The following is a 72089-nucleotide window of genomic DNA, read 5'->3' on the forward strand; positions in this document are numbered from 1 at the left end:
CAGAAGCATGCAACAGACGGTCCTATCTCAGAGGGAAGAGGGAAGGAGGCTGGAGGGTGGGAAGAGATTAACCAAAGAAGTTATATGTATAATTTCTGGAGGGTCAATTGGGGGGGGGGGGAGGGACACCTGTAATACATTCAACAATAAAGATAAATAAAAAATAAATAAATGCCAATTTGTTAACTTTTTTTGAAACAGAGAAGTCATGTTCACTAAGTTACAGAACATCTTCCTGTCTAAGACCTAGAACTCCTTAATCTCTACTAAAATTGGTCAAATAATCCCCCAAATGCCAATGTGAAATCCAGGACTGAGCAGAATCACTTGGGGTATGTTTACAAATGACATATGTCATGAGCTTGCCCCACATCGTCTGACCTACAATCTCTGGGGGTGGGCCCATTGGTCAAGCACCCCTAATGACTGTGATGGGCAACCAACTTTGGGAACCCCTGAAATAGACCATTTCCATGCCCAGCTTTATAAAGCCTGCACTTGAACATCACTAATGGCCCTCATTAATGATCCTCCTTATACCTCCCATCTGGAAGCTCCCGGCAAGTTCCAAGAAGATAACTTGATGCCAATAGCCAGTCTACTGGATAAGCCTACTTATCCAGGGGGGTTCTTTTCTTTTCTCCTTCCCGAGTCCTAACACTTTCCACTTAAATCGGCTTTTCCCTTGAGCTGCATCTGACCTTCCCCCCTCTCAAAGTGGAATCCTATGACCTCTTCGCACCCTGAAGATGTTTTCTGTTGAGAGTCATAAATGCCGCATGAGTTTGCCCTCTGAACATATTGGTTAAATGTCCAGAAAAATAATTACTCCAATAGGTGCTCAGTAAAATTCCTAATGAGCCAGCAGAGTGAGTATCTGCTTAAAAAAAAAAAAAAAGTGTTACAACTGTGTGTGTGTGTTGCAGGGGAGTAGAGCTTTTGAGTCAGATTTAAGCAAAGCAATAAATTAATCTTGTATTCCAGCGGGGGGTGTGGTGATAATCTGACCTTGTATCTAGAAACTAGAAGAAAGACAAGATTGTCCTTTATCATTTTGGGAAAATGCCAGGAGTGAGGAGGCTGGAGAGGTGATGAGGTGGAGAAAGTAGGTTTGGGGGGTTTTTATTAATCACAGTTTTTCAATGGTAAAGCATGTATCGTGGGGCCTAAACCACCATAGATCATATTTCAGAGAAAAAATCCTTTAAACTCCAGCCTTCCTTTATGGGGAAGAAAGATGTCATGGAAACCATGTCTGTGCCTAAAGCAAGTGACAATGAAAACAACTATTTCCATGACTCCAAGAGGAGATGTGGGTCTCCACACAAAGACATGTATCAAGCGTCGGGAATTCTCCCCCGGCTGAGATGCCTTCGTCCACTCTGCCCCAGCTACTCTCCACCCATAGTCCACTCTCTTGCATCACCCCTCCAGTTTGACTTGAATTTGTAAAGTCAAACTCAAATGTGTCAGCTTCTCCAGAAGCATCCCCTCCCCTCCGTTAGTAGCGATCTTCCTTTCCCTGAATGTTAGCTCTCCAGCCCTTGAGTTAGAGCAGTAGTTCTCAATCCGGCTGACTGTCCATCGGGACTTGTGGCCATGTCTGGAGACATTTTGGGTTGTTGCACTATGAGGGTGGTGCTACTGACACCTAGTGGGTGGAGGCCAGGGGTGCAGGGAAGCATGCTACAATACACAGGATGGTCCCCACAACAAGGGGTTATCAGCCCCACACGTCTGCAGTGCTAAGGTTGAGAAATCCGGCTGGAGGGTGGTTTGTGTGCTGGCTCTGCAGCAGCCGGTGATACGGCTGAGCTCTCCCTCCTCCTTGGCCTTTTTCCTCCTTGGCTTCCAGGACATCACACTCTGAGTTTCCTCCAACCTCTTGTCACCTCTGCTACCCCCCTCAACTCTCCTACTTCTAAACATTGGAGTGTGCCCAGGTTCAGTCCTTGGACTTCATCTCTCTACCCATTCTCACTCCAGTTTATGACTTTAAATACCCATAGACCCACCAGACCCCTTCCCTGAATCTAGATCTCTCCCCTAAATCCCAGGTTCATAGATGTTAGACATCTCCCCTTGGACATCTCCAGGGCTTCTCAAACTCAGCGTATCCAAAACTGAACTCCTGGTCTTTCCTCAAAAAACCTGCTCCTTCAATTCATCTCGGTTAATGGCAATTCTACCTGCCCAGTTGCTCAAGGAAATAACTTTTCAGTCATCCTTGAGGCCCTCTGTTTCTCTCTAACATTCATTCAATCCACCATCAAGTCCTATTGATTCAAAATATATTGAAAACCTGACTACTTCTCTCCACTTCCACTATTGCCTCCCTGGCCCAGGTCACCACCGTCTCTTCACCTAGAACACTGCTATCGCCCCGACTGGTTTCCCTGCTTTACCTCTCTCCCCTTCACAATACAGGAGCCAAAGTGATCCTTTTAAACTGTAAGTCACCATACTATTGTCTGTGTCTACAAGTTTTTGTTTCTTTGTCTTATTTGTTCATTTCTTGCTTTCAGTTTTATATCCCACATAGGAGTGAAATCGTATTGTTCTTGTTTCTGTCTGACTTTTTTCGCTTAGCATGACATTCTCAAGATCCGTCCACATCGTCACAAATGGCAGGATTTCCTCTTTTCTTACGGCCGAGTAGCGTTCCACGGTATACATGTCCCACGTCTCCTTTACCCAACCATCTCGCAAAGGACACTTCAGTGGTTTCCATGTCTCAGCCATTGTGACTAATGCTACAATGAACATAGAGGTGCATATATCACAGGGATGCAAATAAATGTTTTCAAATTTGGGGGGTAGGTACCCAGAAGGGGGGGTTGCTGGGTCATATGGGAACTTTATTCTTAGTTTTTTGAGGAGCCCCCATACTGTTTCCCATAGTTGCTGGGGAGCTAGAGGTAGTTAAGGGTGAGAGGAATCAAATATATGGTGACGGAAGAAGATTGGGCTTTGGGCGGTGGGCATACAATGCAATATACAGTTGATGTATCATAGAATTATACACTTGAAACCTATATACTTTTATTAACCAACGTCACTCCAATAAATTTAACTTAAAATAATAATAAAATAAAATGTAAGTCAGACCAGGTGCCCTCTCTATTCAGAATCCTCAATGGCTCCTGTCATTGCAAAGTAAAAGCCAACGTTCTTATGATATTTTCCAGAGTTTTACATGACCACCTGCTTCAAAATCCCCCGATCTCTCTCGATGGCTTCGCACCGACTGGTGTCCTATTCTCCCCTCCCTCACTCTGCATCCACGCTGGCCTCCTCCCTCCTCCTTGAGCCTGCGGGACACATTCCCACCTCAGGACCTGTGCCTTTGCTGTGCCCTGGGCCTCGACTCACCTTCCCCCAAAGCCCCCATGGCTGCCCCATCCATCCTTCGGGTCTCATGAAAGGTCATCTTTCCAGGGAGGCCGTCCACGGGCGCACGATTTAACACTGTAGCCCTCTTCCTCCACTTGTGGGTTTTAACATTTTCCCCATAGAACCTATCACCATTCTATCTACTTTGTTGCACCTCAGCAGGATGCAAGCTCTCCCGGGGCTGGGAAGGTTTCCATTGCTGTCTGCCCGGCGCCCGGATTAGAGCTGCCCATAGTAGATGCCCAATGAGGTGGATGACTGCAGCCCAGCGAGACCTCAAGATGCTCTGGGACCATGAGATGCTTGGCATCCCCTCACCCCAGGGCCCGGTCGGGCTCACTTTTCCTCTCCCTGCCTGACACTGAGTTCTTACACTGCACAGGGCGCTCCGGCGCACATCAGTAAGTAATTGCATCCCATTTATTAGGAACTCCATCCGTTTTCAATTGAATATTCAATCTGAATGTTTGAGATGTCACCAGGTATCTTGGCCGCAGCGAAGGCCTTACCAGCTCCACCAGGAGCCGGGGGGAGCTCCAGGCCCTCAGCGGGACGGTGTGGGCGGCGCTCCCGCACCATCTAGTGGACACCCTGGGAACTGCACTTACCGAAAGCGGCCTCCCTGCGTCCCAGGGGATGTGTGTACAGTGCTGGTCTCCTTCCCATCCCAAAAGCAAGGCCCTTCCTCTTCTCCCCTTGGTCCTTGACTTCTCGAAGTTTCCTTGACTACGTGTGTGCTTTAGGTTGGTGACTCTCACTCTTTTTCGGGAAAAAATGAATTTCCTCCTGGCCCAACAAGGAGAGAACCGAGGCCACTTGAGGCTTTGACTTCTCTCCAGCTGTCCCTCACTTAGCTCCATCGAATCATCTCCCTCCGTCGGGAAACCCTGGAGGGAACGACAGTCTTTACTATTGGAAGGGCTGCCCTAGGAGGCATGATTTCAGCGTGTCACAGGAGACTGTCCCACTGCCAGTTCCCAAAACTTAATACCCAGCCGTCTGATGGGAACTATGTACTATGCCTCTCATTCCACTCTCAGCACTACGTTTTAGATGCACATACCCCTGGGAGAGGTCACAGCAAGACTTCCAATCTTACCAACCTAAACGACCCACTGCCGGCCCACAGGCAGGTGTGAAAGGGTGCGGGCCGGGGAGGAAGGCTGCTTGCGAGGGCCCAAAGGTGGACATCAAAGGGCAGAGCCTATGACAAAGAAAGGCCAACTGGGCCTCCAAATTCAACTCCACACACCTCCCGGCTTCCCTCCCGCTCCTCCTGCCTAGCCACGGGCCATGCTGTGTCACTACCACGTATCCGGGAGAGAAAAGGGGCAGATCAACCTCCTGTGAAAATTGGACATTAATTTGTAGAGCAAGTCTACTGCTCTCGAGAACCCCCAGTAATGTCAACTACAGCCACCAGAGTGTGCCCGGGAAAGACTGCAGACAAGGGCCCAGGATCTGTGATCAGCACGTGAACTGTCTGACAGGAGTTTGCACCTCTGTGGTGTGAGAAGGTTCTTGAGTCACTTTAGCCAAGATGAGGATGGTTTGTTTTTGTGATACCTGTAAAAATGAAAGAGCATGGAGTCTTACGTAAACTTCAACTTTAGGCCAGTATATCTAAACTATCATCAGAAGCAAAAGGGAAGAAAATGAACATTTATTAAGAGCCTGTTTATGGAAAGCACTAATAGGCATATTATAGTTATTTATCTAAATTTAATAAGCTCTTTAGAGGCCACCTCTGTGACCTTGAGCTAGTAACTTAACCTCTCTGGACCTCATTTTCCTCGCCTGTGAAATCATGCTGATGCCAAACAGCTTGATGTTTCCTCAAAAAGTTAAGCATAGAATTACTGTATGACCCAGCAACTGCACTTCTGGGGATAGACCCAGAAGAAGTAAAAACAGGAACTTAAACCAAAGTTCACAGCGGCATTCGTCACCATAACCAAAAGGCAGACACAAACCCAATGCCCATCAGCGGATGAATGGATAAACACTGGTACATGTCCACAGCGGGATATTACTCAGACTTGAAAAGAAATGAAATTCTGACCCACGCTACAGCATGGATGAGCCCTGGAAGCATTATGCTGAGTGAAATAAGGCTGACACGAAAGGACAGATATTGTAGATTCTATTTACATGAGGCACCGAGAGTAGGCAAAGTCAATTCGTAGAGACAGGCGACAGAGTAGAGGTTAATAGGAGCTGAGGGAAGGGAAGTGAGGAGTCAGTGTCAGTGGGTAGAGCTTCAGTTTGGGATGATGAAGTCTTATAAATGGATAGTGGTCATGGTTGCACAACATTGCGAATGTGCTTAGTCATACTGACTTGTACACTTAAATGTGGCCAAAATGGTAAATTTTATATTATATGTATTTTACTGCAATAATGATAGATAGATAGATAGATAGATAGATAGATAGATAGATAGATAGATAGATAGATGATATAGAGATAGATAGATAGATAGATAGATAGATAGATAGATAGATAGATAGATGATAGATAGATAGGGATGGAGATAGATAGATAGGCAGATGATAGACAGATGATAGATAAATGATGATGATGATAGATAGATGATAGATAGATGATGATAGATAGATAGATAGATAGATAGATAGATAGATAGATAGATAGATAGATATAGATAGAGAGATGATAGATAGATAGATAGATAGATAGATAGATAGATAGATAGATAGATAGATGATAGATAGATAGATAGATAGATAGATAGATAGATAGATAGATAGATAGATAGATAGATAGATATAGATAGAGAGATGATAGATAGATAGATAGATAGATAGATAGATAGATAGATAGATAGATAGATAGATAGATAGATAGATAGATAGATAGATGATAGAAAGAAAGATAGATGATAGATAGGAAATAGTGCTGAGTTATTATTCAGTATATGTCTGTCTTAGCCTCCAAATCAATGTTCTTTCTACTATATTGTCCAATCTCGAATGTGTTGCATTGTGGTTTTGATGTATTTTACTATACACAGAGTGTGTTAATAGAAGTTGTGAATTAATTGGGTAGTTTCAGTTACTGAAGCACAAAAAGGAAAAACACTGCACTGAATTTTTCCAAGTACAAAATTCAAAGTGGAAAGGGATCTTTCAGCTTCCCCCAAGCGGATTCCTCCCTGGACCAGCTCTCTCCCCAGGGAGACCCCTGCCGGGCAGGCGAGTTCTCGTCTTCTATAGTTTGATGAGAAAAGGCTCCACCATGCACTTTTTTTCCATCTGTAATGCAGAAGAATGACTTTTCCCCTTCAGATTTAATTGAGATGGAGCATCCCGAGACCAGGAAATGCCATGCGTTACAGGATGAGTAAGCCGGACATCATGGGAAGACAGCTACAGGACACAGCTCTCTGCCAAAAATGTGACCTATGGGATTTGAGGACCATGTTATGCTCCCCCACTCGATGGCTTTTATTTGGATGAAATGAAACCACTAATTTAGTTTTCTTTTGAGGGGGGAGAATGTCCAGAGAATACTAGGTGGGGGCTGCACCTGCAGGTACAAATGTCCACGTGCTCACAGCCGTGGGGAGCAGGGGAGGGGGCCCCCTAGCTCTGGGAACTCTAGACCTTACAAGAGGAAATCACCTCTTCCTAGTGATCCAAAAAAAGCAAGGAATCAGGGACAATAAAACACCCGAGTGATGCTCTTACCTGGAAGGAAAGGGAACGAAGGGGACCATAACTTTGAAGACAAGTTGCAGAGCATAAACCTGTCCACACAGGGCACTTACCATATTTTCTCATCTCTTTCAAACGCTGCAGAAGTCCATGGTCAAGGCTGGAAGTATAAACGGCCATAAAACGGACATGTGAATGGCCCTCCAGAGGCGGAGGCCGTGCTATGAGAAACCGTGCTTGTGAGGACAGATAAAATGTGAAACGGGGCAAAAGCAGTGAAGCTTAAATGTTAGAGCCGCCTCGGGGGACAGACGTTAACTGAGCGCCTGCCGCGTAAAAGGTACTGGGCTGGGCTCCAAGAAATAAAGAATAGGATCTGGTCCTGTCCCCATTCTAGATTAGAATCTAGTGCATTTTTTTAAATCTAGTTCCATAAACCAGAAACTATCCGGATTTGAATAGTTCATTAAATAAGTAGTACAGGGAGCAGGAATTCCAGCCCCACATGGAAGAGGGACTGTGTGTGTTTACCTCCTCCCCCTCCAAGTTCTCATTAAATGACAGCAAGAGCCCTGGCTGGCCTGCTCAGTGGTTAGAGCCTCGGCCCAAGGACCAAAGGGTCAAGTGTTCAATTCCTGGTCAAGGGCACATACCTCGGTTGCGGGCTCGACATCCCTGCGGGGAAAGGCAACCAATCGCTGTGTCTGCCTCACATCAATGTTCCTCTCTCTCTCTCTCCCCTCCTCCCTCCCTTCCACTCTCTCTAAAAAAAATCAATGCAAAAAATATCCCCAGGTGTGGATTAAAAAAAAAAAAAAATGGTAGCAAGAAAATTTTAAAGGACATAAACCCACAACAGTGGAAAAAATAAAAAGGCGGCTATTGTTGATGGAAATTCAACATGTCCGGAGGGTGGAGGGTGGGTGAGGGCATGTTAAAGGGAAGGTCAGAGGAAATCGCAGCCCGTGGCCTGTGGAAGGGAGCACCTTCCAGAAGAGAAGCCTGTCTCCTCTGCCAAACCCCAAGGAGGTCCCACTCAGGCTCAGCAGCAACGACGGAGGGGGTGCGAGGAAGGCCTGCCCGCTGTCCTCACCCAAAGCACCTGGGGGCCAGGCGTCCCCCCACCTGGGCCTCCGAGAGACCCCTGAAAACAAGCAGGTGGCACGCGGGCAGGGGAGGCTCAGCTTACGGTCTGACCTCACGCAGGCAGATCCTCCGGAGCCCATGCGGCCGTCAGACAGTCGGCGGGGCCGCACCAGGTCCTGACCCCCAGAAACACGCATCCCTTCCCCTGGAGTGCGTGGGCCTGGGGGCTCCTTGCTCTGCGGGAAACAGTATCCTCACCCTGGTGGGTTCACTTTCCACCAGCGAAACCCCGTTGGGCTCCGGTGCGGCCTTTGGGGAGACTGCCATTTCCCTGTTGGTATTTATGTCATTTAGCGGGAACAGTGCTGACGGCTGCTGGACTGACGCGTTCTATTCTCATGAAATGAACATCAGAAAACCCTTAGTCACCTAGATCAATAATTGTCAACCTTTCTCATCTCATGGTGCATAAACTAATTACTAAAATTCTGCAGCACACCAAAAAATGTATTTTTTTGCCAATCTGACAAAAAAAATAGGTATAATTTTTATTCATTCACACCAGACGGCTATTGTTGTGTTAGCTGTTGTCATTTTTTTTATTTAACAATTTCAGGGAAAGAGGTCCATCCCCCCGACTAAACAGGGAGATATTGCATGTGTTAAGAATTCCTGCGGCACACGGTTGAAAATCGCTGAAGAAGATAATGCCTCAGAGTTCACCATGAAGTCGGTGGGCGATGGCATTTCCAGTCACGGAACAATTCACTCCACAAACACAAGCCACCTGCCGTGTGGATGCTGGAGATACAGTGATGGGGCAAAGAAATGGGCCGGGCCCAGGCTGTGGAAGCATTAGGAGAGAAGGACCTTAGGTTAAAAATTCTAAACGACATGTAAAATTGTGGCTGTGGTCCAGCTCAGCGGTTGAGCTTCGACCTAGGATCCAGGAGATCACGGTTCGATTCCCGGTCAGAGCACATGCCCGACCCCCAGTTGGGAGCATGCAGGAGGCACCCGATCAATGACTCTCTCATCACTGATGTTTCTATCTCTCTCACTCTCCCTTCCTCTCTTTGAAATCAATAAAGACCTATTTAAAAAAAAAAAAATGGCCTGGCCGGGCGTGGCTCAGCGGTTAAGCATTGACCTAGGATCCAGGCGATCAGGGTTCGATTCCCAGTCAGGGCACATGCCCCGGTTGCGGGCTGCAGCCGATCAATGACTCTCTCATCATTGATGTTTCTAACTCTCTCTCCCTCTCCTTTCCTCTCTCTGAAATCAATATATATTTAAAAATAATAATAAAATAATAATAAATTTAAAAAAAAAATGTGGCTGTGACAAGTGCTACAAAGGAGGAATATACATACGATGCAATTACAGTGGGGAAGGGGAGCCTGATCTCACCGGGGAGCTCAGGGGTGGCTTCTCTTGAGGAAATGCCAGTGGAAAGGCGACAAAGTGAAGGAAGGATGGAGGGAAGTCCAAAGAGGTTTCCAGACCTACAGCTGAGTAAAGACAAGGGGCCGAAATAGAGTCCACTGTGGCCAAGTCCTGGAGCATAGAGAGAAAGACTGGCAAGGCAGGGGAGAACTGGGGCACCAAGCAAAGAGGACTGAATTCAGCTAAGGGCCCTGGAATGTCACGGGAACGTTTGCAGAAGAGGTGTGATTAACCATGTGACCCAGTTTCATTCCCGGTATATATCCAAGAGAAAGGAAAACATAGGAAAGCACAAATCACAGCGGCAGCGACCACAATAGCCAAAAAGTGGAAACAGCCCAAATGCTCACCAGGTGGTAAACGGATTAGCAAAATGGCAGATCCATGCAATGGAATATTATCCAACTCCCCCCCAAAAGGAATGCAGTACCGATATGGATGACTCCTGCGAACATTATGCAAAGTGAAAGAAGCTAGTCCCCAAAGACCACGTACTGTATGGTTATATTTATAGAAAATGTCCAGAGTAAGCAAATGCATAGAGACAGAAAGTAGATTAGTGGCTGCCTAGGGCTAGGAAAATGGGGGGATGAGCGGTAACTGCTAATGAGTATGGGGTTTCTTTGGGGGGGGGGGATGATGGAAATATTCTTAAAATTAGATTGTGATGATGTTTGCACAACCCTGCAAATATATTTAAAGGCATGAATTTTATACTTTAAATGGGTAAATTGCATGGTATGTGAATCGTATGTCAATAAGGCTTTTTAAGGCATGATTAGATTTGTTTTAGGAAAATCGGCCTGGTAGCAGTGTGGGAAAAACCAAAGGAGTGTAAAAAATCAACACAGGGAGGGGGCTACTTTCACAATCCAGGTGGGTGTTGATGACAGACTGGACCACAGGGGTCGTGGTGGACACGGAGAGAAGTGGACCACATAAGGACGTGCCAGCTCTCCACTTCCTCCCCACAGCCTCCATCAAGGCGGAAAGGCCCCATAGAAAGGCTGAGGGGAGTCCTGATGGGGAGAGTCCCACACGGGAGGCTCTGGGTGAAGGTGCCAGGAGAGAGACCGCAGGTGTCCAGGGTTCCCCGAAGGAGCCAGCATTGGCCCTGGCTGGGTGGCTCAGTTGGTTAGAGCGTCGTCTGGAAACACCAAGGTTACGGGTTTGATCCCGGTCAGGGCACATACAAGAATCAACCAATGAATGAATGAATAAGTGGAACAACAGATTGCTATCTCTCTCTCCTCTCTCTCTCTCTAAAATCAATCAGCCACCCAGGTGTAGAGAATCAACAGCCAGGCTGTTAGCGCTGGTGCCCAACACCACGGGTGGAGCTAAAGAGAAGGAAGGGAGGCCCAGAGAGTCCACCGTGCAAATTCCGCACCACCCTCATCCCTGAGAAAGTATTAAACAGCCCAGGGCAGGGGGCAGGAGGGCACCAAAGAAGCCCCCAGAGTGACTGTAAATGGGCTCGAGGCAACTTTCTGAGGCCTGGAAAATGTTCTAAAACTGGATTGTGGTGATGGCTGCCCAACTCTATAAGTTGATTAAATATCATTAAATTACACACTTAACATGGGTGAATTTTATGGTATATATAAATTATACCTCAATAAAGCTGTTTTGGTTTTTTTTAAAGGAAACCGTTAGATGGAAAATTCAGACGGAAAATGTGGCATCATTGTTGTATGCGAACCAAAACAGAAATCGCCAGGATGACTGTGTCAGGAGCCAGGTAACGAGGTTGCCTACCCTTAGCCAAGGTTAACCAAACCCTAAGAATACAGCGATCGTCCTGTTTGCACGCAGCCGCTGTGCTCATTTGCACCCGGTCCTATTTAAGGCCACTGGCACAGTGCTGGGCACACACAGGCCATCAGCTAAGTGGGGTTTCACTGCCTGCTCAGGGCAGATGGTTGGTGCCAGGCCTGGACAACAGGCAGGCCCGAGACGCAGGGATGCGGTTAGCAGGCAGGGCGACAGGGGGGAGGTGTGGAGAGGCAACCGCCGGGACCAGCCGGGTGGCCCCGGAAGGCCGGGGGCACTCACCCCAGCGCCCGGAGCCTGCGATCCTAGTCCAGCCAGGCGGCCTGCAGCGTGGCCCCACTGCCCGGCTCCCCCGGCTCCGTGCCTGGGCTTCCCCGCCTGTAGAGCAGGGTGAAGGGACCCCCATTCTCACGCGCTGACACGGGGACTAGCGCGTAACTCGCATCGGACACCTGGAAAATTCTCAGCGTGACCGACTGTAGTCACGACTCCTCCGTACCTCGGGCCTGAGACCTGTCAGCGCCCACGGAGCACGCTGCCCACGAGGCTCCTCCAGTCACACTCAGGCCACTTTTCTGTCTTTCAAGCAAACGAAAGCGCAGGAAGGACTTGGAGAAAAAAGTGGGGGAGACCATAAAACTCAAAACGCAGTTCTTGTTACCAATACTCCAAGGCAAAAGCCGTCTTTTCTCTCATGATCCAAAACTTCCAGGGCATGTAGGTGACAGGTGACCATGGGTGCCTTGCTACAGTGAGCCTGTTTGTGATGCCCTCTGTGAAAACAGCGCTTCCTGCTCCCCCAGACTGTCCTGGGTCTGTAAGAGGCTGCGGCTAGGCCACCCCGGGAAGGCGGAGCTGGAGGGCGGCAGGAGTCGCACAGGGGACGGGGTGGTAGAGGACATCCGTTATCCCCAGTCCCTGCCGCCGCCTCCTACCGCTGTGGGGCGCACACAGGCACAGAGGCCGGGTCTCAAGATTCTACATCAAATGCCTGCAGGAGCCTGTTTGATTAACGGCACTGCATTCACTTCTAGTTTACTCATATTTGTGTAATCCTGGCCGAGGGTGGACCAAAACGACTCCAACGACTTAACGCCATATGACATTGTTATTTAGAAGCAGAGGGGAAAGGAGGGAGGGAGGAGAGAGGGAGGAGGGGGAACGTATAACCAAAAAAGCCTAACGGGACACGGACCCAGGGAAGCTCCCAGGATGGGCGCCTCTGGGCCCCACTGCACACCACCCTTCCCAGTCCCTGCATCTTAGCCTGGATCGAAGGCTGACATGATTGACTGGAGACTGACACTGATGAAGATAATACTGCAGAGAACAGGATCTTAGAAGATACTATACTGAACTTGGGGGTTACAAGGAATCACGAAAGTGCTCACATCCTCAGGAATTTAAACTTACCGAGGATCAAGATCTATACATTCAAAACAAAATACCAATCGGAAAAACGCTGAAGGTGTGAGCTAGCCAGGCCACTATTAGGGAAATATCCTATAGATGCTCGTTGCCACTTACGCACAGTAATGTGAGCAAGGGCTGTTTGTTGTCACAAGAATCCTAGTAGTAGAAACTGGAATAACCTAAATGTCCAGCAATAAAAGAATGATTAAATACACCCATGCTGTGGAATATTATGTAGCCATCAAAAAGGTCACTTTATTAACCAGGTCAACTTGTATGTGTACTGACACAGCAAAATGTCCAATGTACACTCCCCAGGAAGGCAAGTCACAGGAGGCGGCTCTAACAAATACCACGGACCGGCAGGCTTAAACAGCAAGTTCATTTTCTCTCAGTTCTGGAGGCTGGAGGTCCGGGATCAAGGCGTCAGCACGCCGCTCTCCCTGGCTTGCCTTCTCATTGTCGACCCTGTGTGTGTCTGTCCTGATCTCCTCTCCCTATAAAGACACCAGTCATACAGGATGAGGGCCCCTCTAACCACCTCATTTACACCTCCCAAAAGGTCTATCTCCAAATGTAGTCGCATTCTGACATTAGGACTTCAATATATGAATTTGCCAGCCAGTAATGTGCTCTCTAAAAGTTCTATGTGCATATGACTTTCACATACAGTTTATATTTCTGAATTGCTAGAAATATGATAATAAATTCATATATTACATTAGCAAATTATAAAAATACTGATATTTTTCCATTCTTTTGTCTGAAATTACTTATGAATGGTTTTTCTTTTTTAAATGTATCACTATAGGGAAAGCAACAGGTCTGGTCTTTAAAGGACATTTTGTGCAATCACCCCACAGAAGCAGCTGAAGGAAGGACAGGGCAGCCCCAGCGCAGAAAACCAGAATCAGAAAATCCACCAAAAACGAAACCAGAGGCCAAGAACTGAGCAGCTTTCAGGAAAGAGGTAGGAGAAAAGTACCTCTCTGAATTTCCCATTTCTCTTGGGGCCTGTTTTAAAAGGTTAGCAAGTTATCTGCACTAAAAATGGGTGATCTGAAAAAAATTACATACCATCTGACCTAATACTGATAGTGCTTTCTCCCATAAAGGGTTAAAGGTTGGCACACAATATGCCACGTCTGCTTCTCACCCCACACATTTTAATGCCCAACTTTAATTCTTCTATTACCTCTAGTCAAGGCTTCATGCCGTGTAAATAAGTGAAGGAAGCACATTACCAGCACTGACTTTAAAATGCTGAGCTTCTGTGCGGTCAGAGCCAGAAGGGAGGGAGAGGAACTTGGGATGGGCTGGGCAAACGGAAAATGAAAGGCGGCAGAGACGTGAAGGTCAAGAACAGAATTTCTAGAATAAAAAATTTCACTTCAAATGGATTGCTAGGCCAAGAAAGAATTCCCCAAACTCATTTTCAACAAGAATTTCAAGAATGGAGGTGTTTGTTTTTATTTAGGACAATATTGTTTCAATATCAGAAATGTTTTTACATATCTTTATTCTCCAAACTTCATGTCAAATTACAAATAAATAGTCTATACCATGTAGTTTCTTCACGATGAAACTTCAGGCAGAAAACAGCAATCACCAAGAAAACATTGAAAATGAACTCACGTAAGTACCACTGGTAAGTATAGAAAATGAGTGACATTTCGGCGTGGTCCTGCGTGACCGTTTAAACGTGGATGCCCCGATAAAAGATTACAGATGTACATAATTTCCCTACAAAAGAACCCACACATCCGTTGTTTAAATTTTAAAGTTGTATCACAGGGACTGTTTCAAAACTATGAAACCTTGTGAATTTTAGCAGCAAGTTTATGCCAAGCTCACCAATTTTTAAACATTGCTGCAAAAATTGCAAATTTTTAGAGAACATCGTGGATATCAAACCCCATTACTTAAAAACAAAGTAGTACTTAGAAAGTAGGTCCCACCTTCAGTTTTGTTCTATAATCTGTAAAAACCTTTTAATGAAGTTTAAGCTAAAAATGCCACTGGGGAAGAAGAGTGGAGGTAGCCGTCAATCTATGCTATGAGCTGCTCTACTTATTGCCACAGGAAAGGTTTTTCATCAGCTTATCTCCAGTAGGGAAAACAGTAGCTCTTAGAAACCATTCTTTAAGGATCTAGCCTACATCCAGGTGTGTATTAGATCTGGCAACTGACTCTGAAGTTCCAAGTTTGCCTCCGCAGGCAACTTGTGGTTAAAGCAGTATTTCTTATCATAGGATTACAGTTGTTGGGTAGTTTTTGCGTGTGTGTTTTTTTAATCAAGCAACTTTTTCAAAGGGTAATATTAAAAGACACTGTTTCAAGTCACTTAAGACAGTTTGGGTTAGAGAGTCATTTGTTTGAAAAGGGGTTCTACATATTTAATTTCATATTCTGCTGTAACATCTGACATTTTAGGACTGAAAGCAATCATTCAAAAAATTATTAAGATGGAACCAGCCTTATGTTTCTAAAAAGAAACATTTATTCCGAATCTGTGACAAGCTACATATTCATCTGCCACTATTTCAAGTCACAATGATCAACATCTCTCCTTTGAAGAATTGAACCTTCTTTTTCTAAGTACAACTTTTTGAAAACCAGTGGAGAGCAAACATTTATTCTGAAGATAAAGCATCAGAAACACATCCCACCCACCCTGTTTTACTTTTTGGATCACAACATCCCGATAAGAGAGGTTCCTTCCATTTAGTGTCTTTCACAGTTTTACTTCTTGGCAGTTTTTCCAAACTTTATGATAAACTATGATGGAGAGAAAAGCATCCAAAACATAATACAAATATACAAGGATACCAGTAAAGTTCAAAACCAAACCCAACACCGTATTGCAATACCTCCAAAGACGATGTTTGTGATACCAAACACCACAGGCCCTGGGGCTCAACATGCCCACTGCCCTACACCAACCCAGGTTCGTGTTTTGTTTTGGTTTTGGTTTTGTTTTTTGATACCTAATGTGAGAATCAATAAAATAACTAATATAACATATAAAAAACGTGGACCTATGTTTTCTTAAAGTCCTGGTTTGAGCACATCTTAATTGGCGTAATATTACCCTTAAAAATGCTCAAACAACAAGAGATAAGCAATACATGTGAAAAAACTAAGCTTCACACAAGCAATGTTTTTAGAATCACAAATAAGTTGCACACAAACATAAAAACCTACAAATTAAATCTTAACTCACCTCATTAAGTTCTCATGTAAATTGTTAAGAATACTATTATATGAAGCATTCTAAGCATTTTCATTTTCTAGTGTAGAAAGTTTGACAGAAAGGGGTAGGTGCTTTTTCAACAAGCTACCAACACACGCATGCCCCAGTGCAAGCCATCAAAACAAAGAATCCTGATTTGAAAGGGAAACAGATTAAACATGTAAATGAGAAGTAGGAGTGGGAAATAAGCCAGTCAGAGAAAGACAAGTATCACATGATCTCACTCATACATGGAATCTGATGAACAAAACAGATCCAGTGACACAGAAGCATGGAACAGACTGACGAACTTCAGAGGGAAGGCAGGGATGGGTGGGGGGAGATTAATCAAAGAACTTATATGAATATATGCATAACCCAGGGACACAGACAATACTGTGGTGAAGGCCTGGGGGGCGTGCATGTGGGTGCCGGGGGCCAGTGCGGGAAAGGAGGGGATATCTGTAATACGTTCAACAACAAAGATAAATCTTTTTTAAAAGGTGGAGTGGGACACAGAATGTTTCCATTATAAATGTGTCGTAAATACAGAAAACTCAATGTACATATAGTCAATGAAATAAAGAATAACTTTCTTTCCTTTGCATTTTAAGTTCTACCGTCTAACTTTCAGAATTGCTTCCAATTCTAAAGGCTGCCTATTTTCCTCATTTTCACAGCTCTAAAAGACTAAGCACGTTGACGGTCAGCTTCCAGGGACGAGCTACCCACTGGTGCTACACTTGCTGTGTTTGCGTCTTTACTATAAACCAGAACCCTCTGCTGCTACTCGGTTCCATGCAGCACCAACCAAGCTTCACTTTACCTAATAAAAATTAAATGTGTGAAGACGCTATCAGGCATATATTAACAAAGTCTCAATTTCTTAAAACATAAGCTTGGGCATATTTATTTCTCTCAAATGCATACAAGACAATAATTACACAGCAACAAAGCTTTTGTTCAACAATGATTTGATTCATAAGCATCTGAAATTTACATAATTTCACATCCAGAACCTTACATTTTTTAAATACTGTAAGTAAAAAAGTCCCCCGAATAACCAATTCTTATATTTCCTATTTATCCCTCTATACATCCAAACTTTAAAAAGTTACAAACTGAACATTATACAGAACATATAAATCATATTTAAAAACTTGAGGTTTTAAAATCACTGTCCCCATAGGATTCAGGAGCCTCCACATGCTGACAAGTGCAGTCCTGGGGGAAAACTGCAGGAGGGAGAAAGAAGAGACAGACACAGGGTTGCTGTCTTAGTATTTTACTCATCCTGCCCATTAAAAATAGTGATGTCATGAGAAATAACAGTTTAGGTTTAGTATGAGGAATGGAGTTTGCCTCACAGTCTGAGACGTGCATTTCAAGTATTTTCCTATTTGATCTGAGCTCCTTGCAGCAACCTGATGCCAAAAGAGAATCATCATTTCCTTCCATACATTCGCTCAATGTCCGCCTGGTAATGTGTTTTAAGCTCCTTGCGTTTCAGCTTGAAGGCATCTGTCACCAGACCAGTTTCCGGGGTCCACGGTTCAGGGCTCAAACGAATTTTCACTGGAATTTCAAATTTTTCCAGACTTGCTGAGGTGGTATGGGGAAAATACAAATACAAAGTCATGAAAAACATACCACTGAAATTCTTAGCAGAGTCGCTGAGCACCCATCAAAATGCACAAGCAACCGCCCATGACTCTCATTGCAGGCAATCTATATCCCTCAGAAATGCTAGCATAAGTAAAAAAGTAGACACATATGAGAATTAGAATAGCAAAATAATACATGTCCATCAACAGAGTAAGTTAGGTAAATTATGATTTAGGCATAAAATAGAATGCAATTCAGTTATCAAAATGAGTTAGGTGTACATGGTATGGATGTATAAAGTTTTTGCAACAAGGTTTTAAAAAAGGCAAGTGTTGTTTTTTTAATATTAGATAAACTTATTGGCATCTAGACATGTAGGACGAGACGCACACACTGTAAACTATAAACACCTCTAGGGTGGGATCCAGGACTAAGCAGAAGGAAGGTCACTTTTTACTTTACACCTGCTTGTTTTCTCTGAATTTATTATAAGGAGCATAATCTACGTGAGGAAAGTGACCCTCCATCATCTCAGAGGGGCTGGCCCGTCAGTCAAAGGCCTCAGAGCAGAGCTGAGGAGGCCCCCACAGAAGTGATTCGCTGTCGACCCTTCAACAGTCTGCCCCACAGAGTCCCAACCCTGACCACCAGCCCCCATAATGGTGTACACCAACCCATCCCAGTAAGTCTCTTATCTGTAACCCACTGGTTCTGTAGTGCTATAAGCCTGACTAATGTAGATTTGGGTTACAAATGAAGCTGGATGTCTTCTTCACATCACATAAAAACTAACTCCAAATGGACTAAGGACCTGAACGTAAGAGCAAAAACTAGAAAACTTAGGGGTGTATCTTTGTGACTGGATTAGGCAATGGTTTCTCAGATACCAAAAGCACAAGCAACAAAAGGAAAAATTTAAATAAATTGTATCTTATCAAAATTAAAACTGTTGTGCTTTAAAGGATACCATCGGGAAAATAGAAACAAGCAGAAGAATAGGAGGCCATATTTACAGATCACCTATCTGGTGATGGACTTGTAACTAGAATATACAGAGTTCATAAGACTCAGTAATAAAAAGTCAAATAACTTCATTAAGAAAATGAGCAAAGGATCTGAATAGACATTTCTCCAGAGAAGCTATACAATGGCCAACAGGTACATGAAAAGATGCTCAACGTCATCACCACCAAAAGACCACAAACCAAAACCACTATGAGATACCACTTCACACCCACTAGGATGGCTACAATCAAAAGGGTGGACAACAACAACTGTGGGCAAGGATACAAGGACACAGGAAGCCTCATGCAACACTAGTGAGAATGTAAAATGGTGCTACCATTTCAGAAAATAATTTGGAAAAAAATATTCTAGAAAATAGTCTGGCAGTTCCTCAAAAGGTCTGACATAAAGTTAGCACAGGCTCAGCAGTTCCACTCCCAGCAGAGAAATAAGCATGTCCACACAAACACTTGTACACAAATGCTCACAGCAGCATTATTCAGAACAGCCAAAAGTGGAAACCACCAACTCCCAGGATACAGGGAAGGTAGAGGAGAATCTTGGACAACTCCCTGAGGGCTGGGGTGGCCAGGACACCGAGCAGGGCCTTGGAAACAGCAGAGAAACGTAGAGAAAGGGGCCACCCAGAAAGCAGAAGCTACAGCAATGAGAACACTCTGAGACATGTGCCCCAGTCAAGGAAGCAAACGACCTGTGTGTCCCAGGGCTTGAAAGGGGGACTGATAAGTTCTTCTACTAACGGTAGGAAAATACAATTGGTTTCCTAGGCCTTGTAATATAACAGGATAAACACATTTAAGTGCTCTCATCCTACTTTGGCTCTGAGAATCAGTGTGAGCATCACTCACCTGAAAGAGCAGCTTCGGACAGCACTGTGAGTACCTCGTTTTCCATCTCCGAGCTGTTACACAGCTCCTCCCACGTCCCTTTAAGTCCTTTCTTTCGAGCAAGTTCCGTTAGCTCCTTTTGATTTGGCACAACAAATCCGATGACGTAAGAATGGTAACTGAAATAGACGAAGGACAGCTTAGTGACGGGACTGACTGGCACACCATTTAATTGCAGTCATGATTACACTGACGTTTCAGTAGCCAGCCCTTCACTGCTCTACAGAAAATGCATGACGCACACCGGGCACTGTTCATGCAAGAGCCACCTTTACTGTCTGACTCATAGCACGTTCCAGTGCCCTGGCAGAGCTCACTGCTGAATAGACCTTAATATGACACTTCATGATCAATTTCAAATATGCACAGGAATAGTGCCATGTACACATTTTTTAAAAGATAATTACAAATTATTAGAAAATTCACTTTTATAAAATCACTAATTCACATCAACAGGTTAAACAAAAACAAAACCTAACATAAACAAACTGTATCTAAAGAAATTTGGCAGATCAAAGTAATGTGATCATACTGATTTTCTTCTTTTGTTATCAAGAGAATTTGTGTTGAAAGAGGAGCCGAGTTGCCCACTAAAGGCAGGAGCCTCACGACAGCAGCAGCAGCAGCAGAAAGAGTTCTGGTTAATAGCACACAAGTAAAACCCAGAACCCTGGCATCACTAACAAAAATACTTCGTTGAAGGACCAAATCATTTATACATAAATGAAACAAATCTTTAACCGGGGCTATATCTCAAAGTCTGTTTTCAAATTGGTTCTTCTGATACCAGAGCTTATTTTTTCATAATTCTTATGTCAGCTGCTATGGCCAGACTCCCAGGCTGGCTACACAATACCTGGGACTAATACTTGAGAGTCACTACCTCACATACAGTACTGTCGGGGAAAGTGTGATCAGAGTGCCAATCTAAAATCCAACACATTTACCAAGATTGCACTTCTGGAGTTTGAACTTTAAGCCCCCTCCCCAGCTGTCACTAAATCATCATGGGCTTACAGAGCTTAAGGAAGAAGGCCTCAGCCCTGGCCAGGGTCCCAAACAGACTTATGGTTAGAGCAGGGACCCCCACAACCCCCAACTCCTTTCTTAACTCCCCTTCCTCTGGACTGGCTCTGGAGAGCCTCCCTGTGCAGAGGGACAGGGAGCTGGGGTCCCAAGGCGGCAGGAACCCTCAAAGGACACTGCAGTGAGACATAAAGCAGAGAATGGACACAGAGGAAGATGGGAAAAGGAAGACTCGGTGGGTGAATGGCTGTAATGAGAAGAGGCTGTTCCCAGAGACAACAGATAAGAAGGAAGGGTTCTTGGTAGAATTTACAAAGACCTATACAGGAAGGCAATGCCAGTAACATACCAAACATTCTAGGGAAAAGTTGCAGGAATTCTACTTTCTTACCTGTTTGCATAAGCACAGATGTTATCTATCAGTGGAAGGTTCTTCAAAGCTGCCTCTACTTTCCCAAGAGAAACATATTCTCCTGCCTGGAGTTTTACAAGGTCCTTTTTACGATCTGCAGGACAAAGGCCGGGGGGGATACATGAGAAGACAACATTAATAACACCTTTAATACACATAAATACTGACCATTCTCTAAGCAATTTGCTATCAATTAAGCACATTATAAAAATTACACTAAAATTAAAAGTGAATAAGAAATAAGTCCTAATTTTGATATTAAATACATTCATTTTTAATTAGCTTCTGAATAAGGCCCCCCCCACCCCATTGTCTGGGCTTTAGATATGCTCCACTGAATGGAAAAGTGTATGGAACACATTAATACCAGGAAGGTAAAGAATATACTCAGTGCCACCTGAAATCACACTCCACCTGGAGACACGCATGATGCAAAAACATATCACTTTCATACTCTATGGCAGTGCCAAGTGTTAAGACTCTCCAACCTGCTGCTTTGGAAAGAATTCCTGCCAGTGAGGCCTGAGCTGGTTCTTGAGGGAAGACTGAGTGACAGTCGAGTGGACCAGCACTGGCAGAGGAGAGAGCAGGGCCAGCTCACACTACCGCAGCAGGGAAGAAAGAAACCCCAGGAAGTGGACGTGAAGGTGGAGCTGTGAACCGGGCCAAACAGAGGAACCCTGATCTGAGCCTCTGAGAGCCACTACCAGGTTTCAGCAGGAAGTGGTCCAGTGGGGTCAGTGTTTAGTAATCACACAGTGGCCACGCAAAGGTGTGTTTAAAGGGGACTGGCATGGCAACAGAGAGCAATTTCCTGCAATAGGGTCACAGACGGACAGCCTAACCTACGACCACAGTAAGAGGGACAGAGAGAGAAGAGGCCTACATCACAAGGTCAATCTGGGCTGTGGGTTAGATACAGGCAGCTGCCTGAAGCATCTCTTCCCAGGACTCCAGTCATGACTGGGATAGAAACGCCAGTGACTGAGGACAAGAAGCTCAGGGAGGAGAGGGGAAAGGTGTCTGTCACCCATCGAGCAGCCAGGCCTTCCTTAGTTCTCACAGGCAAGGCAAGGACATATTCCGACAGAACAGAGCCCTGTCCAGTGACCTCTAGACATCAAAGTCATCACAAAATCAATGCTCCCTATGAAGAATCTGACTCTTTAAGGGCTAGCTAGTAAGTAAAGATACCACTGCTGCTGAACAGATTCTGAGACCTCATAATCTGTCATGCCTTACAATTCCACAAAGTCCCCACTGTAAACTTTTATATTACAGGGATGATGCAACAGACCATACCAACATTTCCTAAAGACACACTTACATTATTCAGCAGCTTCTCTCAATACACAACACCTCTTTTGTAAACTATTTCAGAAATACCACATTACAAGAAAGCATTACACGGCTCACCAATAATCTTTAAACAGCCATCAGGGTCGAACTCCCCGATGTCCCCAGTACAGAGCCACCTCTGCCCATTTTCATCTTCAAAGAAATCAGCCTTTGTTTTTGCTTCATTTTTGTAGTATCCCATTGTCACATTCTGGCCACCAATAAGAATTTCACCCCTGGGATGTGGTTTATCGGTATTAAAGTATCCACCTAATAAGCAGAATATTTAGAGTTAATTCAGTATTTTTATCCCTATATGCATCATGTGAAAACCTGAAACTTAGTTTCTAAACAGGGATATCTGATTTCAATCCACTTCTAGTTTCCCAAAAGAAATAAGGCAGATACCATGAATTAACAAAACTCATCAACATAAAACTAGGTACAAAACTTCAGTTGCTTAAACATAAGCACTTATGCTTTTAAACTACAATTCTAAAAAAAAATTACACTCGAAAATCCAACATCTAATGAATAAAATAACTACATATACTACACACAGGTAAACTCCTTTATGAATTCTGTAGAGCCCAGCCTGAGTGGCTCAGCGGTTGAGCATCAACCTAGGATCCAGGAGATCCGAGTTCGATCCCCGATCAGGGCACATGCCTGGGTTGCGGGCTCGATCCCCAGTCAGGGGAGTGCAAGAGGCAGCCGATCAATGTCTCTCTCATCATTGATGTTTCCATCTCTCTCCCTCTCCCTTCCTCTCTCTCTCTGAAATTAATAAAGACTTATTTAAAAACAAAAACAAAACAGAATGCTGTAGATTCTGAAATATCATGCTAATAAACTAATAAAAGTATTAAATCATGATTTTAATAAGAGGATAAATCTCTGTATAAAATCAAATTACTATATATTTAGAAGATTTATTCCTTAGAGATAATTTCAGAATACTCCAAGTTTAAATTTATTAAACATTTTTACTAATTCTGCTAAAAGATAGCTGAAAAATTACATCTCAGCCTTAGAATTTTTATCTTTATTTTGTATAAAAGAAAAGAGCATCCAAACAAATCATAGATAATATGTACATGTTAACAGGATCAAGTAAAAATTTTTTAAAGTAATTAGTATTTAAGTGGAATTATAGTAAAAATTTATTTCTGATCATTCTTGGTTGAAGCCCTCAGAGAAAAGAAAGACAAGAAAAAACACATGTAAAAAAATCTTCAATTTCATAGAATTTTATGAATTTTCTTCTACAAAATAAAAGTTATGACCATTCTTAATTAACTGACATTTATTTAGCATATTTCTCAAGTTTTTGCCATAATTCTTACTTGTATTTAAGTACTAATAAGCAAAATAAAAACAATTATAATTCTTCAGAATCATCTCTAAAACTTGCAAAGTAAATGCATCCATATAGCTCTAGATAGAATATATCTATTACAGGTGACAAAATGAGCACTTGTGAGTAACTTTATATCCTAAAGTAAGGAAGAAAGTAACGCCAATACAACATTAAAGTTTAGTGCTATACATATTAATGCTCTGTGCTTAAAATACGTTATTACCTTCCTCCCAGTTCTTTAATTTGATTTCACAGCAAACTAACGGTGCTCCCACTCTGCCGGTATTGTAGTCCCACACTAAGAGGCAAATGAAAAAAAGTCTTTGATTACAGTAGGTAAAATAAGTGGCTTCATTTTTCTAAATTATCAAAAACAATGATTTATCCCAAAGCTTAGCTAACCCCAGAAAAAGCAGAAGTCACAAACTGGTGAACCACAGGCTGTGTGGCCCACACTGAGTTTTTCTTTTGTTTTTAATCTACATTTTACTCACAAGGGTGGAATCTCCAGGAACAATAGGCCCACCTTCCCAGCATGGCACATGCCTGCTCCAGTTCCCCAGATTCCTCACCCATCACATTTTCTTACATCAGGCCCAGTTCATGAGTTTGTAGCTCCCTATCTTAAGAAATGATGGAGCAGAATGGTTTACACCTATTCCCCTGCCTCATTAGACTCTACAGCTTTGCAGTACAAATAAGCTAATGTTCCCCATGCATCACTATTTCAATGTGAGACCTTGAAAGCCTCCCTCACACATCAGTTAGGCTACCGCAACCCTATTTAAATTCACACAGCGAGAGTTCAAAGGCCTGGCTGGAGATTAAGATTGCTAACTTGGAAGCATCTGGGGAAAGAACCCACCATTATAAATTACTACTGCATTGCATTTCCTCTTGAAGATCATTCAAATACCAGCGATAAAATGCAGATATTTAACACTTTACAGAGTTTTATTTACAACAAACAGTAACTGATTAATCACACATTCAATGTGAATCTTAAAGAGAAGAAATTAAGATCCTGGGGGGGACAGACGACCATATATGCATACACTTAAGATTGCTTGTTTATTTCCTGCAAAACATAATGTAGAAGTAGCTTCCAAAAATATATAAAAATACAGAGACCATAACTGAAAACAGGAAAATACAGGAGTAATGCAAGATTAACCTGGCATAAGAACAATACATAGACATACTCAAGGTAAGTAAGAAAAAATCAACAGTGAAGAGGTCTGATATCTATCAGTATCCAAAAAACAAAGTAGAAACATGGCTTTCTCTAGTACTGGAAGCAAAGTAGCTGCCTCCCACAAAAGGGACACATGAGGCCCCATGGGGTTGACCTGGGAACCATCTAGGGTGCAAGCAGATCTCTCCCTCAATCACATCATCATGGGAAGCTCTAAAAACTATATTCTCTAGACCTTTCTCTCCAGACCTTCTCACTATACTTACACACACACCCATCAACAAACATTTCTGAATTTGAGCCTTAATACACATACCTAAACAACTAGACAAAACATGTTAACTTTTTACATAAATATAACTTAAGAACTAAGGTAAGAAAATAAATATATACAACACAGCCAATGCTTTTTATTAGAACTTTTCCAGAAAACTACTTAGTTTATAATATTGCCTAGTTTTAAGTGAAAAACTCCTCTAAATGAATTACTCTTACATTCTAAAACCTCGTATCAATAATCACAGAACACAGAACTTACCATTACTGTGGTAGATACACACCTTAACCCCTCTTCTCCTACATATTTGTAGAAAACCACCCATACCCAAAAAAGCCAGGTGGTGCACACGGCCTCTGCCGGACACTGCACTCTGTGGGGCTCTCACCTTCTGTAATTGTTCCAGCCCCGGCTGACTCCGTGAGCCCATAGCCCTGGCCGACAGAACAGCAGAAGCAGATGTTCATGAACCGCTGTGTGGTGGCAGAAAGCGGAGCACCTCCACACAACAGCAGCCGAATGTTCCCACCCAGCAAGCTCCGAACTTTCCGGAAAATAAACCTTAAAAAAATATATATATTAAATCAGAGAACCACAGGACTTTAAAGCTGAATAGGATTTCCCAAATCATTTAGACTAATCTCCCAATTTTGATATTAAGTGACTTAACCAAGGCCACACTCCCAATTCAAGAGATTCTCTTGACGCACTACTTAAATCTTAATTTTTAAAAGATCAACCAAGTAAACAATCTATGATCTTGCCTTAATTTTTTTCAAGTAATATTTGAATTCAAAGTTGTAAGGTTTAATTTTGTATAATAATGGAAAATCCTTGCTAATAGCCAAAGCAATTTGTTTTGTATCATTCTAGAATACACATTGTATTAATACTGAATAATCCTATTGCATTTATAAATTTAGTACTAAAAACAAATTACTTTTTGCTTTAGCTTATTACTTCACTAGAAATGTGTACATATTTATATACAGCAATCTAACTTTTTAAAAAACTTCAATAATTCCAGTTTCAACATGTTTATTGTTTAAAAATATCTGGTAAATCAAAAAAAAACACAATTCAAATGTTTAATTGAAATATTTCTGAAAATACACTAATATAAAAAGATTACCTACTACCTTGATCAAAAGAAGAAAGGGTTGTTGTTTTTTTAAGTAACCTTGAAAAAGGCAAGGCCAAGTGGCAATCATGTAATAAAATAATATTAACAGGCTTTTTACAAAGTAGGTTATATATCTTGCTAAAGAGATAACTAAAAGGCAGGGGGGAAAACTTAAAAAGTTTTAAATAAAGTGAAGCATTTGAAAACTATATTAATATTCCTGTAAAAAAATAATCTCAGTAATTCATTTCTAAATTCTAAACTATTTTATATTTAAATCTACTTACTCTATTAGCACTACAAAAACAAAACAAAAAAATCAAGTCTGTGGTAAAACTGGTCATTTAACACTTCAAGCCAAAAAATTTAATCACATTTTGTTGCCATTTTATATTTACATTGAAAAAAAATTTAAAGCAAAGAGAAATTATTTCTCAAAATAATAAAGTCACATAAGTGTCCATATAAAAATATAAGCACATTATTAAACTGAGTAAAATTGTAAGTGAAAAATTTTTTCACATAAGATGGCAATGTTTTTTAATTGCTCATATTCTTACGCAAGATGGATTTTTTTAAAGAGTCCCTCTGACTTTTTAAAATAAATTTGTTACAACTACCTCAACTAAGGGGGCTAGTGATGTGAACAAAACAACTCTATTACCCGGAGGGAGAGCATTTCCTTACCTGTCGCACAGGGGAGTGCTCCGCCCTTTGGAAATCTGCTCCATCTTATAATTATAGGCCAGAATAAACAGATTACGTTGAAAACTACTCATTTCATTCACTTTATTCATGACATTTTTGTAGATTCGATCCATGATTTCCTGATTGTATAAAAATTAGTTAATACAGTTAATGATGCTAGCAGATGCCTTATACATATTAAAATCTTCACATCACATTAATATTTCTATCAATATTGAGACATTCTAAAAGATATATCCTATCAGGCACACATTTTTAAAATACAGTCAAAATTAGTTTAAAAATGGTTTCTGTAAAAATAATTTTTAATAGCAAAAATACAGGTGCTCGTGAGTAGTAAAAAAATAAAAGCGTTGGGGCAGTAATATGTTATTTATTGATTTTTTTTATATTGCTTTTCTTCATCTTATTTATTCTGAACTAAAAATTAAACTCACTAAATAAATAAGCAACTACATGAAATGGTTAGGTTATAGAGTTCCACATTCTTTAATCACAAGAGGACCTTGGGCTATCCTGGTTGGTTTTGTCTTTCAGTGCTGCACTTGGGAATTTCCTTGTCTACCCTGTCTTTTACTTGCTAGGCCTAGCACTACAACGGAGTATACTTTAATGACTTCAAGTAGTTTATCCCCTACAATTTCAAATTACATGGAATTTTTACATGAACTGAAAATTTAAAGATAGTACTAAGGAAACTATATACCTATAGAAATTCCTGTATTTGATTTTAGAATAACTATGTAATTATACTTAGATGTGAGGGCTCAGGAATCTGAGCATAATTCCCAACACTTTCAAACAAAATCCGAAAGTCATATAAGACTTACACTAAGAGAAAATCGTGTCTCATTTCCATTGACTTCACACTCAAGGCCCCTCCCCATGCCTGGTATCACATCAGGATGCAGGTCATGCCAAGTAGCAGCAATTTTTTTGGTGTCCAGGCCAGATTTCCCCTGAGGAATCAGGAGGTAATTACACTACCTGCTTAGAAGGAGGTGATCTCAACTTAACCTTCACTCCTACCTCCTGCTACACTTCGGGTTTCTACTAACAGCAAACAAACTTCATGAAAAAAACTTGAACAAGCAGCTATTTAGAGAAAGGAGCTGATAATATGATAATACGTACAGAAGCTGGAAATAAAAAAAAAAAGTAAAGCTAAAACAAGATGGAATAAATCCGCAGAGCTTAAAGTAATGCAGAGACTGAATGAGGAATAAACCTAGACGAACTACCTTGACAACAGAATCCTTCCACTAGCATGTATATCTGTGGCACGTGACACTTCTTTAGAACTCAGTACTAGTTAGTGTTCAACTCTTACCGGAACCGCTGCCATCAGCGTTGGCTTCAACATGGACGTATCCCCTTTGCTTCCTTTTTTTATTTTTGAAGACTATAGAGAGAAAAAGTGATCCACATAAAGTGATTCTTATTTTAAAATTCAGTGGAATTCTTAAATCAAAAAGTATATTATAAATTCATGATTTTAATTTACTCATATTCTAAAAAGCAATTAAAAAGCCAAGTGCCTGTTTTTAAATTGTTATATTCATAATACAGTGTCAAATTGACGGGGAAATGTATTTAAAATGATGATTTTTTTAGTATCTCAAGTCACGGATATGGCATTTACCTGATCTGCTAACGTCTGTGGGGAAGAGTAGCCAATGCGGCATCCATGAGACAGACAAACAAGCTCAGCACTCAATTCTAACACATGGGCCAGAGGCAAGTATCCAATGTAAACATCTTCCTCTCTGAAAGAAAAGGGAGATGTGAGAAGAAACTGTCAGGCCTCTCTGCTGAAAGTGACTACAGTGGGAGCGAGCTTGAAAAGGCACATGGAACGGCCCTCAGGGCATCCATTTGACTCACTGGTAGTGGTGGTGTGTGTGAGAGGAGAGCAAGAGAGACAGACACTGACAGACAGACACTGGGGGTGTCAGAGATAAAAACTCCAGCTCAGCCTAAAACAAGGATATAGACACTCTAAGCAAGTGGCCCTGTGTCCACTTCTACTCGAAGGCACTCACTAATCAATTACAGGTGCTGCAGAGCTAGGAGCTAAGGCAGAAGAAATAGAAGAATGTGGTAAAAAAATGAAAGGAGCCCCGCCGGGTGTGGCTCAGCGATTGAGGGGCGACCTAGGATCCAGGAGATGGTTCAATTCCCAGTCAGGGCACATGCTCGGGTTGTGGGCTCGACCCCTAGTCAGGGGCGTGCAGGAGGCAGCCAATCAGTGACTCTCTCTCACTGATGTTTCTCTCTCTCTCTCCCTGTCCTTCTCTCTGAAATCAATAAAGATATATTTTTAAAAATGAAAGTGTTCTTTGGAAGGAGAAGAAATCCAAGGAGGAAGGGTCTTTAAAGCTAGTGGGCTGCCACACAAAGTTCAAACAGAACCCACAACTGTCTGCCGGGAATCTTATAGAATAGACTCCTGTCCCAAGAGCTAGATTTAAGTTATAAGTAATAAACTATACCTTAGGTAAGAAAATGCATATGGGTGCATGGGCACATATTTCAAGAACTGCCCCATCCCCAAACTACAAAGGGCAACTGAAGCAAACACAGAACACTGTTGTTCTTAATACTTTTCTGAAAGTTATGTATGCAAGACAAATTTCTCTCCCCATTCCCAAATTCTATTCCACAGTAACCGGTGTGTGCGCGTGTGTGTAACTTCTGTGCATAACAGCTTCAAAAATACCTAACCACTGCCCAGGTCAGTCATCAGCATGCATCTTTCCCCTACAGTACACCCTTCTCCCCCTGCTATGAAATTTGTCCTAAAAAGAAGTCAGAGACTGAATACAGAACCTCATTAAACACTTATTGGATATATTAAGTTGTTTACCTGAATAACATATTTAGGTATAAAAATGACTATAGAGGCGACAATACAAACTGATTAAAATAATTTAAATTACAGGATAAGTCAGTTGAAATTTGTACTTTTAAAATAAAAGGTTAACTGTTGATGATATCTATAAATTATATTTTAAAGTTTCACAATTAAGACGATTTTATAATTAATACTAATGTCTTGTGAAGGAAATGCCTACTGTAAACAGACTGAAAGACTCATTTAACCACATGAGACTTCATGTCACAAACATTACTATAACAGACATAAATACTGGCCTTGTCCGCATTTCCTCACTACGACCTACCCCAGCCGTGGAATCCTTTCAGCCATCCCAGTGATGCCAGCGATGATGTTGCTGTGGGAGATCATGACCCCCTTGGGAAGTCCCGTGGATCCACTCGTGTACATGATTACTGCGATATCTGATGGTGCCGGTGTACTCTGAGGTTTGTTTTCTATATTGGAGAAACACACACACACACACACACACACACACACACACACACACACACTTGTGAGAAATGTAGCCAAAGCACCAATTTTTTTCATAATCATGTGTTTATCACTCAATTCAACAATTCTTCATTGTAATCACACAGAGGTCAACAAAACAGATCAAGTCCCTGCACATAAGGGACATACAGTCTGTTGGGATAGACATATAAATCTATAATATAGTAAGAGCTATGAAGAAAGATAAACCAAGACAAGGTAAGAAGATGATAGTAGAAGCTGTTTAGATGAAAAGATCAGGAGAGGCCTTTCGGGAGTCGATATTTTAGTAAAGACCTGAAGAAAGTGAGAAAGAGAGCCAGGAACACCCTGGCATTGGGCAATTGTTTCAAGCAGAAAATAAGCAGGTGCAAAGGTCCTGAGGTGCCAATGTGTCTGGCATAAGTACAGCACAGGAGGAAATGTGGTGGGGTAAAGTAACAAGAGAAAAGTGGCAGGAAGGAAGGGGGAGCAGCAGCCAAGCCCGCACCAGGTAGCGCCCCGGAGGCCACGCCAGGACTCAGGATCTCCCTGGGGCAGGGTGGGGGGAGCACAATGCTGTTTTGTCATCATCCTGGGCAAGGATCACTTTGGCTACTGTGTGGCTACCTAACTTAAGAAAGGGAAGGAAGGAGGCAGAAAGAGAACAGGCTATTCCAAAAATGCAACTAAAGATTAGGGCGGTTGGACAAGGGTACCTAGGCATTTGCTAACAATGTTCTCTGCTTCGCAGTGGTAAGTTAACTTGGCTATACTTGGAATCCTGGATTAAAGGCAACGTCCTCCACTTGACAAGCCTAAGGACAGCAGCAAACATCCTACAGAGGAGACAGGGTAGACAGAGAGAAGTGGGTCGTGGATGGTACCGACGACCTGCCCGAAATAATCCGGGAACTATCCTAAATGTGGACTCCTTAAATAAGCAGGGGAGAGTTTCAGCATGTCCCTAAATGAGCCCTTTCTCTCCTGCCTGCAGACACATTTCCTCGCAATTGTTCTTATTCAAGTCCTCACTTCCTAATCTGCATCCACTCCTTCATCCCAACACTTCTTGGAGCTTGCTCTCTCTGAGGTGACACTGGCTAAGTCAGATGGGCCTCCTGCACTCCCTGTTACCTGAGTCGTCCAGTGCACCTGGTCCTGGTGACAACCCCTGCCTCACCGAGACACTTTCTCCCTTCCTCTCTGACCAATCCTGGGTGGCATCTGAATGCACCACTCTCCATGGGTGACCTCACCTACGCCCAGCTATAATTAAAACTTAACTGCCAGGCACCTAAGCTGTCTGTCATAGCAGCAGTTTAAACAGAGCTGCTGACAGCAAGCAATCTTGTCTCCTTTGGGGGTTGTGGCTGTGCCCCTCCAAGTGAATTGGGAGATTCTTCACCCCTGGTAGAAAAACAAAAACAAACCAAAAACCCAACTGCTTCTGGCTTCTAACTCTCCTAACTGCAGATCTCACCGCAGAGCACTAGCCTGTACAGGCCACTGCCCACTAGATAGTGAGTGACATCTGAATGTCCCACCAGCTCCTCAAAGTCAATCTGCCCAAAATTAACGTCAGCATAACCCCAGTCCAGAGCTGAGCCAATGTCTATATCGAATGAATCACTAAGTGTCCAACTATAAAGGAAATATACCACAGCATCCAAGGAGCTTTTCTATGATATCCCTGAATGCCAGAGTACTCACCAACATTTCATGACACTTATTTGAGAGGAGGGACTCCCAGTCACCGTGCCTACATGTGCTAGTGGGAGGATAAGATGTCCCCTTCGGAAGAGGTACAGTTGGAACAAGGAGTTAAAGGAGAGATCCGGGTTTAGCTATCTTGTAATATTCATGGATAATTAATCCATAGAGGACAAGTTTAATGCCATTATTTATAAAACTAATTTTAAACCATCCAAAACAACCAGAAAAAGGAAACGGAAAAACTGTACAAAGTAAAACATATTTTAAACTAATTTCAAAGAAGTAATACTTCTAGTACGTTTATAAATTGTTTGCTTACACCCTCCCTGAAGGGCAGATGAGAAAGTGTACCCAGAGCACGGTCCCTGCAGAGCACAAAGCAGGGAGGGGCAGAGGCGACCTACCCGTGCTCGCCTTGGCTCCCAGGGCCTGCACTGCGGCCATGGTGTGCACTATGACGCCCTTGGGGAACTCGGACCAGGCTGGAGGCTTGCCGTCGACAGTGATGATGTGCCGCAGGCGTGGGGCTAAAGAAACTATATCCTGGAAACACACAAGCATTCATCATGCTCATTACTCTTCATGAAACAGCTTAGCCAATGGGCCAGATCACAAGAAAAGCAGTTTATCATATTCAGTGAATTATTGATTTCTAGGCTCAAAAAAAGGGGGAGAGGGTACATTGGTATGAATACCACTTTTTCAGATGGAGAAACATTGGTCTGAAATTTAAATTACTATTTTTATAGCACTAGATTTACTCTACCTGTAGTTTTTGGTAAAACCCTGGTCGACAAAGTTACTTCCTCACAGAAGGGGCACGTGAACATAGGCTGCCTACACGAAACTGCAGGGGAGCCAAACGCCCTCACACAGTAAGAGGCTAATGAAGTTACAGGGGAAAGAGGTGGAAGTCACTTATAAACTTGCGTATTTAAAAAAATTAAACCAGCGATTATTGTTTTTACGGAGAGTTGTCTAGAAACTAAAGAAACCCATTTTTTTCCTATAGTTTCATAAAGTCTCTCTTTTTCCCTTAAAAAATTCTAAAAACTCCTAATGACCTAATGCTTAAAAAAATAAAATTGCTAGTTTAAAAATAACCCTTCAAAATTTAAAATGTATTTTAAAAAGACTAGAAAACAGATAAGCACAATAAAGAATAGCTATAATCCTTTCACCTTAGATATGGGCATATTCATAATTAATGTTTTAACTCTCTGCACTAGTTATATGAATATATGAAATCCACTTTTTCTTTTCTTAAGGAAATAAAATTATATTCCTATAAGTTTATAAAGAAAAGAATTTTAAAGATCATAAAAGAACTAAGTATCAGTAATAGAGCTCATGACATTGAAAATTGCAAAGTATTAGACAGTTAAAAAAACTCCAGTCCTCACCTTCAACTTTGTTTGCAAGAGTTCTTTACTAGTGATGATGTTGGTCACCTCTGTCTCATTTAATCCATGAACAATTGCCGGACCTCCTAGAGTCGCATACAACGTAACGACTACAGGGAAAAGACAGGCAAGTCAACACTGGAACATTTCATGGGTATACTAAACATAAGTAAAGCCTTGAAAGGACATGAATCATAATGGAGCACACTGAACCCTGAATCATTACGTCCACAGTTTATGATCTGTGCTATTTTCTCAAATTTTTAATATGCTAATTAACATTATGCCTACTCACCTTTCCTTAATATTTTAAAATAAAATTTTTTTAAATTTAATTTTGTTTCACCTACAGATGTTACTGTGGGACTGTCATATTGGAAGTAATTATATCCAATTTCTAAAATGTCAAGTCTTAGTCGTTAACTACTAGGTACTAAAATATGAAAAAGAACATATACCAATAAGATAACACTTTGGAGGTCATATTTAAGGTATTATGCGTTACAGTAACAGCATAAACAAGAGTCAGTACTGCTCATTCCAAAGCAGAAAAATCCAAAGAAAAACATTCTTAAAAATGTTAAAATTAAATAAAGTAGCTTTTTATTTGCAGGTTTAAAGTAACTTTAAAAGATGATTATTTTAAAGCTTTCAAAAGAAATGTTTTGTAAACAGAAACCTGTAAAAATAAAAAGGAATGAAAATTTAAAAAAACAAAAAAAACAAAAGAACACTGAAGACACGTACAGCAAGAAACCTGGTAAATGTACCTTTTCTGTTTCATATAAAGGATAAGAAGACAATGTCCATACTTCACATTTTGGTACCAAGAACTCTCAACTAAGCTTCCAGGACTACCTCAGACTGAGGCATCGTGACCACCACTCAAATAATCACAATATAAAAGTTCTCTATTGTTTAGCCTAGCGCCTGCATTTGAGTACTGGAAATGTTTTAGAGGTAAACTGTTACTCCTGAGAGAAATGGCATAACAAAATGACACCGCCTTCAAAGGGGAAATGCTGAGAGATGATAGCAGTGTACAGGCCGGGCTCCTACACCCAGAAAGTCCCCTATGAATAGGTTCAAGGTCCCTTATATAGTGACTGCACCATTTGTTCCATAACTGGTTCCTTTTCCAAAGCAGATCAATAGTTCTAAATTATAATAAGGGGTTCTCTGCTGATTGAATGCAAAGTGAAAAATAACATCAGAATTTTAATCTCGCAGTGAAATATTTATAATCAAAGTCAGCATCATTTTTCCCACAGTAGCATAGATCCGCTCTCCCAGAAGATAAGAAAACCCACGTACGCTGAAAGTTATACATGAAGCACGCCTGTGCCGCAATCATCCACTCAGCCCTTGTTTCACAGAAGATGGCGATGTTGGTCTTTGGTTTCTGACCCAACATCTGTAAGCCATTTCCAAAGTTCAAAGCTCTATCGAAGACATCTTCATAAGAGAGCCAATTATAGTGTCCAAGAATAACCTGATAAAACAAACAAAAAACATAATAGTAGTGTTCAATATAACCAAAATATTAGTTTCTAGAAAGCCAGGGTATGTCCCAAATTTTGACAAATCAGAAAGTGCATGTAATTAAACTATTTTTTTAAACAAAAAAACAGAAAGTGGGTTCCAACTGAAAAGTCTAGTTTGAAAATTAGCTTTTTTGTGATATCTTCTATGACAATTCAAATTTTATGCTGATTTTAATGTTTTTGTGGGGGTTGTTTTTGTTTTCAAAAATATTCAGGGTTTGACAGGATCTTAAAGGTCACCTTCCTGGTTGAAGGCTCATATACTAATCATTCATTTATAGATTTTATTTACTTAAAGGGTTTGGTTATTAGTTGAAAATTTAGCCTAGAATCAAATACTACTGATACAAAAATTTTACTTTGCCTTTACTTATGAATTCCTGGACTTCCACATCAAATGGTAAAATACGATTCACAGAGAAGTGGCCAGGCCCAGGCAAAGAGAAATGCGTGTAGCAGTTCAATGTGCATGGCTGTACCTAGCGCTAGATAAGCGAAGTGAACATGTCTATTTCTATGGTGAGCTGGGCACCAGGTGTGTACTGCAAAGTCCCTCTGTTGAAGCCTTTAATACCCAGAAGAAATGTCAGACTTTCTACATTTTACTTGTGCTTTCCAGAAGTCCAGGCAACATCGAGTCTGTATTAGTAACAATCTCCTTTTAAAACCGGTTAACATATGTTTGTCTTTAGGAATTTTCTCCAACTTAGATGAGACTATAAATCCCCAACTACAAACAAACTGAATTAATAGCTCCTGTCACTGCAAGGATATAGACAGTTCCCAAACATGGTTCTGTCACCTTAAAATCATCTGACCATACTCATTTTCAAAACACATGCAACAGTTAAGAGACTTCCAGAAATAAGAGGCTGGGTGAAGGTTAAAAACTAAAAAAAGCTAAATGCTGCCCTCTAGTGCCCTATCCATAATAAACTGAAGAAATGCTTATTTTGATGGGTAACACGCTGTATTTAAAATACTTATTTAATTTTAGTGGTCCCAAACTCTCACCTTGCTCTGCACCCCCACGACATGCTCAGACGGGAGCTCCAATGACTTCAAAAGGAGCTCTGTGGGGGTGAGAAGACAGATGAGAATTTGGCCAAAACGTGCAGGAACTGGATTGCAATTAAGAATTTTACACTCCAAAGATAAGCATGAGCTACCTCCTAGATGCTAGAACCTAAATGACTAGCTTTATAAGTGTCCCGAGAAGGCATACAATATAGAATCCAAATATGTAAAGCCATCTGATGGCGCCACCTTGTGGCAAAGAAATCAAATCATGAGTTTAATTCAAGGATAACCAAAATCTAAGTTTCATTTAACTCTTTAAAACACTGAATCTTCTAGTAGTGCTCTTTCCCATAAATATTACATTAGAGGACCCCATAATTTTATTTGACTTGTGCTGGAAAAGTTTCTAACACTAATTTTATCCCTATGGTGAGCCCATCCTGAGAGTAAACTCATTTTATTTATTCCCTGCCTATACTTCTGAACACTGCTAAAGAACACGCAACCTTTTTAATTCCAGAATCAGAGATCTCACCACCCGGCAATCCGAATACACTTCCCTGGCATATTCATTCTCACCCTCGAAAATGGTATTTGAAACCTCTCTCCTCACATATCCTCTACTCACTGCCTGCCTTCTCCACTTCCAGGTGATGATAATGTTTCATACTTCACTGAGAAATTAGAAATTAAAAAGAAACTCCCTTAACTTCCTACCGCCAAGTTCAATAACCTTCTCCCATCTGTACTCACACTCTTTGCAGAGTCTCTCAGGTGTTACAATGGCTGGTGTCCCACACTCTTTGCAGAGTCTCTCAGGTGTTACAATGGCTGGTGTCCCAGACAAAAGCCAAACTCACAAGGACTGTGCTTCGAAGAGCCTCCCAAATTTCCCTGTCTAGTCCCCACTATTTCTCCCCTGAACTCACAAGGGCCAACCGGCCAAACGCTTTCATTCTTACTCCCCTACAATCCATTCTCGCTACAGTAGTGAGGTTTTTTTTGTTTTGGTTTGGTTTTTAATATATGTCAGCTTGCTGCTCTGCTTAACACTCTGTCCAGTGTTTTCCCTGACCAGAAGGAATGGAGTCTGAAGACCATACCTGGCCTACAAGGCCGTAAGGGACCTAACGTTACTGGTTCCCTGCGCTCACCCCAAGCCCTCCTCCCCGACTCCCTTCCTGGAAATTCAACTTTGTCCTTTCTGACCTTCAGACTGGCTGGGCCAGGGCAGTAACTAGGATGAGGTCAAAAAGGTGCCTGGGGCACAGAGCTGAAGGAGGCGCACAAGCCCACAAGTCTTGAAAGTCTTGGCAGGTTCTGCCCCTGGTCTATAAACCTAGGGAAGATTAAGACAATCCCACCAGCCTAGCCAGGCGTGGCTCAGCGGTTGAGCATCAACCTAGGATCCAGGTGATGGGGGTTCAATTCCCGGTCAGGACACATGCCTGGGTTGCGGGCTCGATCCCCAGTCGGGGGCGTGGAGGCAGCAGATCAATGACTCTCATTGATGTTTCTCTCTCTCTCTCTCCCTCTCCTTTCTCTCTCTGAAAGCAATAAAGATATATTAAAAAAAAAAAGAAAAGATGACCCCTCCGTTCACTTCCTCTCTCACATTTAGTTGGCTTGATTTTATTCTAGGACAGGCACGACATACAGTGTAAGTGTCAATGTTTCACTCAGCCTACCACTGCCTGGACCGCAAGAACTTAACTTACTTTGTTCAGGAACATGAGATTAGATGTTCGATAATGCTGAAAAATGAGGCTCTCTTATCTCAAAAGAAAACAATAAAAATAAAGATAACATACAGAACAGTCTATAAAAGCACACAAATACTTAACCATTCGGGGCCCTGAAGAAGGACACAGTCTGTTAAGATCAAGTTCCGAGTCACTGAGAGCCTAACCTCTGTAAGCACAAGGACTTTTTTTTACTTTAAACCATTCAGAAGAAAAGTATTTCAAAATTACATACTGTCCTGCCTTCCTAGCAAAGTACAGCTGGCTTCATTTAACCTTTCTCCCTGCAAATAAAGATCATTATAAACAAATTATTGTGAGGGAGGCAGAGAAAGTGCAAATACTCAAGCAATCTGGATGGTTGGTGTTACAATGGCTGGTGTCCCAGACAAAAGCCAAACTCACAAACTCACGGTGATGGTAAAGAGGAAGGCTGCCGACCCTCGCTAGCGTTTGCCCTGTGCTAAGTGTGCTGCAAGAATCAGCTTACTCAACTCTCACAGTAACTCTAGAGACAGCTGCTACTCTTACCTGTTTACATATGAGAGGACTAAAGCACAGAGAAAGTACACTTTACTTGAAATCACACAGCTTAAGAGTGAAAGGACCAGCCTGGAGGGGCGTGGCTCAGTGGTTGAGCGTCGACCTAGGATCCAGGCGATCGGGGTTCGATTCCTGGTCAGGGCACATGCCCCGGATGTGGGCTCGATCAATGACTCTCTCATCATTGATGTTTCTCTCTCTCTCTCTCCCTCTCCTTTCCTCTCTCTGAAATCAATAAAGATATATTTAACAAAAAAAAGAGTGATAGGACATGAATGTGACCCAGAGCGCCTCATCCCAGGACCAAGTACTAAATCACACTGCTTCGCCTGCACTAAAGAAGGGAGCTGGGATGGGACTGGGTAGGGGTACCGTGCGCTGGTCACAGACCACGTCAGCTGCTGTGCGTGAGTGCATTAGAACAGGGGCAAGAGTGGAAGCACAAGGCCTATTTTTTAAAAAAGCGGGGGGGGGGGGGCCTGTAAGAGAGGCAAAAAAAAAAAATCAGACTCTTGCTTTATTGTCTTGAGCCATTTGGTCCAGGCGGTACCTTTAACAAAGGGGCTGAGAGAGGGGAACAAGGACCGAAAGGCAAACCGAGAGCTCTGGTCAGGCAGAGCAATGCACTAACCAAACCACAAGCCCTGGCCCAGAGACCAGCGCTGTACAGATTAACTATGATGTAAGTGTCCTGTAACTCAGAAAATAAATATCATGCACAAATGTAAATATAATAAAAAAATGTGACTCCAACAAGAAATGACACAAAGTGGGCATTACAAAAAAGGAAAAGAAAGCCAAGTCGAAGCCAAGAACAGAAATAAGGGTTTCCATTATCTTTTTGGATCAACTTAGAGGGAATGTCATAGCAAAATCTTCTCTTTGCAAGCACTCTGCTTACATAATTCCTTGTTTTCTTCTAATGTGTATAAAACATAAGAAAAAAATGTAGTGTTGGTGGCGATTAGATCACAATGTTTGAACCAGCACTGTGCTCTTTTCTGTTTCACTGTAAAATTATGTTATTCTTTGCAACTTTGTTCTATTTCAGGTACATGTACTTTAGCAATGCTCTGGAGACCAATGGTCTCACTGCTGTTCATTTCAAAGACACTGGGACAGTGCATTTGCGTCAGGAGGCTGCAATCGGGAGATGCTGACACTTCCCAGGTGCTTCACCCTGTGAGTCTTATAAAACCATACGACACTTAAAATGGAAGACTGCAGTCCTGAAAAAGCTTGCCGAGCCTCAAGTATACACAGCCTCTGCTTGTCTGCCTTCTGCTTTTCTACTTGTGCCCCCTAAAGAGAGGCCTATCTTGGTGGAGCTGATGTCTACCTTATCATAGGAGTAATTAGAGCAGAATCATCCCACTGCCTTTTTCCTTCCACTTACCTTCCCTTGGTAGCTCAAAATAGACTTTTCGGATAAGACGGAAACAAAGCTTCAGAGTTAATTGGAAATAAAGGTTTTAGTACCTTTGCTTCAACCATATCAGATACATCCTAGAGTCAATTCCAAAGCTCAGCCCCTCAAAATACAGAGGAAACTTTTAGATATTGCTACATCATTAGCTTTCTTCCCTCAATCAAAATACAGAAACTATGAAATAAAGACACACTTTGTCAAAAATACTTCTGGAGCTCCCTGTTGGCAAGCACTCTGAGTAAAACCCACATGGCCTTCGCAACCCCACTCTTACATCAGCTGTGAATGGTCCCGTCCACTACCCTATGAGAGCAGATGCTGTTACTGCTGCAATACAATGGGTGCAAATAAGAAGCCAAGAGGGAGGAAAAGGCCTTGCTCATTTAACACCCAGTGGAGATGCCCAGTGTACCAGTCTGCAGACCTGCGACAGCCGCCACACAGACCAGCAGAAACCAGCCTTGGACAGCCCTTGGCTGGAGAAAGGACTGCATCCTTTCTCACTGAGGAAGGCCAATAGAAAACGTCTGTCTCGTTTACTATCCACAAAACCTAAAAATTAATTCACTTTCTAACGAGCTTGATTTCAAACAAGGAAAATATAATATGTTTTCTGTATTGGAGTTTATATAAAGACTTCTGAAAAAGTCTGATGAATCACAAATAATGCAAGAGAGCCTGGGTTCCAGTTCCAGCTTCACCACTTGCTAGCTGCAATGTCCTTGGGTAGGCACCCAACCCATCTGCGCCTCCGTTGTCATCTGTAAAGTAAGGATGACACCAACTCATAGAGCTACTGTAAGTCTCAACTCTTACAACAGCCTTGCTCAAAGAAATGCTAATACAACAGCCACGATCATTATCTCCATATTACAAATAAAGGAAATGGAGGCAAACATGTGAAATAACTTTTCCAAAGTCACACAGCAAGTAAGTGAAAAACCCACAGTCTGGATCTAGAGTCCAAACTCTTAACCACTACGTTATACCACCTCTAGGATGTCCCATCCCGTTTCAAATCAACAATGGCAGGTTCTTCCGTATTTGTAAAAAGAAATCCTTAAAATCCATGCTCTTGCCACAACCAAAGGGCCAAGACATGATAAGTGCCCATGGAAGCTGCACTCAAATCAGAAACAGCAGGTCCCACCCTAAAGCCCAGAGCAATCTCAAGCACAACAGGTGCTTCTGGAACTACCATGAGTTCGAGGTTTCACACCCAAAACTGCCCTAGACATTCTATCCCAAGCCCTGGCAGACAGGCAGGTGCAGAAGTGCCCCACACGAGTGGTAGTCTCAATGTGTGTGTGAAAATTCAGGAAAAATCAGTGCCAGGAGTACAAAGAGGTTAGAGCACCTAACTTTTAGCCCCTTCCTTCTGTTTTTCTTGCCACGTCAGCAAAAGTCCAACAGAAGCAGGCCAGGCTTGTCCCTGCCACCACTTCTAAAGTACATCTTATGCAGAGAAAATTCAAAGGCAACCAAAGATCACCTTACCTTTTTAAAAATTTTTCCATTTGGTTGTATTTCATCTTCCTCATTTAAAACTTCACGCATTCCCAAGAGTTTTTTATCCTTAAATTTGTTTTTTGCATACATAAAAACTTTATCCAGTGTGTCACAGCCTGGGTACAGCACTGAGGCCAAGCCATTCAGACTGTTAACAGATCTGAATGCAGACTCCGGTTTTGAACTTACAGGCTTTGCTTTAATTCGGTTTGATTTTTCTTGTCTTGATTCAGACAAAAAGTAATATGGAATGTATGTTAGAATAGTATAAAGTGATATTATAAAATGTATGAAATATAAAAGAATGGGGTTGATGGTCTGTTTTAGCTTCATGGTCGATGGTTTTGAAGATACGTGGTTATTCATAAGTGCTCAAAATGTAGAAGTAACAGATTTCTGTAAGAATCTAAAAGAAAGAGAAAGAAAGATATTAGTCCACTTTAAATAACTTTAAAGACAAAATCTTCCCATTAGATAGGCCAATAAAGGGATTTGTTTTCCCATCAAGCAGCAGCTAGTGCACTGGCCCCAGTAAAGCCCTGTCCATGCTCGATATCTGTAAGAGATTCATTTGTACGTATCTAATAACAATGAGGTTACCACAGAAAAGTTTCTACATTCTGTAAAACGGGCAGCTTTTCTAAACTAACCCCAAGTACCCACAAACACTTCCCAGTGGTGAGGATCAAGCAAGCCAGACCTACAAACAAGGGGAGACCAGAACTGTACCCACTCCTGCACTTCAGCTGCATTAAGTTAGGGCAGGAGGCACTTTGCATCTCCACAGCACTCTCCCTGCCTGCCCCAGCGGAGCGGCTCCTGTTGGTCTCGGCACTCCTTCCCAGCAGGCCCCACTCTCTCCCTTGAGGCAGCAACAAGCAACTGGAGTTGGCAAACATGACCTTCACTTCCTCTAGCGGCTCTAGATATTTTTCAATTTAGACAGGTAAGCTGTGAAGCACGAAGGCAGTAAACATCGGTCATTTTATACTTTGCATTCATTCGATTTACTGAGTGTCTGCTGTGTGTCAGATAATATTCGAAATACAAGGACTGTAACAGTGAAGGAGAGTCCAAGTCCCTTCCCTCGTGAATCCTGCACAGTCACTGGGAGAAGCAGACACATACACTGTATGCAGCATCCAGACTAGGCTGTACCCTCTGCAGAGCAACAGGATGCACACTGCAGAAAAGATCAACTTCTTTGAAGTAGGGCAGCCAAGTTGTTAAACAAATAAACAAGCCAAAACCACCACAACAAGAAGCTGAGGAAAAGGGGAGGAGGGAATCAGAATTGCTATAAAACATCTAAAATAGCCAGTTTAAATCCAAAAGTTACAAGGCATGCAACTTGTATATACACAGGGGGAAAGCAGGCAACAGAAATCATCCTTCAAGGGGCCAAATAATTTTGCAAACAAAACATCAGAACAGCAATTATAAATATGTTCAAAGAACTAAAGGACATGGTGCTTAAAAAAATTAAAAGTCCAACCCTGCAGTTTTACAAGACAAGGACACCTCCAAATCTGCCCACGCACAGCTGGTGAGAAGCCAAGACTCCCGGCCGACCAGGGCTCTGTCCGCCACGTCAAGCTGTTCCCTGACGATGTATTCAATACTCTGGAGAATGAGCCCAGAGAATCTGGGGTTTTGCCATAAAGGGCAGGGAAAGCCAATGGAAGTTTCTGTGGGGGAAGTGGCACGATGCAAACAAAGGGTCCTGCCACTTCCAGAAGTCAGAGCTGCAGGAACAGCTGCATCTCAGTAACCCAGGAGAAGGACCTTATCTCCTGAAGTACTCCCTCTGAGATTCACTTCTGTATGTGTACATTTTGAATTAAGAAGTAATACTGTGATTAAAAAACCTATTTATCTACAGATGATATGATTGTACTTAGAGAAAATTCTACAGGACTCCTGGTCAGGGTGGCAGAGTAGAGATGCATACGGAACTACTTCAGGGTGAAGAATCATGATGTCTGTAATTTTATATTACAACACTTCAGTTAAAATATGTAAATCTAATATGGCAAAATATTAATAATTGTTAAACCTAAGTGGTGAGTATACGGAGATCCAGTATACCATTCTACTTTTCTGTACAGTTAATTTTCTTCATAATAAAAAAAAGGTTTTAAAATGCCCCTAAAAAAAAAAAAAAAAAAGAAATCCCTAAGTAACCCACTAAAAAACTAATACAACAAAGAGTTTAGCAAAGGTTGCAGGACGTAAGATGAATATACAAAAATGAATTGCATTTCTATGCACTAGCAATGGACATTCAGAATATGAAGAATTATATTTACCACACTTAGGATTAGATATAACAAAAAGTACAAAATGTGTACTATGATAACCACAAAAAATTGTTTGAAGATACTAAAGAAAAACATTCTGTTTATGGATTGTAAGACAATACTGTTAAAGTGGCAACATTCCCCAAACTGATGTAGATTCAACACAATCCTTATCAAAATCTTTGTTGGCCTTTAAACAGAAATCTGTAAGCTAATCCTGAAATTCAGATGGCAATTCAAAGTAGCTTGAACAGACAAAATTTAAACTTGAAAAGGAACAAAGCTGAATTCAACACTTCTATAAAGCAATGGTAATCAAGACAGTCCGGCACCAGCAAAAGAACAGAAAATATAGCTCAATGGACTAGAACTAAGGGTCCAGAAATAAACCCTTACATTATGGACAACGAATCTGCAACAACATGACGAGAATTCAACAGTGAAAGGACAGTCTTTTCAACAGATAGTGCTGCAACAACTAAACATCTAGATGCGAAATAAGAAAGATAGACCCCTTTCTTATACCACACAAAAAATTAACTCGAAATGGATCATATTAGAGCTAACACTAATAAAACTAAGGACTGATCACTGAGCGTAAATACTTCAGGAAGAGTATAGTGAAAGGTAGAGGCTAGTTCTGGAATTTTCTGAGTCTTCTTAGACCAAATAGCAACGTAGGGTCTCAAAGGCTGAGGGGAAGGAGGAAGAACGGAGATTTTGAAGAGAGGACACTACACAGTGTGAACAAGCACCACAGGCAGCAGGTGCTCAGGAAACAATCAGCCACCCAGCGGAGCAGGGCGGGGACGAGGGGGGGTAAGGGCAGGTGTTTAAGGCCTCACAGTGTGAAGGTCAGATGGCTGTGGCCTTTGAGGCTGGGGAAGGAACTCAAGTTTGTATTCGTGTCCACAAATGCATAGCTTTAGAAAATAAGTGTATAGCTAACCTGAAGGCAGCAGAAACTGAAGGCGAGGAAATCAGATTTTTTAAATGGCTGAACTAATCCTTTACTCAGAGATCAGGAGGCTGGGGGGGGGGGGGGCTGGGCATAACAGGGAGGCAGCAGCTGCGATGCCCAGTGCCTGATGGCCCAGAGGGTGGCAACGGTGGCAGCTGTTCCTCCTCCAGCCCTTCCCAACAACTGAAATCTTTCTGCTTAACACAGTGAGGATCTTCTGTATCCAAGTCCTGAACAGAATAAAGCCACGAATTAGCAGTGGCAGTGAAAGACAGAAAATATTTCGGTGCCTTAAACTGAGAATGGGGGGGTCAGTGGTTGGATGGTTGCTGGAAAGGAGATAAATACAGTTCTTGAAAATAATGGGTTTAAGATGCCAATGACTCATCCAAATATATAAACTGTGAAACTTAAGAGAGGTCAGAGCTAGAAGCACACATTTTGGAGTCATAAAAAGATGGAGGATGAGAGTGCCCCAAAAGAACATACAGAAAATCTCCAAGATCAAGTTCAAGGTCAGAAAACTTTGAAGGAAAACCACTGCTGAGACAGAGAGGAGGCAAAACCCACTGAAAAGTCAATAAAGTGAGAACTTGGAGAAGGCAGTGCCACAAAAGCCGAGGGGAAGGAGAGCCAAGGAGTAAGTGTTCAGTAGTGTCAAGTGCAACCTAGACGTACCAGCCACATGTAAATATGACATTTCCTTTTCCTAAAATGTCTTACATAAACTAAGTAAAATAAACCTTTGGCCAACTGCGTCCTACTTACTGAAGTGGGTGTGGAAAATCTAGAATATGAGAAAACCAGTCACAGGTACTTTATCACATTGCCCCACTTGAGAATGAGCATCACCTTTCAGAAAGTAAACTTGGACCATTAAACCTGTTAATCTTTTCCTTCAAAGCTTCTAGGTTCCCAGTCTAGTTTGAGAGGGGCTCCTCCATCCCAGGGTAATGGTCACCTATATTTCTCATAGTATTTGCATAATTTTTACATTTAGATCTTTAATCAATATGGAGTTTATTTATCTACCTTGTGTAAGGGAGAAAACTTTCTTTCAGATGAACTGCCTGAAACCATCTATTAAATAAGCCACCCTTTTCTCAGTTAACCAAAATGTCGCCTTCAGTACGTTCTCCCTCACACTTGGATCTGTTTCCGGACGCTATTCGGTTTCTTGGATCTATTTGTTGACTGCCTTGCTAACACCATATCATTCCAGATGTAGTAGATCTGGACCCATGAACCAATCTTATCACAGCATTAGAGAACCTTTCAAATGATGATTCCTCAGACATGTCTCTCTCCTTCCTCACCTCCCAAATACCTTTACATCAAAACCTCTAGTGGCAGTTCATTTTTAAATGGCATTATATCAGGATATTGTATGTGATTTTTGCATACACTATTGCTTGAGAACTTACTGCTTGAGAACTTACTGCTCGAAATATCTGGTAAGACCCTCACTATCTTTATTCTTCAAAATTTTCCTATTAATTCTTACAGATTTATTCTTCCACATAAGTTTTAAAGACTTAACATTTCCATGATGAATAATTTTAAAAATCAACAGGAAAACAAGACTCAGAAAAAATAACACATGATGAAACATACAAAGAGCTCCTAAAAATTTAAATCAAGCAACAGAAAGGAAAACTGGACAAAGAATTATGTACAGAGAAGCCAAAAAAAGAGAAAATGCAGAAGGCTAATACATATAGACAATATGTTCTCCTTAGCTTGCCAATTTCACCCAACAGTTTCACTAATATGAAAAAGACTGCAATACCCAGGGTCCGCTAAAGCAACCTGGCAGTATTTAAAACACACACAGCCCTGGCCGGTGTGGCTCAGTTGGTTAATCGTCCCGTGCACCAAAAGGTCACCAGTTCAATTCCCAGTCAGGGCACATGCCTGGGCTGTGGGTTCCACCTCTGGTAGGTGTTTTTAAAGAATTTTTAAGAATCTACAATATCCTGCCCAGCCGGGCGTGGCTCAGCGGTTGAGCGTCGACCTAGGATCCAGGCGATCAGGGTTCGATTCCCGGTCAGGGCACATGCCCGGGTTGCGGGCTATAGCCGATCAATGACTCTCATCATTGATGTTTCTAAATCTCTCTCTCTCCCTCTCCTTTCCTCTCTCTGAAATCAATAAAGATATTTAAAAAAAAAAAAAAAAAAATCTACAATATCCTGATATAATGTTTTCATTTGTAAATTCTACTTGTTATCTGGAAATAGTGTTGCAGAAAAAAGCAAATTACTTTCTCAACTGCCATGTAATCAGAGATCTTTAACCATGTCATCTTAAGCCTGTCATTTACAGAGTCATCATACTAACTCATACTTTTTGCAAATGTTTCATCTTCAGAGATTCGTGAAAGACTCTGATACTCTAAAATACAGGTCATACCTTCAAACTGGGTGAAAATTTGCGTAACTCTGAAAAACTGGATTCATAAAACTTCTAACAAAAAGATTAAGACCAATGAGGCTTAATAACATGAGACTGAATGAATTTCTGAGGATGATTATAATTTTATGACTTTTTATTTGAAATAGTACTAGTTCTTTACTCTCTTGTTTTCCAGATATAAGGAAACCTTTTCTCCTTCGTTACCTAAGACTTAGAGCAATCTGGTCAATATCTTTATAAGCAGAATTGAAACATTTATCGTTTTCTGCCCATTTGATCCCTCCAGAATTTGTAGGTTCTCAGTGAGTATTCTTATTTTCAGTGCAATACTGTTGTCTGCCTAAGCTCAATAAGAACTCAGTACTACATAATACAGTGGGTCTCACTCTCCCTTTTACTGAAGGAAAACAAAGGATTTTTCCGTTCTAAAGCCCTATTAACACAATCTGTAACCACCCTGAAGATTTCAACTGACTGCACCAGTCACTTCTCTATGAATGAAATTAGACTATACAGCTGAAAATAAAGATCATTAATCCATGTACGTACTTTTCGCTATTCCACAAATAAAAAGGTCAAGAAATTCTGGACCAGAACCTCAGTTAAAGACATTATTAGAGGATTCAGTCATAGCACCATCTGGATTAGATACATTTTCAGTTCACAACTAGAAAATTTCCTGAAAAATAATAGTTCGGTCTTTTTCTTAAGAAAACTATTAAGCTTGTATTTATTCTAACCTCAGAAAATGGAATTTTGGCCCTAAAGACATATAATGGGAGAAAAGGAAGAAAAGGAAGGAAAACCAGAAAGTCTTTACTATGAATATATTTTAAAAATTGAAAAGCAGCTGAATAGAGCCAACTAACTACTTTCCATCATCTTTAGCTGTCTACTGTAACTTTTAAACGTTTTCAGTCCTTTTATTACAATAGGTAGTCTTCTTGGACCACAAATACAGTCCCTAGGACTTCCCTAACCCTAATCCCGGCACATTTTCTTTGTCATCCTCACCCAAGGATATGTCCACTGATTTTAGAGAGAGATACAGCAAAGGAGAGAGGGGGCAAGGGGAGAGAGAAAGAGAGAAAGGAGAAAGGAAGGAAAGGAGAGAAGGGGCAGGGGGAGAGAAAAAGAGAAGGGGGAGGGGGGAGAGAGAAACATCCATCGGACACCTCCCATAAGTGCCTCAACCAGGGATCAAACCCATAACCTAGGTATGTTCCCTGACTGGGAACTGAACCCGCAACCTTTTGCTGCACAGGACACCACTCCAACCAACTGAGCCACCCAGCGGCCAGGGCCAGACACAGTTTTTTTTAATCTACTTTTATTCCATCTTCCTTTTCTAGATAAAGTCCAAGATGTTCTTAAGACAAAAACAAACAAAAAAACACACTAGGTCTTGGCATAAAATCAAATAGGAAATAGAAAGTTGGTCAAGAAAACTTACACCCTTTTCAGCTTGACACAGAATAGTAATGGTAACACACACATGCAGATGCACACATGCATACATAGACACTAGGGCTCTCTCTGCTCTGCCAATAATTACTGTGAGACCTTGTCCAAGTCACTAAATCTTAATTTGCTCACATTAATGTTGATGGAATTCAATGAAATCTATTTAAGACTATATTCTAATGAAGGAAGGAGTGAAAATCATCAAACAATGAAGATTTAAATAACCCTAAAAACCCACTTCTTTCTTCTATATAAGGTACTTTTCCATACACACACATTTTTGGGGGGGAGGAGGGAGGAAAAATTCTCCTGATTTTTTTTTTTTTTTTTTTAAAGGCAAAAAACACTCGAGAAGACTTCTAATTCTAAGGTCCATTTCAAAAGTTCATTTTCCAATCAGACCAGATGGTCTCCACAGAGGGTAGATGAACGATGGGTGCAAGGTGTGTGAGGCCTTGGCTTCCTTTTCATTTTGAATCACTGTCAATGCTATCTTAACAACAAGCATACGTTTTAACAAACAGGCTAACGACAGTATGGTGGTCTGTGAGAACGTGCTGCTCTTTCACAGACTGATCCAACAAAGATGAAATGGGCTCAGATCTGGACTTGGTTTCCTGACAAAAGAGAACTAACTGCTTCAAACACACACACACGTTTTAATGCACTAGGCAAAATCTGGTTTTAAATCTTCATTCTGACCTCTGGCATCTATCCTGCCCACACAGCTGGAAGGAAAAGTTATACCCCAGAAAAGGAAACCACCAGATGGTGCTTAAGTAGGCAAATGTGTGAAGACTAAGGTTCACCAAAAAGCAGATAAGTGGACTTTCACACACCAGAATTTCCTTCACTCTTACTTAGGGCTGCCAGATTTAACAAATAAAAATACAAATGCCTAGTTAAATTTGAATTTCAGATAAACGACCAACAAATGTCAAAGTATGTATGTTCCACACAGTATTTGGGACATACAGTAAAGAATTAATTGATGTTTACTGCAATTCAGATTTACATGAGTGCCTTGTATTTTATATAAGGTAACCCTACTCCCATGCCCAGTCCCCACAACATATGACAAGTAAATAAGATGACCAACCATTCCAGCTTGCCTGGGACTGAGGGGTTTCCCAGGACACAAAACCAGGGAAGTCCCAGGCAAATGAGGTCAAGCTGGTCATCCTACAATCAATAAAGCTCACAGAGTAAGCAAACACACTGTAGCCTGAGCCCCAAAACTAGTTAAGTTTGACCTCTGTCTTTGAAATAGGGTTCCTGTACTTGATTTCCACATATGTCACCATTTATCTAATACCCATACCTTGTACAAAGCACTGTTTCATGCAGTTTCAAAGCCAACAGGTACTTGGTTTTATTTATATACTTTATGTGAGCTACTGAAGGTACTATTAGTTGCAACACTGGTTTAAGTCTGTATAAAAAACGTTCAATAAACTTGCTCCTTTAAGAACTATGGCAATAAGTTCTGGGTTAGTTCTGGTGCTGTTCCCCCTCCATTTACTCATCACGTAACATGGGACAAGTCCTTGAACACCCCAGCTTCAGGTTCACTGTAAAACTGGGGTGACAATAATAAATATCACATAAAACTCCCTTTAGGAATAAACAAGGAAAGCAGGTGAAAGCACTCTACATAAACTACAATACACAACATATGTTTTAATAGTACTTAAAACTTTATTGTTTATAAAAAACTATGTGTACAATATTTTTCTTTTATTTCTTACACCCTGCCAATAGATACCAAAGTCAATTCAACTGTACTCTTACTGAGAGCTCAAGCTCTGGAGCCAAACAGAGTACCTGCTCAATTCTAGGCAAAATTATGAGAGAAAGTTATCTTTGTCCCTTCTTCCCTAAGTAGATGTACTAAACTCTTAAAACCACTTCACAGTCTATCCCAATCTAGCTGACTCTCTGTACTACTTGCAGTCATTTATGTAAATACCATACCTATTGTTTAATATGCACTAAATTATATCTGCAATGTCAATTTCACTGTAAATCTAAACTCTGTTGGTCCATTCTTGGCTAGACATTCAAAGTTTGGGGTCTGGGGTTTCCATAACCCACTAATCACTAAAACAATTCAGAGAGAAAGTGGTGTTCCAATGTATTTAGTGTCACTTCAAAGCACTCTTCATTTGTCCAAGTATATCACTCAAGACGACGTAGGAAAGAAATGTCTAAAATAAATTAAAGTGAATGGACACAGTGTATTATCTTTTTCCATCACACTTGCTTCATTTAAAAATGGTAATCTTGGCGCTCTGGCCAGGTAGCTCAGTTGATTAGAGCATAGTCTTGATACGCCAAGGTTGCAGGTTCGATCCCCGGTCAGGACACATACAAGAATCAACCAATGAATGCATAAATAAATGGAATAACAAATTGATGTTTATCAATCGATCAATCAATCAGTAAAATTCTTAAAAGATGATAATCTCAGACATGCACAACATAAAAGGTCCAGAGAGACCCACTCCAAATTGGTAAGGAGCAATCCCTAGCAAAAGAATTGCAGGAGAGGGAAGTTTCCCTTCTACTTACACACTCCAATACTGTTTATAGTTTTTAATAATAAACACGAGTATAAACTTTTTCAAATCAGTAAAAAACATAAGGATTAATACAGTCAACTGATGTGGGCAAAGATTTTGAAATGATTTTCTGAAACAGAAGACAAATGTCAACAATCATAATTCTAATAAATAAAATTAGATAGAAGTAAATTAAATTACATTTATTGTTTTATATTCTCAAAGCACTTAACCAACATGGACTATTCTTTACATCATTCTATCCAATTTTACTTTCACGTCTCAGAATGCTAAAAATCTTTCAGGTTGTTTAATCCTTAAATTCTTGCCCCAAAATTTCACAAGCTCTTCCTCCCTTTAGAAGGAAAGAATACAGTTTACTCCCATGACAACTATAATTAACATGCAGAATTTGCTATAGGTTCCAAAAAGCCCGCTGCCCACTTCCTGGCTTTGAACCTGCTTCTGTTAAAATGCCTGGTTAGAAATTTAAATAACACTCACACAAATTTAAAATGATCATCACATGTTGAAACAGTAACACCAGCCTAATTAGTGTTAAACTTTGCAAAATAAAGGGGCTACTGAATTCAAACTCTTGTACAGATGCATAATGAAATTCCAATTGAGGCAAGAAAGGTAAATGACACTGATGAATAACATGGCTTAATGTTCCAAAGGGTTTGTATGGAATTAAAACTAGTATTCCACAATCACAAAATGGGAATAATTAACCTTTTTTCAGTTTAGCCACACTTTAACATAATACATTTTATGTCTAACAAATATTTAGTAATTAAAACATTTTACCAGTTGACAATGGTAGGAGGTGCTAGTGTCTTCAAGATATATGCCTTTGTTTCAACACCTGTCAAAACAAACACATGAAGACAGCCATTACTACTCATGGCTGGTTAATCAGAGCCAAATATCAATCTTTCCCTGGAGATATTTCTACTTCCAAACCTCACAGAAAAACTTCGGTTGAGTTTTTCCTAGAAGCACCATCTATCACACTAGCATCAACCTTTTCACCAAAAAAGCATATTGTGTACCAACACACACCTATTAGAATGGCCAAAATCCAAAACTAACATTGCCAAACGCTGGCAAGAAGGTAAAACAACAGGAACTCTCATTCATTACTGGAGGGAATGCAAAATGGCACGTCCACTTTGGAAGACAGTTTGGCAGATTTTTACAGACTAAACATATCCTTACCAATGTAGAGGCTTCTCTGAAGGAAGACAACAGGATATGGGGAGCTGTGAATATTAATCTTTGAAGATAAACGTCAACATTTCTTACAAGAGAAATGAGGAACACGGGAGAAAGAGCGGATACCTATGAGAGGGAATGTGTACAGGGCTGGCTATTAAGTGTGTGGGACTGACCAGAAGAGAGTCAGAGTACTGTCAGAAATACAGGACTGGGGCTCCAGATAGAGTTGAAGATGTAGAATTTAGTCACCACTGATTCTATCCGTATCAGCGTCAAAACCATAAAATGCGTCAAAAATAGCAAGCGCATGAACTGTGTGGGTCCACTCATTTCTGAAATTTTTCAGTAAATATGTACAAATATTGTAAATGTATTTTCTCTTCCTATGACTTTTCTAATAGCATAATCTTTTCTCTAGCTTACTTCACTGTAAGAATACAGTATATAATACATATAACATACAAAACATGTTCATCAACTGTATGTTATTGGTAAGACTTCTGGTCAATGACTGGCTATTAGTAATTAAGTTTTGGGGGAGTCAAAAGTTATGAGGATTATCAACTATGCCTTAACCGCCCCCCCACCCAAGCTGTTCAAGAGTCAACTGTCTATTCACTTATAAGATACAAGGATTAAGGACAGATTATTAAAGCCAGCTAAGAAAGGTAAAGAAGCCAAGAGAAGTGTCCTAGAAGAGAAAGACAGACAGATAACGGTGGATGAGGACACTGTCAGAGGCCACAGAGGTGACAAACGGTTATGATATTAAAATGCAGCAAGCAGTTCGTCTGGCCTGAAACAATCCATCATGCTTTCTTGCCTTCTTTACCACATAATTTTTAAATTGTATCTGTATATATTGCTCAACCTGCTGGCTATTCAAATACATATTTTATCAACAGTAAGTCTACTCTTAGAGAATCCTGAGCTTCCACTAATGAGTGCATACTGGTTACTTTGATGTCAGGCTGTTGGCCTTCCAAAACTTTTCTGGTATTAAGCTCAAATCTTTCAACTCAATTTAACAAACATTTACTGAGTATGTCATGTCCATTGTTATACTCGGTGGCAGAGATGCAAAGATTGATTCATTCAACAAACATGAGTATCTTCTATATGCTCAGCACTGGGTGACTAAAGCACAAATATCCCTGCCCTCACAGAGCCGTCTCTGCAAGTATCGCAGTCAATTCCAAGTAATAAACATATCAATGAACATGGGGGGGGCACAAAACTAATAAAATTCCACAGAAAACCTAAGAAAGAAATACAGCTAGCAGAGGTAACAAAATCCTGAGCCTAGTAAAATGAAGAGGTGGAAAGGGAGGTAAAAGTAAAAGAACACTAATGGAAAAGCAGATCATAACTTTGTTGAGCAAGAAAGTATTACAGACAAGGAAACAGCTCCAGACAGGCTCAATGGCCACAACAATGCCATCCCAGGCCTGTTGTACACAATGCCACACCACAGTGCCCACCTATAGTCACAGCAGCAGGATTAGAAACCACCTGGGCCAGAACCCAAATGGCCTTCCTGTAACAACTCAGAGCCCACCAACATGGTTCTCTTCTGCTGGCAGCTCAGTCTAGGACCATCCATTCCCAGGACCTTCCATCCATTCAACAATTCCTTTCTGAGTTGAAGGAATCGATAAATAAGTGAGTTTATGCCACGACTTAACTGTATCATCTAAGCCTTTGTTTTCTGCTTCTCTCCTGGGATGTGACTGACCCTCACATCTTCCCTCCTCCCCCAAAACACCTGATGCCTAATTTTACCTCTCAATCCTGCTCTTCCCCCACTGCCCTGGACAAACATCCCCATTTGAGTACCTTCCTCAAACTCAACTCTTCCTTCAAATCCAAACTATCTCATTTTGCTCAGCTGACCTCTCCGTGACTACAGTCCTCTGTATTGCTCACTCAGCGTTAACCACATCTTGTACACACTTCATACAGTTTGAATACTCATCCTTAGGTGATTAAGATTTCCTAGTACCCTTTAAATGATATATGATCTTATTTATATAATGGGTTTGCCCACACACCAGGTTCAGAATACCTTGTTACTACTTACCAAAAAACTACTCAAGTTCAGAGAAAAACAAAACCACAGGCACAAGGAAACTTGGAGGTGATGAATGTCTACCACCTTGACGGTGGTGATGGTTGCACAGATGTATGCATGTCCAAACTCATCAAGTTGTATGCACTAAATATGCACAGATATTGGTGTATCAATTAAAGGAGACGGGGGAAAAAAGGAAGAGAGGAGAAATGCTTCTGCAGTATCATTTTCAAAAGACTCATGAGTGAACTAAACTGGGCTGATTCTTATATGAAATGAACAGCCCTTGGCAATTTTTTGGAAACTGCTCAGGGCTCCATGAAAATGTACAGATTTGTATCAGGTGACAGGCCTGCCTCCGATTACTACAGAAGAGGTGTCCCTCCTCAGAGCCTCTCAGGAACTTTGTGCTAACAAGTAACATCTTTCTCATCTGTACTCAACCTCTCCTCTCAACTCACACCTCCCCAGAGTTACTAAATCCAATAGATGGTACTCAATTTTCCTCTCATAGGCGCATTCCACAGTATTAACGGCTTCCCACCTAGGCTGCAGGGACACCAGCTTCTGGCTGTCTTCTCACTTCCCAGCCAGTCCTCAGGTCTCCTTTGCAAACTAAGCCTTCTCTCCCCAACTCCATCCCAGGCCTCCTCCTGTTCTTATCCTAGTCTCTGCAAAGGCCATCTCACCCAGGCCAGGTTTCAGCCATCACTTCCACATTGACGGCTCCAAAATGGTGAACTAGTAATCACGCAACATCTCCTTCTCCCTCCCATATACTATTAATCACTATATCTGTGACTTCACCTCTACATCTCCATTTTCTCAATATTTCTCCTCACGATATAAGGCTCTTAAGAGTATCAAATAGGCCAATATGATAGTACTTTGAAAAAGGGGAAAAAAACACAAATCTATTAGTATTCACTAAATTGAAACTTTAAAAACAATGTCTTTCTCAAATTCATCTTTTCATTTATTCCCCATGACACACCTAGCACAGTGCTTTACGTGCAGATGGCCTTTAGCAAACATAATGCAATGAATTATTGTATTGGTTTAATACGTGTTCAAATGAAATATTCACATACTTAACAGCTTATGTTTTCCAAATCATGTCATCATTTTTATCTCCTAAGAGGTGAGAATCACTCAGTAAAGTATAAGCTATACTGGATACTTTTGATAATTACAATGCTGCTTATCTAAAGTTAGAAAATCCTGTCACCTTTCTGGGCCTGCCTTCTCTAAAAACATCCAAATCCCACCCTTAAATCCAAATCTCACATAAACATTCTTGCTTCCCAACTGTTTCTTTTGAAAGGAGAAAACTTAAGCATTACAGAAATGTTTAAGCTTTAAGTACCCTGAAGGTGGGCAGAATGACTACTTGAAAAAGTTCCCTATCTCATTTTCCTGTCTTGCAATGTGAGTGACACTCTGATGAGGAACAAATGCCCTGACATGAAACGTTGCTTGAAAGTTCTCAAACTCACAAATCAATGAGCAACAAGTGCTGACGAGGGTATGAAGAAAAGGGCACCCTAGTACACTGCTCGTGGGAATGAAGACTGGTGCAGCCACTATGGAAAGCAGTGTGGAGTTTCCTCAAAAAATTAAAAATGGAACTGCCTTTTAACCCAGTGATCCCACTTCTGGGAATATATCCTAAGAAACCGGAAACAACAATCACAAGGAACTTATGCACCGCTATGTTCATAGCAGCGCAATTTACAATAGCTAAGATCTGGAAAACAGCCCAAGTGCCCATCAGGAGATGAGTGGATAAAAAAGCTGTGGGACATTTACACCATGGAATACTATGCAGCTATAAAGAAGGATCTTTTATCCTTTGGGACAGCATGGAGGGAACTAGAAAGTATTACGCTAAGTGAAATAAACCAGTCAAAGAAAGACAAGTACCACATGATCTCACCTGTATGTGGACTGTAACAAAATAAACTGATGAACAAAATGGATCCAGAGACATAGAAGCATGGAACAGACTGAGGGATCTCAGAGGAAAGGCGTGGGGGGGGGATTAATCAAAGAACTTACATGTTTTTTGTTTGTTTGAAATATATCTTTATTGATTTCAGAGAGAGGGGAGGGGAGGGGAGGGGAGGGGAGGGGAGGGGAGGGGAGGGGAGGGGAGGGGAGGGGAGGGGAGGGGAGGGGAGGGGAGGGGAGGGGAGGGGAGGGGAGGGGAACATCAACGAGGAGAGAGTCACTGATTGAGCTCGCAACCCGGGCATGTGCCCTGACTGGGAATCGAACCCCGATCGCCTGGATCCTAGGTCGACGCTCAACTGCTGAGCAACACCCGGCCAGGCAAGAACTTACATCTTTATAAGCATAACCCATGGACACAGACACTGGTCTGGGGAGGGCCTGGGGGGGGAGGTGGAGGGGATCAATGGGGGTAAAAAGGAGATGTCTGTAAAATTTCCAACAATAAAGATAAAATTAGGCCCAGCCGGGCGTGGCTCAGCGGTTGAGCATCAACCTAGGATGCGGGAGATCTCAGTTCAATTCCCAGTCAGGGCACTTGCCCGGGTTTCAGGCTCGATCCCCAGTTGAGGGCGTGCAAGAGGCAGCCAGTCAATGACGGCTCTCTCATCATTGATGTTTCTGTCTCTTTCTCCCTCTCAGTTCTTCTCTCTGAAATCAATAAAGATATATTTAAAACAAAAAACTAAAAACTAGTATTAATAAAGTTCTCAAACTTATTAGGTATATTTAATTATAGCCTCTGAATGCAAGATTGTCACTGATTGTCATTCTAGTAAATCTCACCATGTCAACTCAAAAAACTTCCTAGATTTCCATCTACAACACAATCCTCACTATAATCTTCATTCACACACTACTTTACCTTCACTGAACATCCTAACTTGTATTTATACATTTATTTGCATGATGACTTTGCTGCACGTCGGTTTTCTGGTTTCCTCCGTGAGGTCAAGGATCACACCAATCCTGTTCACTGCTGTACCCCAGCACCTTAAAGGGTGCCTGACATACCACAGGAGTTAAAAGCTTCTAGCTGAGCCATTAATTGAATGAGCAGTGAACTAATCATTCAAGCAGAACCAGACAGCAGGGCAGCACACAGCAATGAGAAAGAACTTGGGGCTTTAGATCTGGCTCCCCCAAGTCAGACAGGGCATGCTCTTCCCCATAGTTGTCCATCCTTCATTTCTTCCATTTTTCTTTCCTTCGAGGCGGACATTTTAGACTCACACAAGAGCTCACTATAAACCATCTAGTCCACACGTCTTACAAATCCAGGACCTGAGACCCAGGCACCAGGTGACTTGTCACCTCAACCCTTACATACAATGGGCCTCTCTGCCCTGCATCCAACAACACTGCCGTCCCACAGAATCAACCTTTTCTAATCCTCACCCAAGGATTCTTTATTCGTTGCTTTTCAAAGGGGGGGGGGGAGAGAGAAACATGGATGTTAGAGAGACACATCCATTGGTTGCCTCCCACTTGCACTAGGTCGGACTGAGCCTGCAACGGAGGTACATGCCACCCTCGGAAGGAATTGAACCCGGGACCCTTCAGTCCACAGGCCAACGTTCTAATCACTGAGCCAAACAGGCCAGGGCTCAACCCTTTTCGTACAAGAAGAGAGAAACCAGGAAAAGCCTGCTGAGAAAATGCCAGAGTGACTGCAGAAGCCATACTCATCCCCAGGGTGAGAACTTCTCGGGAAGATGCCAGAAAACAAAAGGATGAAGTCTGTGCAGCAGACTTCCCAGTGACAACACCTCTTCCCAGTCATAACCTTCTGAAACTCCAGGAGCAACTCAGCAGCTCCCTTCCACTCTGGAGACTAATCTGGGGAAACAAGAAAGGCCGTGATGATCATGAAAGACGGTATCACCCAACCACGGTCGTCCTCACAAAAACCCACTGAGGCAACTACTGGGCCAGCCACCAAGGACAGACAGCAGAATGCGGTGGCCAAAGGCGCGAGCTCAGGAGCCCCGCATCTCTTCTCACTGGCTGTGATCTGGGGCGAGTTAACCTGTCCAGACTGCACTTTCCCCATCTGTAAAATGGGAATAACCACCTAGAGGGTTGTTAACAACATAAAGGATACCACGCATAAAGCTCTAAGTACATTCAGCGCCTGGCATACAATAAAGGCTCAGTAAAGGTCAGCTATTTGTCATTTTATTCAGCTGCAGTCACTTTCGCAAGGCCTAGTCCCTCTCTAGCTTCCATGTCATTCATTCTGAAGACGTCGCTCCGACCTTTCCATTTCTGCGGGCCGCGCATCCACAGCAAGTTTTCCAGCAGCGGACTGGGCGAACCAGTCCAGCGACTCCCGGCCTGGGGCGCCGCGTCCGCGCAGCGGGCCTGGGAACCGCCCCCCCCAGGATTTCTGGTCGGCAGCCCGCCCGCGGAGCCGCACGTTCCGCTCCTGGGATGTAATTAAAACGCACTCCGGGGAAAGTAAACCAACTCTCTCCACGCCGGAAAGCCGACGCGCCGCAACCCCGCTCCCGCCCCCGCCGCGCGTGACCAGAGCAGACACCAAGGTCGACCCGCCGCGCACACCCAGTTTCTCCCCGCACCCCGCACCAGAACGCCCTCCCCACCCTCCAGCGCGGTTTTCCGACACGGCAGGGCCGTTCCCCCCCCCCCCCCGGGGACCGCGGCAGAGCCCATCTGATGCGAGTCGCCAGCCCTCACCCCACCCCACCCGGCCCCGCCCCGCCCCCGGAGCGCCGGGAGACCCCGTGCGTCCTGCCTCCCCGGGACAGCGCCGCGTCTCCGGCCGCGGCCCCCACCCCATCCCTCTCACGTGGGCGCTTCGGCCGAGGCCCCACGTCGCCCGCTTCCCCGACCCCCACCAAGGCGCCTCCCGCTCTGCCCCGCAGCTGGTCCCCACGCCGCGGGGCCGGCTCGGGACCCGGCGGCTGCCTGCGCGCACCCTCCCCGCCCCCCAGGGCCGGGCTCGGCGGCCACGTCCGGAACCCGGGGCCCCCCAGGCCGGCCGCGCTCCTCCTCCGCGCCGGGGCTGCCCTCGGGCCCAGCCCCGCCGCACCGCCAGCCGGCCCCCGCCGCTCCCACAGCGGGCCCCGCGCTCACCGCGACGCCGGGGCTCCGGCTGCTGCGACCTCGGGCCCACGCAGGCCTGGCTGCGCCCCAGAGCAGTCGCGTCCCGCGCCGTCTCCTGGAGACCCCGGGGCAGCCGCCGCGGCCGCACTGCGAGGGAGCGACCGCCCGCTGCCCCGTCCGCCGCCGCCTCCTGCGACCCCGGCCGCGGCGACAACCGCAGCGCCGCTCCCGGCGCCGGCTCGCCAGCGTCTGTTGAGCTGAACCGCCCGGGACGCGCTCCCGGCCGCGCTCGTTGCATATGCAGAGAGCCGGCCGCCCATTGGCCCGCGGGCGGTGGCGCGTGCGGGGCTCGGCCTATCGAGTTCCGGCCGGCGGCGCGACGCGGGCGGCCGGGGGGCGCGGGGTTACTACGGGTCACTCGAGCGGGCCGCGCCGACGGGGCTCAGCGGCGGCCGCCGCGGGGCGGGACCCGGGTCCGCCGGGAGTCTCGGGACCGCGGCGGCGGGAGGGGGGAGCCGGGTCCCGCGGCCGCGACCTGAGGACGGCGGGGAGGCGGGACCCGCGGCGTCTGCGGGAGGGGCCGCCCCCCTGGGGGAGAAGACCCCCCCCAAAAAGGGAACTGAAAGCGCCCCGTTATCGCTGTATAAATCTTCGTCTAGATCGTGAAATAACGTGCTCATGATTTTCACTCTTACCTGGATTCGTTATCCTGTTCTTACACGAGTTTCTGTCATTTTTGCCAAATAAAAATGATTTTTGGAAATGCCAGCCGAGCGAGGGTTTCAAAAATGCAAAGAGCGCTCCTCTCTTCTGTTTCGGCCTCTCCTACCCGGGCCAGTAACCCGTCCCCCTAAGTGCGCGCGCTGTTTAGGCAGGACGCGCTTGCCTTCAAAGGATAAAGGCTACTCCAAATTACTGTTTTGGGACGTTCTTCTTACGAATCTAAAAGTGTCTCTGTATGGAGTTTGCCATTAGATCTCATTTTAGACGCTACAGACAGGAAAGAAGACCTCGAGGGCAGGTAGACGGCCTCCGGAAAGCAAACCAAAAAAAAAACCCAGAAGCCAGAAACCAAAACACAAATGACTAAAATGACAACTCCAAGTGCACTATAGGAAACACAACCGTCACTACCCTAGTAGTAGGTCTGGGCTTTTTTTTTTTTTAATTCAACATATTATTTAGTCTATGAACAAAGTTATAACAAATTAAATTTGCTAGCACAGGAAATAGAACAGACTTGGAGAGTTTTGCTTTTTTAAAAGCAGGGATGGAGCTGGAAATAGCGCTAGAAAGCAGCTCTCAGTGCTGCCTTGCAAACCTTTCCGTCAAGTAGGTGAAAGGTGACCGTCGTGAGCCAGCCCCAGGCTAAAATAAAGCAGGGGCTCAATTCCCAGGGGAATCTCCAAATCGGGGAAGCTGCCTGAACTTGAACTGGGTGGAGTGATGATACGCAGAGCAAAGCAAGTTCGCTGGCCTTGGGCCCAGGCCAATTCATGCTACATACAGCAGCAGGTACCTGACTCAGGCAACCTGTTCTTCCACTAGAAAATACTGTATGTTCCGTTGCTTGTTAATCTGTCAAACCCCTATCAAAGCATACACCCTGACAATAAATGGAATCCAGAATTTCTGACCTGAAAAGACTACCACCATTCTGCATGCAGGCGGAAGTATATTTTAGAAGTGGTAGCTCCAAGACCAGGAAAAGTCTCTAGAAAAATAAGTATATTTGATATATTCTAAGGGAGGAAAAACAATATTGAACTTTATTTTTCCATCAATACGTGTAAAGCAGATTAGTCAAATTCCAGAAACATCTTAACATCTTTCTTCATTATCTTTCTTTTTCTCTTTACTATCTTTCTATATTCCAAAGTGTATGTGTGTGAATGTGTGTATGCATTTATATACACATACATGTATATATTGCAATATATACATGCATATGTACATATATATGGCATATTTTAAATATATATATATTCCTTGAAATTAAAATTCTAAATTTTCACCTTGCTTGCTTAGGCTAAACAGAAATGCAATATTTCTAGTCTTTAGATGGTTTGTGTTTTAATTTTTTTTTAATATATCTTTATTGATTTCAGAGAGAGGAAGGGAGAGGGAGAGAGAGAGAGAGAAACATCCATGATGAGAGAGTCATTGATCGGCTGCCTCCCTCAGGGCCCGGACTGGGGATGGAGCCTGCAACCCGGACATGTGCCCTGACTGGGAATCGAACTGCAATCTTTTAAATCATAGGTGGATGCTCAACCGCTGATCCATGCCCGGCCAGGCGATGGTTTGTGTTTTAAATAAAACAATATATGAGCAGTTGCTTTTCTTTTAGAAAGGGTTTCAGTACATTTTTATGTTTATTTAGAGCTTTTGAGAGTTATGGAATTTGGCTGCATTTTCCTTCATGTTAGAAAAAATTCAATTCAAAAACTATAATGGCAACTGAATGAAAACATCCAGCGGGTTTCTTTTATCATTTTGTTATTTCTCCAAATTACAGAAGCACTGAAGGGAAATGCCTTTGTAATTCTCATGAATGCCTAATGATCTGTTTCATTAAAGACCTAAGAAGTGGCCTGTGACTGTATTGCAAAACTACTACTAGCATTTCCCATAATCATTGTAATGTAAAACCAGGAGAAGCTGATGTTTATAAGTTTAATAGAAACTTTTTGTTCTTTCATTTCTGGTGGATTGGGGTGGGGGGAGATAAGGGAGAGCTGAGTTGGTATATGATATGTTTGAATGAAGATGGCTCTGGCTGCCTGGTCAGTGTGCCTCAGTGGCTGAGCATCAACCTAGGATCCAGGAGATTGCAGTTCGATGCCCAGTCAGGGCACATGCCCGGGTTGTGGGCTCGATCTCCAGCAGAGGGTGTGCAGGAGGCAGCCGATCAAGGACTCTCTCATCACTGATGTTTCTCTCTCTCTCTCTCCCCCTTCCTGTCTCTGAAATGAATAAAAATATATTTAAAAAAAAAAAAAAAGATGGCTCTGGCTGCAAGGAGCAGAACATTCAACAAAAGGCAACTTAAACTATGACATTTCTTTACCTCACGTAAATAAAGAGGCAGGGTAAGTCCAAGATGGGTCAGGGACTCTGCCATGTCACTGAGGACCTGAGCTTTTATCATTTTTCACTCTACTCTGTCAGTCTTAGCATCCTTGGTTTCATTTGTAGGTTGTCATAGTGACAGAAAGCAGCCACAGCTTCAAGTGTCACATGAAAACATAACAGCATCTGGCTAAAGAATAGGAACATGTTTCCTAAACACCACTTCTTGTTAAGAATGAAACCCTTTCTCAGAAGGCTCACAAGAAACTGCTCCTCAAGTCCCATTGGCCAGATTGGGTCACATGGTCCTATTCTAGCTGCAAGGGAGGCTCGGAAAGTGTCAGCATTTGGGGCTTCTCCAGTGGAAGGTAGGCGCTATCCATACAGAAGCAGCCACGGGAAGGAATGAATATCACCTGAAATTACCCATCTCTGACAAGAAGTGGCTTAAACAATAAAACCATCTGTTATCTCACTTGAAATGTCCAAAGGAAAGCAGTTCCAGGGTTGCTTCAAAGACTCACTGGTGTCACCAAGGAACCAGATTCTTCTGCCTCTTTACTGTGCTGTTCTCAGTGTTCATGTTCTCTTCCTTCATGGTTACAAGGTGGCTGCAACTGTCCAAGCATTATCTTTACACAATACATCCAAAGCCAGAATGGAAAGGCCAGTTTCACCTACATGCCAGTACGTGTTTATTGGGGAGCTACATCTTTCTAAGATGTACTCATCAAGGATCCAAGGTGCTTCTCTTTTTCTGTCCTGCTGTTCTTTGGGTGAGGCTTTTTCATGTGTGACTTCTTTACTCAAGGTCATAAAATAGTTGCTGGAGCTTCACCCATCACATCTATGTTCCAGGCATCCAGAAGGAAGAAAAGAAGAATATATGACGCATGTAACTCCCAGTAATTCCTTTAAGGAAATAAAAAGAATTATGGAATTGTTTTCCCCACACAATATCTCGCCTTCCATCTCATTGATCGGAATGTCACCACTTACAAAGTAGGGTGGGACAGAAATTTCCTACAGGCACACATTGCCATCTTAAATAAAATCACAGTTCTGTTACTAACCATGTAGGGGACAATAGTTATTGGGTCAGCAGCCAACATTCTCTGCCCCCTCGATAAATGTAAGGCCGCTGATGGAACTTACAATATGTTTGGCACTGAAATACGTACCTTTAATATGATAATGCTCAATGTCTTGCCAGGACCAACGAAAGTGTTTCTGTTTGTTTCTTCCTTTGATTTAGAAGTTTGGGACAATAGCAACTAGTCTACGTATTTCAGATAAAAAGCCTTCCTATAACTGTGAAAAAATAGATAATCTCTAAGCCATCTGTCTTCATGTCTTTCAGTTCCTTACTAAAGTTCTCATCTTTGTTTCTTTTTCTCTGGACCTGCTATAGTTTCTGTACGTCATTACAAACTATTTGGAAGACAACCTAGATTCAATGTTCTAATCAATTGAACATTAATTCCACAAGTACTGCAAAAATAACACATATCGAGACAGAAAGACCCTGAAGGAGCGTCTAGTCTAAGATAAGATCATTATAATAAATAAATAAAAATAGCAAACAAAATAATTACAGCATCACAAGTGCTCTTCAGGCCTTTAAGCAGGATAACTGGAGGAAAGGAGGAATGGAGACAATTTTGAATAGGAAGGTCAGAAAAGACAGCTCTGAGAGGTGATGCCTAAGTAGTAACGAGGAACTGGCTGTTTTATCTGTTTGTTTTGTTTGTTTTGTTTTTTTGCAGGAAAACCACCCTCCAGCTCTAGAGAGCCTCTCCCACAGACTAAGAACATATTCTTTTATCACATGGACTTGACCTGGCATGTTTAGGAGTCCTGACCAATTTCCAGAATCCATAAAATGTAACAAAGAACACTGTCCTATCATCAGAAGGTCCATTGGATCTCGCTTTATTATTTAAGACATTTCACTCCAATGTCACGAGCTCTGTGAAGCTCCCATGAAAAATTATTTGTCCCATTCTCTGTGTTTGTTCATGCTATTGGTTTACTAGTTAGGCCTCTTTGGGTTACAAGGAATAGAAAATGCAAATTAAACTTGCTTAAGCAAGTGGAATTACTGGCTTACAGAATTAAAGGGAGTTGGTCTGCCTTTAGGGATAGCATATGATCCGTTAGATCCGAAAGTGCAATTGACTCTCCATTGCGCAAGTCGGCTTCTTGGTGTCAGTATTTACTTTATCCTGAGCACCCACGTCCCACTCCCATGGCCGCAAGATATCTAGAGGCCCTTGCAGACTCCTATCCCGCTAGAAACTCAGATTCTCTTGCCAGAAATCTTACTCCCTCCTTACCCAATCTGTGCATTCAGATTTCTACATCCGCTCTGTCTATCCCAGCCGACCCACTGGCTCCACCCTGGGGCCCTAGGGTGGAGTTTAGCAGTCCACATCCCAAAAGAACTAAGGAAATGTGTTGGGAGGCAGGTGCAGATTTCCCACGGGGAAACCAGAGTGCAGTTATGAGTAGAAAGGTGAAAAACAAACAGGTAGGCACCACCCCGAGCTTAGTGCTTTTTGTGCTGTATCAAGTCCGTTGTGTTTCTCTCTCTCTAACTCCATGATGAGCTGTCTGAGAAGCAATATCATGCCTCCTTCATTTTATTTTCCCTCAGATCTATCCAATGTGCTGGAAGATACAATGCTTGCACTAAGTCAGCTCAAGAAACCTGTGTTGAATTCACCTCCTGAATACTGTTCATGCATGCGTAAGTTTACAGAGGCACACACACCAATGTTGGTACTTAGAGTACCTTTAATCTCTCCCAGGGAATCAAAGTGTTTCTTAAAAGTTTGACTCAAAGACTGTCCTCATCTACATTTACTTCAGTTATTTCTTCTGCGGTGTCTTTAGTTTATCTTAATATTCATTCTTTATACAATGAATTCATCCCCAGATTTTTTTTCTCATATACTTCAATCTGCATTTAATTTGCCATTTCATAAGTCTTCTAGTCTCTTCTAGTCTATTCAATGTGTGATCCTTGGGACAGCAGCACCGCCTGGGAGCTTATAAAAATGCAGAATCTCAGGCTTCACCCAGAATCACTTGAACCACATCTGGATTTTAACACAATTTTTCAGGTGATTCATGGACACATGAAAATTTGAGAATTGCTTTACCTTGCTCTAGGCTCGTGCCATCTATTGGATATATAACAGGAGCCACCTATGTATTTTTAACTCTTCTGGTAGCCACATTAAAAAAGAAAGCAAGGCAAATTAACTTTAGTAATATATTTTATGTAAACTATATATCCCAAACATCATCATTTCAACTTGTAATCAATATAAAAATTATTAATGAGGTATTTTTGCACAAACACGGTGTTTATTTACAGCATCTCAGTTTGGACCTGCCACCTTTCAGGTGCTCCACAGCCGCATCTGGCTGGTGGCTACTGTATTGATCAGCGCAGCTCGGGACTATAAGATGCATGAAAACAAGAGGACACGTCTGGTTCACTTCCCCACTGATCCCAGTGCCTCGTACAGTGCCCGATGCATAGCAGGCACTCAATAAGTATTTGCTGAATTAATAAGTTTGAGAGGGAAGGATGTTTAAAATATTTAACCAGCACAACAGACGCACTGGACAGACAGAATAGGTCCTTCCTTGTACCAGTTGCAATTGACACAGGATGTAACCAACCAGTGCTGCCACATTGGTGAGAGCTGGCATAATATCAAACTCGTCCAATCCCTTCGTATCTCAAATGAGAACATGGGATCCAAACAGGTAAAAGATTTGTGCATAGTCACTCATTTCTTATTATAAAAACTAGGATTGGACAATCAGGCCTCAACTTCTAACTCAAAGAGGCTTCCACTGTATCATTCATTAGTGAGCACCTACTGTGTGCAAAAGCATCATGCTGGGCCCAGTGGATGAAGAGACGCCAAGAGGAATGATATTCACGCACTTTCAAGAACACCCCAGTCAATTAGGATCATTTTCATTTTCATTGGGACAGAAACCCCAACTCAAGCTGATTTAAATAAACAAAACATTTATTCAGTTATGTAAATGAAATGGCAGAGGTAACATTTGCTTCTGGGACAGCTTCATCCAGACGCCTGTCATCAGGCTCCTCAGTTTCTCTGCCTCTGTGGAGCCGTCTTCCTTCATGGGTTGACTTCATCGTCCAGCTCTAAGCTACCCTTCCTCAAATCACCAAACTGAGCCCAAGAAAGAATGGCTATCTTTTCCAGATTTCCTGGGGAAGACCTTGCATTGTGTTGGCCATGATAGGATTACTCTGCTATCCTTACCTCAAAACCAGCTCTGGCATGCAGGGAGAGAAAATGTTCCTGCTCAAGTTAATCAGGGCCTGTCCTCAGAGCCCAGAGTCGGGTCAACATGGTAGGCACCAGATGGAGGAAAGAATGCTGGTGTATGAAATACGGTGACATCTTCTTCAGGACCTGTGTTTTTAAGTTTGCTACCCCAAGTCTAGCGGTGCTTGAGGTCAGGGCTCATGGCTGTTTTGACCAGTAAAATGAGTCAGATCGTGTTTGCTTTAGCTAGTTTTGGGTCATTCACAACTCCAGCTTCCTGATACACAAACAGGAAAGGGCAAGGAGGGCTACAAAGCAAAATGTATCGAAGCTTAGGAAGGTAGCTTGTTGTTATTATTATGAAATTGCAATTACGTCTTTAGGGAACAGAGTCATTTACCCCTTACTGGGGGTTCTGCTTCTGCTCTATCATCCAGTCTCTGTAAAGCAGGAATCATATTTCCAGACCTTCCTTTTCTTCCTGCACTTGGTTGGGCAAGCTCAGGTTTCTGCGTAAAAACAGCAAAAGAGAAGCATAAAACAGTGTTTCCTTTTGGGCGCATTTGCCTGAATCACTCTCTTTGCCTATATTTGGTTAACGGGATGGATGGTATAAATTGTCATTGACGATTCTCTAAAGCAAAATGTCAGAATGGGAGAAAAGAGCTTATGTATTGAATCAATGTGTACGTGTATATGATTTTATTTAACCTGATAAATACCCAAATAAAGCATTTCCCCATTTTACTGAAGAAAACACTGAGACTTTGTTAGGTACCTCCTTGAAATCCTCAAACTAGTGAGTGGTAGAACCCAGACCCACACACAGCTCTGACGCCCAGCTCGTGATTTCCTCTCCATGAGGCACCACACTGCTTCCCAGGTAAACACTGTCAGTCATCCTGGTGGCATGTTTGTATCACACCCTAAGTCTATGTGCTAAATATTTTGGAAACATAATCGGCATTGTCTACGCCTCAGTGTAAAATAGTTAACGTGTTACGTAAGTAACCATAATATTGAGCCTAAATTGAACAAAAGTCCAAAATGAAAAGAAAATGCCTTTCCCCTTCCCCCCAAAATGCAGAATACTGGAAGGGAGTAAAGACTAGTGGAAAAAGAGAAGGCAGAGGAAGGGTAAAGAGGGCAAGGATATTTCTGCCAGTTAAAAGAGGGAACTCAAGCCCGACCAGCGGGGCTCAGCTGTTGCGCATCGACCTAGGATCCAGGAGATCGAGGTTCTGTTCCCGGTCAGGGCACATGCCCGGGTTGCGGGCTCCATCCCCAGCACGGGGTGTGCGGGAGGCAGCCGATCAATGACTCTCTCATCATGGATGTTTCTCTCTCTCTTTCTCCCTTCCTCTCTCAGAAATCAATAAAGACTTATTTAAAAAAAAAAAAGAGAGAGAGAGAGAACTCAAAAAACAAGAATCATTCATTAAAAATCATCCATCTCACATTATGAAATCGGCACATAGGAGGAAAAAAGATGTCTATCTAAAAAAGGAAGAATAAACAGTGTGTGTTGTATTGTTGTTGTTAAATACTGAGCTTTAAGCAGTGATTCAGATGGAAAAAATTGGAGAGTCCCATCGCTGCCACTAACACAACCATCTTCCTAGCCTCGAGATTTGAGAAGCAGGGATGGAAAAGGTGGGAAGTCAGCGAGGTGTGCTTTTGACGCGGCCCACTGAGTGCCTGGCCTTAGACAAACTCCCAACACCCTGCCCCACCCTCCCTATTCAGGCCTGCTCACCAGGACGCCCTGCCCCGCCCAGCCCTTCAAAACTTGCCGATGCTTATCTCATCTCACCGCCCAAAGGTACATTCTGTTTTTCATGACCTAATTCCTTAGTTTTATGACACTAGCGTGGAAAAGCTTCTAAAATATATTGCTGCTTTTCATATATCTATGTAACGAAAATGCAGAGAAAAGGGCTGAAAAGTGCACAATACAATGGCAAGGTGAGGCCATGAGATAAGGGCAGTTTTCACCTTTTGACCCAGGTAGTTCTGTATTTTTTGAATGTTGTATATTAAGTACCTGTTCATATATTACTTATAAAAAATTTTAAAAATGAGTCAAGAGCCTTAGCCGGTTTGGCTCAGTGGTTAAGAGCATCGGCGCGTGGACTGAAGGGTCTTGGGTTCGCTTCCAGTCAAGCGCACCTACCTCGGTTTGCAGGCTCAATCCCCGGCTCTGGACAGGGCGCAAGCTGGAAACAACCAGTTAATGGGTCTCTCTCACATCGGTGTTTCTCTCCCTACCCCCTTTCCACTCTCTCTGAAAAGCAATGGGAAAAATATTCTTGGGTAAGGGTTAAGGAAAAAAAATGAGAAAAATTATAGTTTCTCAACCTCCTCCTCCCAGGACACATTCTAATAGCAACCTTTTAGAGAAGATTCCTAAATACATAGACAAAATTCAAAGGGGCAGTTGCAAATATCCCTGGGGCTGGATGATAGAGTGAGAAGGGACATTGGCATGGGGAGAATGGCACCAGGTTTCAGACGTGTGGGGTCAGACAGGACCTGGGTTCAGCAACCTCGGTACTTGAGTTCCAGCTAGGAAAGAATTCAAACTATAAGAGAAAGTTTATTTAGAAAGTCATGGAGGTAGAAGAAGTGAGCTGTAGAAGAAATGGGCTCAAGAAACAAGTTACAGGGGAACAAGAAGCTTAGGAGCTGAGGCGAAAGAGAGAGGGAAGGAAAACAAGCCTGGGGGGGTGAGTAGCAGGACAAGGGGAGAGGAAAGGCTCTGCTGTGTTCTCTGGAGGGAGAGGGCACTGGGTCCTTCATCCTAAGGGCTTTTATGGTGAAGGTTTTAGGGGAGGTCCCAGGGGGAAGATCCCAATAGAATATGCATCTGCTTTCCAGGTGTGTCCTTTCAGGGTTGTGGTCTCCACTGATCTGTAGGTGCCAGGGCAGGGGGTCATTAGTCATTGCAGCTGGTCCTGAGGTCAGCCATGGGGTCACTTATCTGATTTGGCTGCTTTTCTGGGCCTGAAGCTGAAATACAACTGTGGTCTAGATGCTATCTCTAGAGAGAAAAGGTCAGGGGATCCAAACTGCAGGACCAACGACATGCCAGGTGAGGAAAGTTACTCTGGGGGCAAGGTCCTTGTCTTCCCAGTTTTGCTCATTGCTAGGCACCTGGGGCTTTCTGCCCTGGTGACCTTCTGTACCCGGCCATTCATCCTTGCTCTGCTCACGCCCATCTAACTGCCCGCCACAGAACTTTATCCTTACTGCACATGTAGGCAGAATCGACATGATCACAGTCAGCATCCCCTACATAGTCACCATGTAAAACAAACACCTGTTTCTACATGTGTCCATACTGAGTTATAGGGTTTAAAGCATACAAGCTGAATATAGGGTGACCTTGGGGGGGGGGGGGAATGGTCAAGTAAAGTTGAGACTTTCTGCACGTTCTATAATATTTCCATTTTCACAAGAAGAATATTCATGTATGCTTTGTAATTAAAAGTAAATATACAACAAAATAAATCTGAACACACCTTTTGGCAGATGTGAATAGAATGGGGGAATAGGTGTGGCCCATCTAAGTGGGCCATAGTTAAAGCTGTTTGGGACTCATAGCTCCTTCTAGGATCCTCCTTCCTCTGCCAGCTGCCCAGAGGGTCAATGACCCTAAGCCTAGAGGGTTACTGGGTGAAATGACCTGAATGAAAAGAAACGCATCTCATCGCATGACCACAGAACCAGGGTCCTCTCTTACTCACACTTTTCAGATCTGCCGGTTTTAGTATTAATAAAACCTCTTTTGGTTGCAAGTGACAGCACCCCAAATTTAATTACCTTATTTAAAAAGGAGAATTTCTTTTATCATGCAACTAGAAAAAAACAGGCTTGGCTTCATGTCAAGTTGGATTCAGCACTCAAACAGCATCCTCAGCAATTTGTTTTTCTGCCTCTCAGCTCTTCCTTCTTTGCTCATGAGCTTCACCCCCAAGTCTTTTCCTATATGAAGTCCAAGCTGGCACCCAGTCACAGCAGGTTTATAATTCTACCTCGTATTTCCACCAAGAAACCTCAGTAAAAAGAGAAAACCTCTAGCTCCAGAGGAATCCTGTTGTGCGGTGTTGTTGGTCTGGCTTGGGTCACGGGCCTATCTCTGAACCAATTGCTAAGGGAAAGGGGGTGGACTGTTTTTATCCGACAGGCCGAGGTCACGTGCCTCCCAATGAGGCAGGGACCCGGGATCAACCCCACTTGAACCACAGGATTGGGTTGGTGCCGGGGTGTTGGAATCCCAAAGACATACAAAGGTGCTATTATTTTAGGACAGGGAAAACATTACTGGAAGGCAAAAACAAGGGATGTCCACCTCTTTCCCTGACAAGGAGCCACACTGAATAATCCAGGTTCATTACCATTACCTTCTGTTTTATATCTCTAATGTCTACGTAACATGCTCTGACTTTCAGGCCTCAGCCAATACGGTATGTCTTTTCTCTCCAAACTTGGAATCTCAAGGAGCCCTCAGGAGATTACTCTCAACACTGGGAGGGGTTGTCCATGAACCCCCTGTCTTGGGCTGAGAAGGAATAGTTCTCCAGGTAGGAAGCATTCATTCAACATGTTTTATCCCTTCTATGTATCAAACTGGTGCTAGACCCAGTGCCTGCCTACAATGATTAGCCCCGTGAGGGCACTGTACGAAGAAATCGATATAGAGTAGGATAGGGTTCTGCACGTGCAGATAAGGGGAAATTATGGAGGAGAAGTCTCCAAATCAGCTCAGGACAGTCAGGACACACTTCTACAGGGAGCATGTTCCTAAGGATGGGTAAGGGGGAGGCAGAGAGGGGGAGGGGGGTGAATGGACATTCCAGGCGGAGAAAACAAGAAGTGCCAAAGCCCAAAGGCAAGATGGGCCACGGCACCTTTAGTAATTAAGTAGGTCAGGGTAACTCCAGCGAGAGGTGTGTGTAGGAAAGAGCCCAGGACAGGCTGTCAAGGACATGAATGAACTTGTCAGCCACGCCGAGCCTGGATGTTTGAAGTGTATCTTGAAAGCTTTTAGGCAGAAGAAAAGTATGACTAAATGTGGTTTGGTTTGTTTGTCTAATGATTCCTGGGAGAACAGGTTACAGAGGAGTAAGGCTGGAGGCAGGGAGCCCACTTCAATGCAGCCTGCTTCAGGGGTCTGGTGGGCTGTGTGAAGGAGAAATTAAACAAAACACAATGGGGATGGAGAAGAAGGAACAGATTAGCAACACGCAGGAGGCAGAACTGACAGAACAACTAAGGGGAGTGAAGGAAAAGAAGAGAGAGGAGAGTCGAGGAGGGTTCCCAGGTGTCTGGTTTGAGTAACTGGTTGGTTGACGCTGTCGTTCCAACAATAACTAGGGTTTCAGAAGAAGATGATGT

General features: G+C 42.7%; 1 protein-coding gene and 1 non-coding gene across 2 annotated transcripts; one reads left to right on the forward strand and one right to left on the reverse strand.

Annotated features, from left to right (window-relative positions):
• Window positions 1–16899: 16899 nt before the first annotated feature.
• On the reverse strand, window positions 16900–59441 carry ACSL3 (acyl-CoA synthetase long chain family member 3). Its single transcript, XM_087819565.1, has 15 exons — window positions 59332–59441; window positions 41218–41635; window positions 34757–34934; window positions 33443–33552; window positions 32444–32582; window positions 30157–30307; window positions 28617–28740; window positions 28305–28376; window positions 26954–27093; window positions 25532–25704; window positions 23895–23969; window positions 22390–22581; window positions 20953–21067; window positions 19497–19654; window positions 16900–17619 (listed from the first exon to the last, which is right to left on the reverse strand). The coding sequence occupies exons 2-15, from the start codon at window positions 41593–41595 to the stop codon at window positions 17462–17464; spliced, it is 2163 nt and encodes a 720-aa protein (XP_087675691.1). The 5' UTR covers window positions 41596–41635; window positions 59332–59441; the 3' UTR covers window positions 16900–17461.
• On the forward strand, window positions 31614–31733 carry LOC148092551 (small nucleolar RNA SNORA68). The gene has a single exon (XR_015714937.1). It is a non-coding gene; the product is annotated as a small nucleolar RNA SNORA68 (small nucleolar RNA).
• Window positions 59442–72089: the final 12648 nt, after the last annotated feature.

The sequence above is a fragment of the Miniopterus natalensis genome, chromosome 8, assembly GCF_054644295.1.
Source record: "Miniopterus natalensis isolate mMinNat1 chromosome 8, mMinNat1.hap1, whole genome shotgun sequence".
Lineage (NCBI taxonomy): Eukaryota > Metazoa > Chordata > Mammalia > Chiroptera > Miniopteridae > Miniopterus > Miniopterus natalensis.

Coding starts and splice junctions, on each gene's coding strand:
- ACSL3 (XM_087819565.1), bottom strand. CDS start 41,595: ATGAATAACCACGTATCTTCAAAACCATCGACCATGAAGCTAAAACAG. Junction 32,583..33,442: donor TCTTGCAAACAAAGTTGAAG/GTGAGGACTGGA, acceptor GTGTGTTTCCAG/GATATAGTTTCTTTAGCCCC. Junction 27,094..28,304: donor CGCTGATGGCAGCGGTTCCG/GTAAGAGTTGAA, acceptor TTATACAATCAG/GAAATCATGGATCGAATCTA.